Source organism: Ahaetulla prasina, chromosome 12, assembly GCF_028640845.1.
Source record: "Ahaetulla prasina isolate Xishuangbanna chromosome 12, ASM2864084v1, whole genome shotgun sequence".
Taxonomy (NCBI): Eukaryota; Metazoa; Chordata; class Lepidosauria; order Squamata; family Colubridae; genus Ahaetulla; species Ahaetulla prasina.
Window position 1 is genome coordinate 2,728,350 of NC_080550.1, and position 69,672 is coordinate 2,798,021.

A 69,672-nucleotide genomic window follows, 5' to 3' on the forward strand; every position below is an offset into this window, starting at 1 on the left:
TTGATCTTTCTCCTTCCACACCCCCCCCAACCATTAGGTGCTGAAGCTAAACTCTCCGCCTCCGCCCTCCGAACCCCTTTAACAACTTAATGGTGCCAAATTTACCACGCGCGCTTGAGAGAGAGGATGGGAAAATCGGTAAGTGGCTTACCTTATTGAGTGGCTTGGAGGCCGGAGAGTAGATGAAAAGGATTTCCGGGCGGGGGGTGTTCATTATATATATAAATAAATAACCCCCCCCGTTTCATATATATACATGTATATATATATATATATATATGTATATATATATATATGTATACAAATATATATGTATATATATATATATATATTAAAAAGAGGTGGGATGAAGGAAACCGAGAAAATCCTGGTTTTTGGCTCCCGAACCCTCTTTATTCAGGAGTTGTTTGCGTGGATGCGCTGAACAAACACAGCCCCGCGTGCGCGCGTGTGTGACACCCGTTGCTCGGGAGAATCCAATAATACCGACGCCTTCGATGATACTTTTTTTTTTCCCCCAGAAGAAAATGTTTAAGCTGAAGGGGGAGAGAGGAGGAGAGGTGGGGGGGGGGGAGAGAAAAAGGGAGAAAGCCCTAACAAACAGCAATTTAAACTGCGTGGGCCATTCTGAGCCCCGGCGGGGGGAGGGAAGGGAAGGGGGGGAGAAGCCTCTGGACGTTTATTAAAGAAGGCCCGGGGACGTGTTTACGTTGCGTTGTATAAACATCCTTCTTGTCTGTCTGTATCTCGGGAAGGAATCAGAAACATGGGCCTTTCTTTTCTTTTTCTTTCTTTCTTTCTTTCTTTCTTTCTTTCTTTTATCTTTTTTTCTTTCTTTTTCTTTCTTATATCTTCCTTTCTTTCCTTTCTTTCTTTTATCTTTTTTTCTTTCTTTTTCTTTCTTATATCTTCCTTTCTTTCCTTTCTTTCCTTTCCCCTCCTTCCTTCCTTCCTTTCTTGGTGGGTGAGCTGTTCTAAACTCACGAGGGGGGGGGGGGAGGGAGAGGGAGGGAGGGAGGGAGCCTTAAGTTCATCTATTCTATCGTTTTCTTCATTTTCGTTGTGGGTAAACAATATTGTGTAATCACCATTGTGGGCAAATTTGTTTTTTTTCCCCTCCCTTTTCCTGAGGGGCTGATTCGTTGGGGGTGGAGGGCGCGAATCAACGTCTCTAAAACGTGTTCCCCCCGCCCGCCCCCCCCATTTCATGCATTTAAAGATGGAACATCTCGGAGGTGAATGTCACCAATGCACAAATACCCCCGCCTACGTTTGCAACGGTTGTGGATTTTTTTCGGGGAGGGGGCCATGCGGGAGTGTTTCCCCCACGGCGGCTGGGGTATGGGGGGGCAGGGGTGGCGGTAGTCCAACCCATCGTAAGGATCAACTTTTCGGCTACAAATAAACATCGTAAACGTCACATCTGCCCGGCGAATGGGTGGCATTTTTAAAAAAAAACAGACCGCCAAGAGACCCAGGAGAAGATAACAGTATTTTACGTGGGCGTATCTTCTTCCCAGTTCCCTTCCAAAGGAGAAACCTTCAAGAAAGGGGACGCGGGAAACGGGGGGGGGGGGGCCGGCAGAGGAGGAAAGGGTCTGCTAGAATGTTGAGTGGAGATTCAGTAACATCTTAAACCGTCTCCTCCGGGCACTAAACTGAGAGCTTATGCACCAAGACAAATTCCTTGTGTGTCCAATCACACTTGGCCAATAAAAAATTCTATTCTATTCTATTCTAAACCAAAGAATGTACAGTATTATTTACTGCAGTAAATCCAGAAAGGTCTCGGTGGGTTGGAGAAGCGCCTTTCTCTCCCCCCCACCTCCACTCGGCCGGAGCTTTCGAGGGGGGGGGACGCCGAACCGAGGCCTAGAATCAGCTTCGCAATAACTCTACAACATTCCCTTAGATGGGGGAAGGAGTGGGAGAGAAGGGTAGCTGAGTTAGGAGGAGAAACGTCCTCCCTATTTTTCCCTGGGGAGAAAAAGTCGGGGCTCCCTTTGGCTTCTCGCCGTCTCCCCGAAAAGAGCCGAGGCCGAGCGAGCCTCTTTGCCAAAGAGCGAACACGCGTTCCGGGGTGTGTGTGTGAAAAGGCCTTCCTTCCCGGGACAGCAGCGGCGAAGTCCGTCTCTTTTCCAACAGGCCAAAGCGGACGGCGGGGGTTGGGGGAGGGGAGGGGGAGGGCGAACCGCTACAGAGCTGCTCCGTGTTGGAGCAGGGGAGGCGCAGGGGTGGCTTTCCGCGCCCACCAATGTTGAGTTGAGCGGCGGCGGCGGGGAGGAGAGGGGGGAGGCCGGGGCAAGGGGCGCGGGGGCGGGGTCTGCTCCCTCTGCCTCTTACGTCGCGCTGTCAAGAGCCGCCAGGCGCCCGCTGACTCGCGATAAAGTGAAAGGCAGCCGCTTCGGCTGGGGGCAGACCGGCGACTCCACAGGCGGAGCAGCAGCGGCAGCGGCAGTTCCCGGCTGGCGGAGACCCGGGGGGCCTGGAAGGAGGAGGAAGCGAGGGGCAGGCGGGGTGGAGGCGGGAGCAAAGAGGAGAAGGCCGGATCCTCCGCGGAGCTTGAAGAACCGGGAGGGGGGAAGGGCGAGGAGGAGGAAGAGGAGGAAGGAGATTGTAAATTGAAAGGAGGAGCAGGCAGAGGAGGAAGGGAGGGAGGGAGGGAGGGAGGGAGGGAGGGAGGGAAGGAAGAAAGAAAGAAAGAAAGAAAGAAAGAAAGAAAGAAAGAAAGAAAGAAAGAAACCCCTGTGCCGAAAAGCAGCAAGATCCGGGCAGCCGCTCCTAGTTTGGATCCTCGGGAATAAATCCGGGGGTGGAGGCGGGAATTGGACACCTTCCTTGCCAAGAGGGGCGCGCCTTCGCGTCACGGCTTCTTCTTTTCCGGGGTTCCTCCGAGGTAGCCGCCCGCCGCAATCGGCGCTTGGAGAAGAGCCGCCCCGCGGATCGCAGGCCCTCGCCGGCGGCGGCGGAGGAAGGCGGGCGGCCGAGCGAGCCGGGTGAGCGCGCGTGCCCTCGCGCGCCCTCGCGCCTGGGAAGGCCGGTTCCCCCTCCCTTCCTGCCCCAGAGCCTGTCCTTAGGGAGGGGTGGGGGCGCTCGGTAGCCGTCGATGACCGCAGGGCTGCTGCTGCGCGCTCCTGCCTCTCGCCCGCCGCCGCCGCCGTTGCCGTTGCCCGAGGCCGGGGCGCTTGCTATGTCCGCCGCCTCCGACAAGCCTCAGCCGCCGCTCGGACCAGCCGCCGCCATGGAGGCCGCCTCGTCTACCAGTTCCTCGACGCCCAGCAGCAGCGGCGGCGGCGGCGGCGGCGGCCCCAAGACCAAGAAGAGCAACGCGGGCATCCGCCGCCCGGAGAAGCCGCCTTACTCTTACATCGCGCTGATCGTCATGGCCATCCAGAGCTCGCCGTCCAAGCGGCTGACCCTGAGCGAGATCTACCAGTTCCTGCAGGCGCGTTTCCCCTTCTTCCGCGGCTCCTACCAGGGCTGGAAGAACTCGGTGCGCCACAACCTCTCGCTCAACGAGTGCTTCATCAAGCTGCCCAAAGGGCTGGGCCGGCCGGGCAAGGGCCACTACTGGACCATCGACCCGGCCAGCGAGTTCATGTTTGAGGAGGGCTCCTTCCGACGGCGACCCCGCGGCTTCAGGAGGAAGTGCCAGGCCTTGAAGCCCATGTACAGTATGATGAACTTGAATTTCAACCACCTCCCCGACAGCTACGGCTTCCAGGGACCCTCCTGCCCGCCCAGCAGCCTGCCCTTGGACGGCGGCGCCCTGGGCATGGTCAACGTGGACGGCATGGGGCTGGCCCACTCTGTGCCCCACTTGCCTTCCAACGGCGGCCACCACGCCTACATGAGCAGCTGCGGCGGCGGGGGAGCCGGGGCCACCTCGGCCGGAGGGGACTACGGCCACCACGACGGCTCGGTGCCGGCTTCCCCGCTGCTTCCCGGCGGAGGGGTGATGGAGCCCCACTCGGTTTACTCCGGCACGGGCCCCTCGGCTTGGGCGCCCTCGCCCGCTCCTGGCTTGAACGGCGGCGCCTCCTACATCAAACAGCAGCCCCTCTCGCCTTGCAACCCGGCGGGCAACCCGCTCTCGTCTGGCCTCTCTTCGCACTCGTTGGAACAGCCCTACCTGCATCAGAATAGCCACAACGCTGCCGAACTTCAAGGTAAGGCTCCGGGGACGGGCTCCGGGGGCTCTTGGACCAGGACTGGAGACGGGCGGTCCGAGTTTGGGGGGAAACAGGTACAAGGCTCGGGGAATGTTGAAGGCAAGCGGCCGAAAAGTGAGAGGTTTCGCTGCCCAGCTGAAGGCAAAGCGAGTCGGGAGATCTGGCGAATGGGCGGCTTGAGAAGCTGGGGAGTTGGGGAGAGAAGAGAAGAGAAGAGAAGAGAAGAAGGGACGCGGGTGGTCGCGCAGGGAGTGGCAGGCCTGGGGAGGGGAGGCTAAGGAAGGCGAGAACCGCTCCGAGCAATTCCGGGTTGTGCCTCTCTTAGGGAGTAGCTGGCCACGGGACAACCTTCCTTATTCCTGGCGCGTATCCCTTCCCTGGCGTCTCCCAGCCGTGGGCCAAAGAGACTCCAGTCTCTTCCTCGTGGGAAGGGAAGAGGGGGTCCCCCCCATAAAAAAAGGCAGGTGAGGCCTCCGCGAGAGGATTGGAGGGGGGGGCAATGTTCCTATAAGGACGCCTTGCCTCGGAGGGCCCTAATGAAAAAGCCACTCTTAAGAAACGAAGCTGAAGGGGAGAAGAAAGAGGGTCGCAGAGGGAAGGGGAGATCGGTGGGGTGGTCTCCAGTCAGCCGAGGTGTGGGTCAACCTGGCGGCGCCAGGAAGGGAAGGGGTCTCAGCTCCCTGCCTCTGCAACGTCCTGCATTTACCCGCTTTCCCAAAATTGCTCAAATAACGCTGTTCCCCTCTCCCCAACCACGAAGAAATCCGGCAACAAATGCAAAAGGCGGCCAGAAACATGATAAGCCAATTTCGTTAGCCATAGAACGGTCCCGTTTTCCTCCGATTTAAGGGGCTAAAATGGAGACGAAGAGCGAGAAGAATTTATTTAACCTCCTGGCACTCCTATCTCGGGTGATGTCAGAGCCTCGCCACGCGTGAATATTATTTTGGGTTTCGCTGCTATGTTTCTTAGAAGCCCGGAGGATAATTCGGCAAAATCCGCCGGTGTGGGGTCTGGATAGAAAGAAAGATAAGACTAAAAATCTCGACACTCTTCCATTTGGTTTTAATATTTGCTGCAGCCAAAATTTTATGCAAATGTAATTTGGGCAGAAATGATTATTTGGGTTGGTCTCACGATCAGCCAGATGTTTAGACTGGATTTATCCACCCATCGAGTACCTGGCATTATTATCATTATGAGTGGCATTTATATCCTATTATTATTATTATTTTATTTATACAAAATGACAGTATACACAGCAAACGAGATAACTATCCTGGATTTCCTATCACAGATCACTAGTTGAACACTTCCCAAGCGTTTAGGACTTCTTCTTCTTCTTCTTCTTCTTCTTCTTCTTCTTCTTCTTCTTCTTCTTCTTCTTCTTCTTATTATTATTATTATTATTATTATTATTATTATTATTATTATTATTATTATTATTTCTTCAATTCAATTCACAGTCTGATACTGGTAAAATCTTAACAGTTGAAGTTTTAATCAAGGACCTAAGAGCTTTTAAAGGTAATGTCTGAGTATAGAGGCAGTTCCTAGTAGGATGGGGTTTTGCAAAGTCAGAATTTTCAGGTCTGATAAATTCAAAATCTCCATATATCTGGGCAGCCCTTTGGGTATTGGTCCAAGGATTCCTATTAATATTACTATTATTATTATTATTAAATATTTAATCTTCAATTCAATTCACAGGCTGGGACTGGTAAAAACTTAACAGTTCAAGTTCTAACGATGGACCTAAGAGCTGCTGCTATTATTATTATTATTATTATTATTATTATTATTATTATTATTATTATTATTATTATTATTAGTCATCGGCGTAGTAGTAAATGTACTTTTATCCATCTATATATTATTATTATGGCTGGCATTTTTATGCTTCTATCCAGCATTATTATTATTATGGTTGGTTGCACAATCAGCCAGATGTTTATTATTATGATAATTATCCCAGATAATAATCATAAAACGGAGGCCATGGGGATGAGAATTCATTCTTTCACCTCGATTTCCTCCTTCTGGTGGCCAAATAAACAGGAACAGTTTTAAACCGTGAAAACAAGTGGCTTTAGAAATGGGATTGAAACTTATATTTAATTCTCTGGAAAAACAACGAATATTAGCTACGTAGCAGAAATATTAGCTACATAGCAGAAATCACTATTTACTTCTAGTTAAGAAGGCTTGACTAAATTTCAGGTTTCTGCTTAAATTGGTGGTTTGTCTTCTTAAGTTGATTTTATCTATTAGGGGGATACTGATGGAGGAATAACCTCTGTAGGAATAAAATGAAGGTGTAAATCTTTTTTTTTTTAAATTTTTTTGATCATTTCACTATCCTGCTTTATATTTTTACATGCACCAAACAAGCACAGTTTTCTCCGGGTATGTGAAATTGCATTTCCCCAACACTCTTAAGCTTACTTGGAGGATCAACTAGTTTTCTGGATTCACACAACACAGGAAGCCCCCCCAAACAAAACCAATAATAACACATTTAAGGTCATCAAAATTTATTATGTCATCTGAATGCCGCTGCTCGGTTTTTCCCTGGTTAAGTGAGTCTTATGAATGCCGCTGGAGTAGAGTCGGGACACCTGAATTAGGCGCTTTCGAGCTGACAACCAGAGCTTTTGATGGCCGTGCCATTTCGCTTTGGGCCCCTATTTGAAAAGCTTCAAGAACGTCCAAAAACCCTTCCTTTTGTCGCCCGCCTTTTTCTTGGCTCTCAGAGCAAAATGGCATTAATCGCACGAATAATATTCCCAATAATGAAGCCCCCTTGCAAAGTCACGATTAACGGTGACCGAAGATGCTGATCTCCCCTGCAATTGAAAAAAAATGAAATGCAATTGAAAAAAAATGAAATGCAATTGAAAAAAAATGAATTTTTTTCGACCCGCTTATTTAATTTTCCTCCCCAAGAAATCGAGCTGGTGTTTTTTTTTACAAACGAATTCAGAGACAAAACAATAATCAAGTCCTTCCCAGCTGGTGGTCGTTTTTAGAGCCGCCTTTAAAAACAGCTGTAGAGATCGGCTTTTCCAGGCGTATCCCCCGAGACATGTCCCCGCTGAGAAATCTGGAGCCCTTTTGATCTCTCTGGTCTTTCTCCCCTCCCCCCCCGCCCCGACAATTTTGTTTGTTGGACTGGGGTGGGTGGTGGGAGTTGTGACTTCGCCCTCGCTTTCCAACTAAAGCATCCTCAAACTATCCTTATCCCCCCGCTGATTGAATCAGGAAGAATCAGTCCCTGTGTGTCTTGCAAACTTGGCTACTTCCAGAAAAGATGAAGATTAAGAGTGGGTAGGTGGACGGGTCCTACCGTTACGGGTGGGGGGGAAAATCCACTCGATTTCTAAGCAGAGAGAGACACCAGGGTCCAAGAATTGGTGAGCCAGTGAAAATCACTGCTTTTTTTTAAGAAAGAAAGTGAAACGTGATCTTTCCCACGTTTTTCTTCCTTCCTTCCCTCCCACCCACCCCCACCCCGCTTTCGGTTTATCTCTCGCTAGGGAGAGATAACCTAGGTAAGACCTCAATACAGTTGAAGTGGTGAGAAGGGCGCTTTGAAACTGACCAGGCCTTCCAGCGCGAAACCGGCAAGCCTTTGGGAGAAAGCCGCGAGGCCTAAAGAAAGGCGCGGTGCCTGGCGTGGTATTGATTCTCTCTCTTCCCCCCCCCCACACGCCCAGTTTCAATTCCTCGTGGGTGGAGGAACCCAAACCTTCCCCGAAGAAAAGGAACGTTCAAAACTCGGCTCGCCCGTCTGGAACACGCGCGGCTCGCTTTGCGAATCTCTTTAGAATCGCGGAGGAACGCGGGTGGGGGAATCGAGAAAGGGTCCGCGCGGGGCAGCGTTCGCAAAGTCGAAAGGAAGCCGCTTTGCGACTGAGGCCCGCAACGGCCACCTTGGGGAGGGCCGGGTGCGCAAAGATAGCAGGCGCAGGGTCCCCCACTCTGCTTCTTAAATCGGATTTAAGACACGGAGAATTCAAGGAGTTGCACGCGCGACCCTTTGCGCAGAATCTTGCCTGACCGAAGTCAAAACCAGGCGCAAAAAAAAAAAAAAAAAAAAAAGGATCTCCAACTCCGTCGGGCTAGTTCACCCAGTTGGAATCGGGAAATTATGAAATGATAAATTGGAAAGGATGGGTAGATTGCGCGCGGCTACAACAAGATCCAGAGACACGCTGAACAGATGGGCTCTCCGGTGTCTCCCCTCCTTTGCGATTGTGGTGACACTCAGACGACAACAACAACAACGTCTGTGTATCCGCCCTTTGCGGTCCCCCTCAGTGCAAGCTTGAGGATTTCATGGCAGCCTAGCCGAATGCAATGACATGTTGCTAGTTTCTGGGCAAGATCAGTTTCATTTAATTAATACACAGATTAATCTTGGTTGGTTTTTTTTTCACACGTTCGATTTTATGGTGTCGATTTTATGCTGCCTTGTTTTAATTGCAATGCTTCTGACACCAACACACAAGCCAACCCCGGTTGGAAGGGAGAGAAGGTTTACTGAGGGATGGAAGAAGTTAAAATCACGTCTCAGCGTTACTCAGGGGCAATTATTCCAGGTAGCCCCATTCCCCCACCCCCGCTCTCCCGTCCGTCCATCGGGATGAAGGTGTGGTTGGTCTCTGCCTTGGTTTAAGTGGCGCGATCTTTTAATCCCACCAATCTTCGGATTTTGTCCAGGCTATTAACAAAGGACACCAACTAAGCAGAACTGCTGGAAGGGGAAAAATTTGAGGAGGAGAAAAAAGAAAGAAACTTTTTAAAAAAATAAAATAGGGTGTGGGGCGGGGGAATGACCGCCAGCATTTCAATTTCTTAATGCCTCGTGACCTTTCCACCATCTTAGCAATGTATTGGCCAGGAGGTTTGCAAGGGGTGTGAAAGGACCTGAAGTTTGATTTTTAAAAAATAAAAAATCCACTTTGGGAGTAGGAGCCTCTTGGAAATGTGGAGGAGATAGAATAGATGTGGGTGTAACATTTACACTTACAACATAATGTTTAGAATAGGATGGTTAAAAAAAAAAAACCTTAGAAAAAATCCGATAACTCCTTTTCCAACTAACAAATATAATTTCCTACTTTGGAAAAAGTGCTACTGGATTCTTTCTACCGCGATTTTTGGAAAATAGAGAAACCCTTTTCCCAGCAGAAATGGGAACCGAGGCAAAAAAACAAAAACAAAACTACTATTACTACTTTTTAAAAAGCACTTTGGCAGAGGTGTGTAAACCTGGGCACAGATTTACCTTATCAAATAACTCTAAAAAATAAATGAACCGAGATTAAGCTCTGCTTCTATCTCAGAACCTCCCTGTGTAGTAGGTGCGTACTCGCTCAAGCTTATAATGCACCCTGCAACAGTGCTACCTTGAAATATTATTTAAAATAATTTAATTGGTCAAGCTGCTAGCTCTCATGCTTCCATTCTTTTGGCAGGCAGGCAGGCCTTAAGGCGCTTTTTCGTTAAAAACGAGACAGGAGTTGATTCTTTTGCAAGGGTAAAGTGCAGGCCAACCTTGTCTACTTAAAAGGAAGCCCCACTACATTGGGTGGGACAAACTCCCTAATAAATTAATATCTCGTTCCTCCTTGAACACGAATAAAAGTCTAGAAAATGTCCTCGTGGGAAGAGTTACTTGGAAACCGATGTTCCGACTTGATTTCTTACTTGGGTTTAAAGATTTCCAAAAACTGTCAACAGCTGCAAGGATCTGTAAGTATCCATGCCAGAAATTATTTTATGGCTTAGGCGGATTTTGCAGCCTCAACCAGGCAAAAGTTGCAGGTCCCCTGTCTTCCTGAGAACAAGGAGGAAGGTTGAGCTCTGCTTTTAATAAAAGGTCTGTTTGTGATCCAGGGTTGGGAAAGCTTTGTTTGCATTTATTGTAGATCTTCGGTAGGACGCAGAAATCATGTAGTCATTTGGAACAATTAAAAAAAACAGAAAAAGAAATCGGGGGCTTGTTTTTCAGTGAGCTGGAGGGAAGCGAGCCCCCCAGTTCGTCAAGAAACCTAAAGCAAGGCACATGAGTTAGCACCCCACCCCCTCCAAATTTTCTCCTTCCTCAGCCAGTCAGGAAACAGACAGTCCCATCCCATCCTGCAATTTGCAATTGGACAAAATTCCTCTTCTCAACAAGTGGGAATTTCCTTAAGCCAAACACAGATACACACACACACACACACACCAGAGAGAGAGGGGGGGGAGGGAGGGAGGGAGGGAGGGAAGGAGAGAAAAGTGTGAGAGAGAGCATGCATCAAACTCAATAATTTAATCTAATTGGACTTAATAGTTGGAGCAGAAAATTTTCCATCCAGGAACAGAAGTTGGACCAGTTGACTAGGAAGATAAAACAAATAACAATCTTGCCAGAGATCCAGAGTTGATTAATTAATTTAGTTCGTTTATCTTCTGTTTTTTTGATTCCTAATGAATCAGTCATGTAACTGACTTGCAAAACTCACTTTCCACCCCTGTCCTTTCACCTGCATTTTGGCGGGGAACAAAAATAGATTTGATTTTTTCCCCCCTCAAATGGTCTGTGGGTTTATGAGCAGTTTGTGATAGGTACTGAATTCTACTGTCCAAGCAAAGGGAACATTTGGCCATTCCACGTTAGAGAACAACACCGCATCAGTTTGAGGCTATGAAACCTCTGGCAGCCATAGGCTTGTATTCCCACAACACTCTTGTCAAAACTGGCTTAACCATGGTTGACTCAAAGGCCTCAAACCGATTTGTTGGGTTTGCAATCAGTAACTAATCAACAAAGCCCTAATTGGGTCGAAATGTGGATAGTAGTTTGTGGCTCCATGTATTACAGCCAGAAAATCATATATATGATGCATTCAGCTGAAATTAATCATTGGATAATGCCTTTAATTAGGAGTAACTATAATTTAATGGATACACTCAATGAGATTATCTATCTGTATTTTGTCTAACCACAGGCCAAAACGGTTGAGTGCTTTTTATTCTCTCTCCTTCCTTCCTTCCTTCCTTCCTTCCTTCCTTCCTTCCTTCCTTCCTTCCTTCCTTCCTTCCTTCCTTCCTTCCTTCCTTCTCCCTCCCATCTATCCACCCATCCACCCAACCATCTTCCCTCCCTCTCACACTGTTTGTATAAGTCTTTCTTTCTTTCTTTCTTTCTTTCTTTCTTTCTTTCTTTCTTTCTTTCTTTCTTTCTTTTCCTTCCTTCCTTCCTTCCTTCCTTCCTTCCTTCCATCCTTCCTTCCTTCCTTCCTTCCTTCCTTCCTTCCTTCCATCCATCCATGAAGTTAATCATAAAAGTTGGTGTGTGTTTAAAAGAAGCCCTCTGGTCAACCACAGCAATATTCATACTTAGATTTAAATAACCCTTCTTATAATTGTCAGCTACAACAAAAACTATTGTCTCCATCTTTCTCCAAAGCAAACAGAATTCAAAAATCACCCTCTAATCCAGCAGTTTTCATGCTGAACCAGGAGGTCTCCAGTGTGACTGGTCCAGGCCATTTCTCTCTTCCTCTCCTTCAACTTTCTCTCTCTGCTTTGCTTTCAGGAATCCGGTACCATTCCCAGTCTCCGAGCATGTGCGATCGGAAAGAATTCGTCTTCTCCATCAACGCCATGGCGTCCTCTTCCATGCATTCAGGAGGCAGCGGCTCCTACTACCACCAGCAAGTCACATATCAAGACATCAAACCTTGCGTGATGTGACAATGATGCTGGGGAGTCCCAGCTTCTTCGGGGGCGAGGAGAGCGAATCCCGAGGGATCCACGTGAAAACTATGTAGGACTTCCTGCTGCAACTCTTCGTTGGGAGCCACAAGGCCTCCTCAGAAGTTCGTCTGTTTGTTGTTCATGAGGTATATAAATATTCAAGACGCCAATGGAAGGAACACTTTTGTCTTTCGGGCAAAGGGGGTGCATTTTGTGCATCTTTGGGGGGGCCAGACACCCCCCCAAATGCCCAGCGTCGCTTCTTTCATCCTGGGAGGAATCCTTGCCCCCCAAATCCCCCCAGCCCTGAGACCTGCTACACTCCTTTCCACTTTTGGATTCCTTCTTCCAGGGTCTAAACTCAGTCCCTTTCCAAAGATCTACCCTGCCCACTGCCCCACTCCAGCATGTAATGTTCCATTGTAATGAGCCTGGATGAAAATGGATTTTAGAAATGGAGGGACAGACCTTACAAGAAAGGAACAGCTGAAGGACAATCCCTGTGACAGCAACTGGCAAGACTTTTTTTGGGGGGGTAGTTCTTCATTTGGCAAAAGTTGGCCTGTCATTTCGGCTTTTCGGGCTTGGCGCTATGGAGAAAATATATTCCGCTCACTATATCTTTGACCCCCTCCTTCAGAGCAATGGAGAAACGAATCCCCACATAATTCCTTTAAAGGCTTTCTTCCAAAACCATTTTCCAAAGTTTTCTCCATCGGAAAGGTTTTTGAAAGACCTCGCCTCGGGGGACACACAAGCCCGCAGACAGACCACAACCAAACAAAACAGGATTGGGACCACCTTGTACAACGGGGCCTGATGTTCTAAAACTCACTTTCCTTCCGGCTATACAAAAAGCCTATTTTAAATATTAAGTACAAAATTACAAAAGCACTTTGAGAAATAAAGGTTGAAAATGGGAATAAAAAGACTAACAAGGCTCACATGCTTATTTATTCAAACTTTTTTTTTTAATAAACCCCAACTTGGTTGAGCAGTATTAGAATGGTTCATGGGCCGGCAATATTTGCTGTCAAAATTGTATGGATGAGGAAGGCTGAGTGACTGTTACTGGGAATGTATGTTTCAAGAAATCGCAGCAGCGGTATCAAATCTCTGAAGGGCACAATGACCCCTGCTGCCTGCGTTTTATAGAATTGAAGGATGGTTTTTTGGGGGAATCAATTTGTTCATTTTTTTTTTTTGCCTGAGAATAGATCTTAGAAGACACACCGATTTTAAATTTTATTCTGCACTGTATAAAAAATGTAATTATGGCAGAGGGGGGTGTAGTCCCCCTATTTTTGTGTACATTCTTTTTTTTAAAAAAAATGGAATGCAAATATTTTTTAAAAATGTGTGGTATTCGGACACAAATTGTATAAACCGTAAATAAACCAGCGTAACATAGAAGTCTGCGTAATGGCATGTTAAGAATAAAAGTCAAAGGAAAAGAATTCCTTTTTATCCTGGGACATTATCCTGGGACATACATATTTTGCATAGTTGCCTTCATTCGTGAAGTTCTCCATCCAAGGTCTTCCACAGGAATTCAGTCTAAATCTACACATACCCACTCATTCTCTGTGGTGTGCGAGTGTGTTTTTCTCCTGTTGTAAGACTAAGGGAAGACTAACCAAGTTGTGGCTGTTAGGTGGAATGAAGTTGCCATTTTTGACACGGATTAGGTTAAACTTGCCTTGGTGAGCTGAGTTGGCATGTTCAAAGCTTCCTTCCTGAATTTCTCTTTTCCCGTAAATAAGTTGTTCTGCGCATTTTAAACTGTGCGAAAATTAAAACTTCTGCCTATGGAGATAAGAAGATCTGGAACCTGTTCTGACTCATTGCCTCATTCAAGAGTTTCACCCATGAATGCAATGGTGGTGGAGGTGGAAGGATGGATAGAATAACCTCAGGAAGGAATCAGGTTGTGTGTGTGTGGGGGGGGGGGGACACGCAATTCCCTGCTCTCCCATAGATAATGCAACAGAAGGCTTTCTGGATGGAATTCTCCTGCATGACGGAATAATTCTTTTTATGTCGTTTCTCAGTTGTTGGTAGCTTTTGCTTGGCTTCATTTCCAAGGACACAATCTCTCTCTTAAGACGGGGATGCCAATCTGAAATTGTACGCATCATTTTCCCCCTCCTCCTCCCTTTGAGTCTGAAGAAGTGGTACAGTCCACAATGTTATCACAATGGCTTTGGTGAATGTCTTACACAACTACCATCTTCTTCAGCCTTTAAATAGGTCGCAAATTCAGCATCTGTAGATTCAACTGCGTAGGACAATGGTTAAGAAGGGCCACCCGGACCAAGAATTGTTAAAATTCAACACACCCCAGTGTGCTCCATATTGCAATCAGAGCTAGGACGGTTGGCTGATCAGACCAAGTTGGCTTCTGAAATGAAGGATCCAGGTGCAAAATGTCTCCTTGTTATTTTTCATTTTAAAAAATGCTGTAAGTAAGAACTTGTCTGGATGGCATAGCTGCTGCTTTAATAACCGATTTCTCGCTGTCCAGCCCAGACATCTAAACAAGTAAACTAACACCTGGGTCATCTGGAAAATGTCTTGTGCAAAATTAGACTCACTCCAGGGAACGTGATGATAATTTCCCAGGTAATTTTTTTAGAGCCTTTCCTGAATTTTCAGCTTTTTTTTTTTTTTTTGACATATAGCTCTGAATGCTGGTTGCTGTCTCTTGTAAGAGAAATATTTTAGTTTTATTCTGCCTCAGCCAGTGAGAAAAATTAAACATGAAACTTTTACTTCCAGAAGTCTGACAAGAGGTACAGAGGCCTTCATAAAGAAAGTAGTTAATTTAGACTCTCCATTTTGAACATTTCAAAGAATGGGGAAAATGCTTGGAAATTTGTATGTATTTATAGGAAGATTCCTCTGAAATATAACCTCTTTTTTTCCCCCTTCACTGTAACACTTTTATGCTGACTTTTATCCAATATATACTTCAGAAAAATTGCATTCCATGTTGATAAATGTACAACATACGATTGTAATGGAGCCTGCCTATTACGGTTGTATGTCACGACTGGTAAAAAGTGTTATTCACAACTCGACTTTACAATGTTCTTTGTGACAATGTTCGCTAAGCAAATCCCAGAGTCGTGAAATGAATACATGGTTCGCCGTGGGTGTGGTTTTGCAGAAACCATCAGACGTGGCACTTTTCAGCAAAATGGTTGTAGAACACAATCACGTGACCACAGGATGCTGCAAACAGCCGTAAAGGTAGCCGTGTTGCCAAGAACCAGAACGTTGGTCATGTGACCAGGAAGTGGCCTGACTGTTGGTAGCTATAGTCCCCTTTTATGGTTGGTCATAAGTCAAGGACTACCTTCTATAGCGGCCAAAATTGTGGAAACCTTTTGGGAAAAGTGTATTTTCTAAAACTAGCTAACACCACCACTTTTTTTTGGAGTAGTACCATAAAATTATCTATCAATGGAAAGATAATTTAATCAAGAATTTAATGCAATAAGTTTTATGAAGGATTTGCTATTAGAATAGCAGTTAGTATAAAGAAGAAAAATGAAACAGGTGGAAAAAATGAGATATACAAAAATTATCATCATAGGAAAAAACGAGATATACAAAAATGATCCCCATCTCAGTGAATACTTTGTTGGGTAACCTTTAGCATGAACGATGGCCTTACAAAGTCTTCACATGGAGTGAACAGCTTTTAGTTCTGCAGCTGTTATCATGTGAAACCAAGATTGAAGGATGGCTTCTATTAACTGGGTTTTATTGCTGGGTCTCTTCTGACTAACAAGTTTCTTTAGTCGGCTTAGATTTTCAATTGGGTGAAGATCTGGTCTCTTCCCCGGCCATTCCAACAGTGGAATAGGATTATCTGGAAACTTAGCTATCAAACCTCAAAACTTTTCCCAAAAGGTTTCCACAATTTTGGCTACTACTGTACATGGGAACCGCACTGCGACATTTTGAAACGAGCAGAGCCTGATGCACGTATACAATTCTCTAAATATAAAGCAATGAGCACAGTAAACCCTTATTTAAAAAGCAGATGATGAGCCTATTCTTCGTCTACTGGGGTTGGACCACACGTTTTCAAATGGTGGACTCGTTCTTTTTTTACAGTAATAATTGGGTTTTGCTTCCATGAAAGCAAGGTGGTGATGTTTGCATCCCAATTAAATGGCCTAGCTGATTTCAGTCACTTTCACTGACCAAAGATCAACTTTGCATTAGAGCTTCCTAGGGAGTAGGTTGCCCTGAATTCAATCTGCAAACAATTCATTGCCTTGAATTCAATCTGCAAGCAAACTTACACCGCATTTCAGGATGCCTTTGAATCTGTGTCAAGCAAATATAAACCTGGATCAAGTTTACTCGAATGCAGGGATAGGGTATGCCATTTTAGCCCAGATGTGCGATGCCCAATCCATAAAAGACAGGAAATGACCACTTGGCTGAAGTAAACATGAAAGAAAGCCCTAAACTAGCCAGGGGTTTATTTCCAGGGACCCCTGTTTCTCTTGCAGATTAGTTTGTTCTTGGAAGAAATTAGCTTTTTCCTTTGACTTGAGTGGAAGCAATTGCTTCCCATTGGGCAGCACTCCCTGATCAATCTTCTTGGCTAGGAAGAGTCAAATCATCCAGGTTAAGAAGCTCAAGATGGTATCCACACACGGAGTGATTGATGCTCTCTGGCATTGTGATGCTCATAAAAAACAGACCTTCAACGTGATGGCCAGTTAGGCCTATTTTGACTCGATCCCTTGGACATGTCTGAAGAAGACAGATAGGTAAAAGGAGAAGTTAAGAGTCTCATTTGCATCTCAGGTAGTCTTGCATTTATTATCTGTTTTGTATCTACTGCCAATCTTATCTTGATCCACGACCTGGCTTCACAAAACCCGACTGCCTCAAAGCCTGGTTAACAAACAGCAGGTCCCTATGTCTTTGCATCTCCTAGTGCAGGGGTCAGCAACCTGTGGCTCCAGAGCCACATGCGCCCAAAGAGCTGTGCTGTGGCTACCTGTCAGGTGTTCCCACCACCGGCTGGCCCCGCCCCTCAGTCTCCCCTCCTAGTCACTCCTCGCCTGGTCCAAGAAGGTAAGGGAGATGGTGGGGGGATTGAGAAGTGGCCAGGGCAGAGACAGAGAGATACAGAGAAGAGGGGGAGAAGAGGAAGGAAGGGATGGGAGAGAGAGAGATGTCAAAAGGATTTTGTGGTTCCCGGTGTTTTTTAACAACTGGTTCTCTGCCTTAATGACCCGCTGGGTAGGTGTGGCTGGGGGGGGTCATGTGACTAGTGGAAGTGAATAACATTGAGTTGGCCACGCCCACCCAGGTTTTGTGGCTCCCAGTGTTTTCTTTTTTGTGGGTCCAAATGGCTCTTTGAGTATTTAAGGTTGCAGACCCCTCTGTCCTCTTGGTGTGTGGTTCTTCAAATTAATGAAAAGTTGATTGTGCCTTCCAAATTGAGAGCAAGCTACAAAATGCAGGTCGCAACAACTCGATTTCAAGGCTACTTTTTTCAAACTGGGGGCCCCTTGAAGATATGTGGACTCCACTTCCCAGAATTGCCAAGCCAGCCTGCTTTAAAACCTGGGTTCTAAATTCTGGCTTCCACAAACCAAAATGAAGGCTCTTTTAGCTTTGAATGACACATTAAGCCGACGGCTTTAATTATTGAGTCAGGATGAGGTGGTGAAAGGATCTGTTTTTATTCAACTTCTAGGGCTATTTCAGAATTTGTTGTGTTTTTCCCAGCACCAAAAAAAAAAAAAAAATTAAAAAAAATGGGGTCATGACAACTTCCCCAGATCTGAGGCTATTTGAAATTTAAATATGGTGCTGAAAGCAGACTAGCATTAGAGCTGTGAAATGTCTATTTTTTTTTTAAAAAAAAAATCACAGCTCATTTCCTTCCATCCTAGCCTTCTCCAGTTTTTTTTTTTTTAATGATGCAAAAGCAGGAAGCAATTCTTATAAAGACAAAACTCTGAAATACCCATTTTGGAGAAGAAGTTATTCCAAAGGGGATTAAATATGGCGAGAGCTGGTTCTAATTCAGTATTATTTCCTTCTTTCCCTAAAACACAGATTTTTTTTTTTAAATGCCAAGACAGATATGAAGGAAACTTAGCGAAACTGAAAGGCATCTTAAAGAATAAACTAATAACTATATTAAAAAGCTATTAAATGCAACTGAAACAAATGACTGAGCTATTTGTTTGGCCAAGAATACCTTTTTTTTCTTAGCTATGAAATAAATCAATGGGCAGAAATAACGCCAGGACATGGAAATAATTTTACATGTTTGTGCAGTTCCTATTCATTTAAAAGAAATTGTTTATAGTATTCTTTCTACTTAACGGTACCTATTTCACGTTCTTCTCAGGCCTTGACTGTCACATAAGTGTGGTTTGCAATATTGTTAAAGATGTTAATTATATATTGATACACCGGAAGGATTTTCAATTTTTTTTTTTCACATTTGCTGCTAAGGTTATCTGTTTATTTTTTATTTTTTTACAACCGCAGAAGTTGCCAAAACATTGCAAGGAAAAAGAAACTAAATTGCCGCCAAAATACCAAACAGAACATAATTTCGCTTGCTTCTTGTTTGGCATGTTTTGCATCGTTCTAATATTATCCCTGGTTTATATAATACATTTCAGTAATTTTTAGGAAATATTTTGAATAGGCTTTTTGCATTAAAGCTGTCATTTGGCTAGCATAAAATTAGTAACAGCCACTTTTCCTTCTGCCTGGTTTTTTCTTCTCGCTTTTCTTTCTTTTTTTCTTTTCCTGATTTCTGCACCCACCACACTTGGAAAGTTTCTGGAACTCAACTTATTTCCCCCCCCCCAAACTGATTATTCTAGGCGACAGAGTAATTTTTTTCTGCTCAGTTTACAGAGGAAGGATCAATCAAACCCACTAAAGCAATTAGAAGAACAAATAGCTCACTGTGAGGCTGTCTGGAGTTACATTTATGACGGCTGCAATGTCCTGGGGTCACGTGATCCCCTTTTGTGATCTTCTGGCCAGCTAAATCAATGCGGGGGGGGGCAGATTCACTTAAAATCATGTTGCTAACTTACCAACGGCAATGATTCACTTAAAAACAGCAAAAAAGATGGTAAAATGAGTCACAACTCACTTAAGCCAATGTTTCCCTTAGCGACATAAATTTTGGGCTCAATTGTGGTCTTGGATGGAGGACTACCTGTACTGGATAACCACCTCAATCTACGTCCCATGGGTGTGTTTTTTTTTTTTTTTCAAGAGACAACTGGACTTCCTTGGTTTTTCTTTGAAGACGTTTCGCTTCTCATCCAAGAAGCTTCTTCGGCTCTGACTGGATGGTGGGGAAGGGAAGGATTCAGCCAGAGCCGAAGAAGCTTCTTCGATGAGAAGCGAAACGTCTTCAAAGAAAACCCAAGAAAGGCCAGTTGCCTCTTGAAAAAAAGCACCTTTAGGACAACCATGACCTGGATGATTGAGAATCTCCACAGATTCTTTTATTGGTAGATAATAATATCTCTCTCTCTCTCTCTCTCTCTCTCACACACACACACACACACACACACACACACACTGAAGAAGCTTCTTGGATGAGAAGCGAAACGTCTTCAAAGAAAACCCAAGAAAGCCCAGTTGCCTCTTGAAAAAGCACCTTTGGAACAATCATGATTTGGATGACAGAGAATCTCCATAGATATTTACCTCCATCTATCTGACCATCAAGGAGGCTAACAAAAAGCAAAGGAAAACAAAAGGAAAAAAACCGAAAAGCCGCATCCATGCAATCAAACTCCAGATTAAAGTCTACAGTATGACACTAAAATTCCCCAGTGGCTGTACAACACTTCCAACAGATTGTTTTTCATAACCCTTTTTCGTTTTGCTTTTGGCTTTCATCCCGTGGCGTTTTGGTGCTGTTCTGCAGAGGTTCAACAGCACCAAAGCCTACAGTGGCAGGAAATGTATAAACATAATTTAATCCCAGAGATGTTCTCTTTTTCTGTGAACATGGCCTCCAAACGCTGAGATTGCAATGAACCATCAAAATTAATGGCTTCTGAACTGCAGCCACTAAGCCTTCTTCCCTTGATTTAAACTCCATCCCTCTGACTCATCCTTCGCTCAGTCAGCTGAAGGCCAACAGTAACAGCGAAAAAATATTTCATCTAATCACTTTTGGAACTTCTAAAAAAAAAATGCAATCCCATCCCACCTGCAGCTTTATTTCTGCGGTAGCAAGAATCCACACCTCTGCGTCAAGAGAATATTTATTATTAGAAGCAACATCTTAAAGAGGCAACCAAGTGTGTTCTTCTGCAAAGAATCTGCAAACACCCCAAGAATTGCTGGCTTTGTTTTTTCTTTCTTCAACCCAAACTTCAACCGTGAGGATTTTGTACATTTGTGAATGTATCTGCTAGAGATTGTCTTAGGGCCCCTTTAGCACTAGCAAGAGAATTCTAATAATCCCCTGAAATCGATTCAACAAGGAGAAGGGATCAACCCCATTCTGCTTCCATTGGCCGAACTCCATTTGGTCTTCTCATGACCTGGTGACCTTGGAGATGTTGAGCATGAGGGCCATGAGGAAAGAGAACTGATGTAAGCTCTCCTGCTTGAGCTGGGGGTTGGACTAAAAGGCCACCTATGGTGTCTTCAAGATCTGTTATTCTGTATTCTGCCCCAAAAGTGGGGATATCTGTGACCCAACTTTTCCTTCCGTAGAAATGATAGTAGACTTTAGGAGAAATCCTTCCATACTTCCACCACTTACAATATTAGACAACACAGTATCAACAGTAGAGACCTTCAAATGTCTAGGTTCTACCATATCTCATGACCTAAAATGGACACCCAACATCAAAAACATCACCAAAAAAGCACAACAAAGAATGTTCTTTCTGCACCAACTCAGAAAACTCAAACTGCCCAAGCAGCTGCTGATCTAGTTCTACAGAGGAATTATTGAGTCTGCCATCTGCACCTCCATAACTGTCTGGTTTGGTTCTGCAACCCAACAAGAAAAACACAGACTTCAGAGGATAATTAGAACTGCAGAAAAAACAATGGCTACCAACCTGCCTTCCATTGAGGACCTGTATACTGCACAAGTCAAAAAGAGGGCTGTGAAAATATTTATAGACCCCTCACATCTGGACATAAACTGTTTCAACTCCTACCCTCAAAACGAAGCTACAGAGCACTGCACACCAGTACAACTAGACACAAGAACAGTTTTTTCCCCGAAGGCCATCACTCTGCTAAACAAATAATTCCCTCAACACTGTCAAACTATTTACTAAGTCTGCACTACTATTCTCATCGTTCCTATCACCCATCTCCTCCCACTTATGACTGTATGACTGTAATTTTATTCCTTGCATCCTTACGATTTGTATTGATATTGTTTCCTGATTGACTATCATTAAGTGTTCTACTTTAAGATTCTTGATGAACATATCTTTTCTTTTATGTATACTGAGAGCATATGCACCAAGACAAATTCCTTGTGTATCCAATCACACTTGACCAATACAAATTCTACTCTACTCTACTCTACTCTACTCTACTCTACTCTACTCTACTCTACTCTACTCTACTCTACTCTGTTCTTTCTCCATTGTGCACCATGGACACGTTCTCACCTAGAATAGAATAGAATAGAATAGAATAGAATAGAATAGAATAACATAACATAACATAACATAACATAACATAACATAACATAACATCAGAGTTGGAAGGGACCTTGGAGGCCTTCTAGTCCAACCCCCTGCCCAGGCAGGAAACCCTACACCATCTCAGTCAGATGGTTATCCATCATTTTCTTAAAAATTTCCAGTGTTGGAGCATTTACAACTTCTGAAAGCAAGTCGTTCCACTTATTAATTGTTCTGACTGTCAGGAAATTTCTCCTTAGTTCTAAGTTGCTTCTTTCTTTGATCAGTTTCCACCCATTGCTTCTTGTTCTACCCTCAGGTGCTTTGGAGAACAGCCCGACTCCCTCTTCTTTGTGGCAGTCCCTGAGATATTGGAACACTGCTATCATGTCTCCCCTAGTCCTTCTTTTTGTTAAACTAGACATACCCAGTTCCTGCAACCGTTCTTCATATGTTTTATCCTCCAGTCCCCTAATCATCTTTGTTGCTCTTCTCTGCACTCTTTCTAGAGTCTCAACATCTTTTTTACATCGTGGAATAGAATAGAATTCTGTATTGGCCAAGTGTGATTGGACACACAAGGAATTTCTCTTGGTGCATACGCTCTCAGTGTACATAAAAGAAAAGATCATCAAGAATTCTTGATACTCGGTATGGAGAAAAATAACTGCAGGCAAGAAAAGAGATAACCTGTAATAATGGGAAGATTAGTGGCAACACATGTGGGAAGGCTAATCAACAATACCACATCTGGTCGGTAGCAGCTGCTTTCCTGTAGGTGGTGTTTCATGCACCCCTTGTGCCACCTGCTGGATATTGTAGACTTGATGGCAAGGAATCTCCAGCCCAGTTTTATGGGAATGTTTTATTTCTACTAAGTTGAGTTTTTAGGGAGGAAAAAACAGCAACACCCTATTTCGGTTAAGTAATCTGAAGTTTCAGAGAAGCAGTTGCTGGATCTGTTTCTGAGCCACATCATTCCAGGAAAATCATTTAAGGGAAGATCTGGACTGCTTTCCGGGCACTTCATATTCCGAGTCACATTTGGAAAAGGAAACGTTGAAAATAGCTCCTCGCTCTTGAAACATGACAGTGGAAAGGCAGGCTGGGAATCTAAGGCTCGGAATGCCACCCGACACCTGGAGGGACAGGATCTAATAATGCTTCCCCAGAGATTTGCAAGGAACCAGCAGTTGATTATGCACAATAGGACTCTCATCCCCTGTTTATATGCAGTAGCAAAGAATAAACCCAGGGTTCAATAGCCTGAATTGCAGTTTCCTTTTTGAGATGAAAACTTTGCTTTTTCTTAAAATGACCCAAAATGATAGAATCTGAAAACCAAATTTGAGATTTTAATAACTAAATTTATTCTGAAACAGGATCCTTCCTTCCTTCCCTCTTCTTCCTTCCTTCCCTCCCTCTTCTTCCTTCCTTCCTTCCCTCTTCTTCCTTCCTTGTCTTCCTTCCTTCCCTCCCTCTTCTTCCTTCCTTCCTTCCCTCTTCTTCCTTCCTTGTCTTCCTTCCTTCCCTCCCTCTTCTTCCTTCCTTCCTTCCCTCTTCTTCCTTCCTTGTCTTCCTTCCTTCCTTCCCTCCCTCTTCTTCCTTCCTTCCTTCCTTCCCTCTTCTTCCTTCCTTCTTTCTTGTCTTCCTTCCTTCCTTTTCTTGTCTTCCTTCTTTCCCTTTTGTCTTCCTTCATTCCTTCCCTCCTTCATTCCTCTCTTCTCCCTTCTCTTTCCTCATCTTCCTTCCTTCCTTCTTTCCCTCTTGTCTTCCTTCCTTCTTTCCTCCCTCCCTTCTTTTTCCTGCCTCCCATCCATCCATCTATATTGATTTTCCTCCATCTGCTTTGAGACCATCTCAACCTGCAAGTCCATTTCTTAAAATGTTGGGTAGTCAAACCATTGACTCGGTGTAGATGCGCTAAGCCTTCAGACGTTTGCCTTGGTTTTAGTTTACTGTGTTAATAAAACTCAGAACTGTGGTTTGTGCTACACGGCTCTCGAATCATGATGCTGTCTGAATGCAGGCACTTGTAGCTTGTATAACAAACCATGCTTAACAAACCATGGCTCAAGGTCATAAACTCAAGGCTGGAGAAAATCTGTATAGCACTTCTTTGTTGCAAACTCTTTGTGAATGACAGTTCCTTCTTCTATCTGGCATGTATAATCCAAGGGAAGGAAGAATATTTTTCTCTGTTTCTCCCATTGTGTTGATGGCTTTTCAACTCGTGCCTCAAACTCTGGCTTTCTTTTGGGGAGTAAAGGAAAGAAATCAATAGAGGAAAGAATAGAGTATAAAGAATAGGACAGTCCGCCAGTTTTCTTTTTTCCTTCTTTTTAAACAGTAACGTTCTACAACCTTGGGAAGGTTTATTTTAATGCTTTCTGAAAGGCCCACCTCTCTCGAGGCACAATAATATACTTAAAATACACTTAGAAGCATACCCTGGAGGTACGAAAAAGGTTTCCAACTCTTGGATTTTAAGGCAAAGAAACATTTCATTGCTTATTTTGACTTCTTGCCTGAGATCAGCTGCGAAAGAGCTTCTGTCGAGAAAGTAGTACAGCCAAATTCAACTTTGGTTCCAACAAAGCAAAGAAACACACACACACACACAGAGGCACACACTCAGACTCGAAAAGTGCTTTGCTTTTGTTTTGCCTAAGCATTCGTCAGTACTTTCTAAATTTAGGCTTTCTCTCAACAATCCCCTGCAGAGAAAATAATGATTTGAGGCCTGTGACTCACTGGTCAAGAGGGCAGGGGAGTATAAAACAGCCCACTCCAGCTTGGATGCCCTCTGGGTGTTGTGGTCCACCAGCAGCCTGCAGAGCTGGCAGCGGAGTGGGACAGTGAGGAGGCTGGGGAGGACAATGGGTCAGTCCTGAGAAAGGGGAAGGCCTGGATGAGAGCTCTGTGTCGGAGGCAGAGATGGGGCCAGGGCCATCTGGGAGCAATGTGTGGACTCTGGAGCCTCCATAGGTGGACAGCAGAGTGGCAGGGGAACAGGGGGAGCCTGTTCTTAGGACATGCATGCGAAGAGCTGCCAGAAGGCAAGAGCAGCTAAAGCAAAAAGGACGACTCGGGAGTAAGGCCAGGAGATGATTGGCCCCTCCCTTAAGGCTTAAAAGAGCAGCGAGGGAAAGCAACGTTGCTACATTTGTTTCTAGTCAGCGTCTCTTGTGGGGTTCTTGCCAAGAAAAGCTTTTGGTAGGGCACCAAAGAAGACAAAAGTTTGTGATAAGGCCGAAGGACATTTTCTGAAGGACTTTGTTTTGGGCTTAATTCGGACAAAGCTGAGAATGAAGTAATTCTCAGCTGTTCTAATAAAATATGATTGTTTAGGACTGATTGTGTCTGGTAAAAACTACTTGGGCCTGAGTCACAACACTGGGGAGAAAACTGTGGCATAGAACCCTAACTACCTGGAGGGCACCTGGTTGAAAAAGTTCATGTTTATCAGGAGGGAAAAAAAATCCTCGGTAAGATTTGCCCTTCCTTCTGATTTTCCAAATAATTCTGGAGTGAACAAAGATATGGACAACTTGTTTTTGTGGGGTGCTTAGTGTTCTCTGAGCTTGGTTGTTTTCTTGCAGACATTTCATGGCCCAGCTAGGTAATATCATGAGTGCTAGAAAGGAATGGGGTGTGTGGAGAGGAGGAGGAGGAGCAGGAGAAGGCGAAGAAGAAGAAGAAGAAGAAGAAGAAGAAGAAGAAGAAGAAGAAGAAGAAGAAGAAGAAGAAGAAGAAGAAGAAGAGGAGGAGGAGGAGGAGGAGGAGGAGGAGGAGGAGGAGGAGGAGGAGGAGGAGGAGGAGGAGGAGGAGGAGGAGGAGGAGGAGGAGGAGGAGGAGGAGGAGGGGAGGAGGAGAGGAAGAGGAGGAGGAGGGGAGGAGGAGAGGAAGAGGAGGAGGAAGAGGAGGAGGAGGAGGAGGAGGGGGGAGGAGAAGAAGAGGAAGACTGTAGAATAATATGGTATTTAGTTGGTCATGAAATGTTTGCACCAAGCTCAGAGATTATCAAGGACTCCACAGTTCAACCCTGAGCTACAAATATTTATTGGGCAAACAAAGAACTCTTTGCTTGATAAATATCAACTCAGTGGAACTTGCCTTTCTCTAGTCTAGGTTATACAAGAAGGATCCGCAATGGAGAGGGCCACCCCAACAGATGATAGGCATTACTCAGAGTTGTGCTATGCAAAGGAACGAGCACTTGGCCAAAAGGAGAGGCCAGCCAAAGACCAAAGAGGATCTTTCCTTCTGCAATCCAGTAGAGCATATTAACATCTTCAATCTTGATGCAAATCCCAGGTCTAGTGTCTTCTCACCTTCTATGGACCACAGATAACAAGACACCAAATCAGGGTTGCTTTGTGATGTGTGTGTGAAGACATATGCCAATCACAGCTCTTGACATTTTGCTGCATGTCCTTCTCCAGCAAACCTGACCACCTATGAAAGACGTTAATTCAAGTCTATCCAGAAGATTCTGACATTGCATTAATCTGCTCTACAGCTTCACCACACCTCCTCCCCAAAGGGTGTGAAAAACGTCAAAAGCCCAAGGGAATCGCTGTCAGGTAAACAACTGAACCATCCAGATATGTCACATCCTCATCTCCGGTAGGCCACCTCAGCAAAGGGTCAACATCTCAGATGGCTGCCATTTTCCTGTCAAACTGAACTCTCTTTCAGCAGGTCCTTCTCCCTTAACGGGGTCCAGGGGCCATTTTGCCCTGCTGGTTCCTGGCCCATTCAACCCTCAAGAAACGCCCTTGGAGGGATAAGCCTTTCAACGCTGTAATGGCCTCCTCAGCCTTGGATTGGTCTCTGTAGCTGAGGAACGCTTGATGTTGTGCGCCTCTCCAGGAGAGCCTTGCTGGAGTCACGTGGTGCGTTTTGAGGGCCTCCTTTAAGTCACTCACCCTGGTTCCAGAGGAGATGTTGCCCACGTAGACAGTGGCAGGAGCACTGGGGGGGCCTCTTTCATCGGATAAAGCCTCTCCTTCTCGCCGTGGTTGGGCCAAGCTGGTCGTCTCCGCCTGCGACCTGCTGCCTTCTGGAAAGTTCTCCTTGGCTGCTCTCAGTGTCTTCTCAGCAGTTAAAGTATCAGGCTGTTGATCTTTGAGGAGAACATCTTTGCCTTCCAGCTTCTCTCTGCCGTGAAGAATATTGAGGACTGGGATTTTCTTCAGCGTTTCCTGGCTGATCTAAAAGGAAGAGAAATGTAATTAAACAAACTTCAGGGTAACAGTTATACCTACCCACCCGATTCTTCCAGGAGCATCACGAGGGCATCAAAAGATGCTTTAAGATAAGGCCAAGTGGTCTGAGGAACAAGATGCTACCAGGAAGGAGTGTGTGTGTGTGCGTGTGTGTGTGTAGACTCTGAGCTTGACGATCTGCCCTGTTGAAACCCCATTGTCCTTACAACTCTTTGCATAGAAAGAAGCAGCATCTGTCTGTCTATCTCCATGCATCATCATATCTATCTATCTATATATCCATCCATCCATCCCCATCCATCCATCCATCCCGATCTATCTTATCTATCTATCTATCTATCTATCCATCCATCCATCCATCCATCCCCATCCCTCTCTCTCTCATCCATCCATCCCGATCTATCTAGCTTATCCATCTATCTATCTCTCCATCCCCATCCATCCATCCATCCATCCATCCATCCATCCATCCATCCATCCATATCTATTTATCTATCTATCTATCTATCTATCTATCTATCTATCTATCTATCTATCTATCTATCTATCTATCTATCCACCCATCCATATCTATCTATCTATCTATCTATCTATCTATCTATCTATCTATCTATCTATCTATCTATTATCTATCTATCTATCTATGTCTATCCATCCATTCATCCCCATCCATCCCGATCTATCTATCTTATCTATCTATCTATCTATCTATCTATCTATCTATCTATCTATCTATCTATCTATCTATCCATCCATCCCCATCCCTCTGTCTCTCTCATCCATCCATTCCAATCTATCTAGCTTATCCATCTATCTATCTATCCCTCCCCATCCATCCATCGATATCTATGTATCTATCTATCTATCTATGTATCTATCTATCATCCATCCCATCCCATCCATCCATCCATCCATCCATCCATCCATCCATCCATCCATCCATATCTATCTATCTATCTATCTATCTATCTATCTATCTATCTATCTATCTATCTATCTATCTATCTATCTTCTTTCCTTCCCTCCCCCAACCCCCTTTTCTATTTACTCTGGCGACATCTGGATTTCTATTTCTTTTTTTGTCATTTCCCTCATATACTTTCCCATTATTGACATTGTTCATCTATCTATCATCTTTTATTCGTATCTCTGTCTATCATCTCTATTTGCCTGCCTCTCTCTTATCCCCCTTCCCCAATCAAATTTACATACTGTAGCTGTCTATTTCTCCCAAATTTATCTTAATCCTGAAAATCTAACTGGGAATTCTGAACGTGAAGAAAGTAATAGGTTCCTCTTATCTTTTCTTATCTTATCTTTCCTCTTATCCTCGTATCTTTTCTTTTATGTACACTGAGAGCATATGCACCAAGACAAATTCCTTGTGTGTCCAATCACACTTGGCCAATAAAATTCTATTCTATTCTATTCTATTCTATTCTATTCTATTCTATTCTATTCTATTCTATTCTATTCTATTCTCAGCAGCTGTGGGAATAAAACACAGGGGGATAAAAATAAAGAAGGGAAGGTCCTTTTCGGAAAATATAACCATCCCAGGGCTTCTGAAATATATTGAGAGTCCTTCTGATGTCCCATCAGGTAGCATTTGCCATCACAATCAAAGTCCCTGTGTTTTTCTTTTCCTCTCTCCCCCCTCCTGTCTTCTCTGCTAGGGTGGGCTGGGGCTTTCTCTCAGTCCTGGCTGGAGAGGTCACAACGCTGGGATCAAAAAGGACCCTCTGTCCATCAAAGGAACAGATGGGAGCGCCTGGAGGGAAATCTTTTGCCTTCGGGCCCGAATGGCAGCTTTCATCTCCTTTTCTCTGATAAGTGAAGATCGGGGCCAGATAAGCGGCTCGGCTGAAGACCCATCTTGTCTGCTGGGGTGTCAAAATCGGCACCAAGATGAAAGAGTCTCTGGAGCCTCGTCCAGAAGCTGGCAGATTTCTCTTGCCATTAGAGGCCGGGGAGCCCAAAACGGCCAAGAACAAATTCATGGAGACTGAATTCCAACACCAGAAGGATCTCTCTCCCTCCCTCCCTCCCTCTTTCCTCTTCTCTCTCTCTCTCTCTTTCTCCCTTCTCTCTCTCTCTGTCTCCTCTCTTCTCTCTCTCTCTTTCTCTCTTCTCTCTCTCTCCTCTCTTTCTCTCTCTCTCTCTTTCCTCTGTTCTCTCTCTTTCTTTCTGTCTCTCTCTCTCTTTCTCCTGTCTCTTTCTCTTTCTTTCTCTCTCTTTCTCTCTCCTCTGTTCTCTCTTTCTTTCTTTCTCTCTTTCTTTCTTTCTCTCTCCTCTCTCTCTCTTTCTCCTCTCTCCTGTCTCTCTCCTTCTTTCCCTCTCCTCTCTTTCTCTCTCCTCTCTCTCTCTCTCTCTCTCTCTGTGTAACAGGAAGAGATGGAAGGGAGACAGGAATGTCCATGGTTGGGCGCAGTGGCAGCCAAGGCCATCCTTGGTAGAAATAGGAAAGAAGGGCTGAAAGTCAGCTAGACCACATGTGTTTCTCAACCTTGGCAACTTTTGAAGAGGTCTGGACTTCAACTCCCAGAATTCCCACTCCAGCCATGGAGTTGCAGAGGAAACCTACCTTATTCCACATGACTCCCCAAGGTTTTGGCCGCTTGCATTCTGTCTTGATGGTCCTTGTTGGGGTCAGGATGTAATCCACAGTTAGATCGTGGTCATCGAGAAGCTCTTCCGGAATGTCCACTACCTAGTAGAGATGGCGAAGTGTAGGATAATCACACAGGGGGTCCTTTAGTACCTTCAAAGGACATTTTTCACTTCATCAAATCATTTCCCTCATCCCAGTTCTACAATCTGGGGGTGTCTCCAGAAATATGAACTTCAGTTCTGGAGTGTCCCAACCAGCCAGGCCATTTCCAAAACTCTGGAAGTCGATTTTCATGGGCCAACCTGAGAAGGCGTCCAAGGTCCAAGAAGGCTGATTTGACGTCCTAAGGACCAGCAACAGAACCTTGACTTTGGCCCAGGAATTTGGCAGGTAGATGAAGCTGCCTGAGAGACAGATGTCTCTACCTTGGTCAGGATGATGTATCTTAATGAAGACAACGTTTTCTAGCATTGCAAGCAAAGAACGTGGGACCTTCTCAAACAAATCGTGTTGGAGGTTCTACTCAAATGAGCACCAGTCCTTTACTAGAGCTAGTGCAGCTGATAACAGTACTGGAATCGTGACCTCAAATTAATCTTTAGATGACATAAAATTAGTGTGTTGGTGGTATTCTGGAAGCCATTGAGAAGAGGTCTATCTCTGTCACTGATTAAAGTGAGCTGGATCACCATGTCTTTTCATGAGAAATGTTTATCTTAGATCAGGGTATCAGGGTTCCAAGTAATACACCCAGGGGTGAAATGTAAAATTTGTTACTACCGGTTCTGTGGGCGTGGCTTGGTGGGTGGGTGGGTGTAATGTGACTGGGTGGACGTGGCCAACTTTTTTTTAACTTTTAAAAGCATTTTTTCTACAACCTCTTCGGCTGAAGAAGTTGTAAAAAATGCTTTTAAAAGCCTCTGACGATCCCAGCTGAGCCACGTGATCGTCAGAGTCTTTTTTTTTTACTTTTAAAAGCATTTTTGCGGCCAAAAAAAAATGCTTTTAAAAGTAAAAAACGAAAACGAAAAACCCTCTGATGATTGTGCGGCTTAGCTGGGCATGGGGGAGGGCAGGGATTTTTGCTACCAGTTCTCTGAACCACCCACTGTCAGCGCTACCGGATTGGGCAATCCGGTCCAAACCGGGACCATTTCAGCCCTGCCAGAATTCAACAGTTGAAACCCGTACATCAGAGTTTCTAAAGCAGGGAGACTATGCCTGAAATCTCTTTCCCTCCTCCCAAAGGTTTTTAGCTCCCTTGCTGTAACCATTACCTGACAATCATGGACTGCTGTGATGACCGCTGTCCTGGGCCCTACTGCTCCCATAGAAACCATCATGGCGTATTCCATGTCTGCGAAGCCTTCTCCTTTCCCAATCCGCCAGCCTATAGTAAGAAACAGGTAAAGGTAAAGGTTCCCTTCACACATGCGTGCTAGTCGTTCCTGACTCTAGGGGGCGGTGCTCATCTCCGTTTCAAAGCCGAAGAGCCAGTGCTGTCCAGAGACGTCTCTGTGGTCATATGAACCAGAGATAAACGCAAAAGGCGCACAGAACACTGTTACACAGAACGCTGTTACACAGAACGCTGTTACCTTCCCAACATTCAGGGGGGGTCCGCGGACCTCATGGGCATTACGGAGACCTGGTTGGGTCCAGAGGGGGGGGTTCCCCTTGTTGAGCTGTGCCCTCCAGGTTTCCGAGCATTTCATCAGCCGAGGGCCCAAGGTAGGGGTGGGGGGGTGGCGGTTGTTATTAAGGAAGATCTAGAGCCGAGGGAGGCCACTGTTCCTCAGATTGCCAGCTGTGAATCCCTCTATGTGCGGTGGGGCCATAGGAATCAGTTGGGCTTGTTGATCGCGTACCTGGCTCCTTGCTGCGTGACCACAGCCCTGCCTGAGCTGTTGGAGGTACTTGCCGCTGTGGCGGTTGAGACCCCCAGACTTATAGTCATGGGGGATTTCAACCTTCCATCAGCTGGCTTGTTATCGACGGCAGCTCGGGAGTTCCAGGCTTCCATGACGGCCTTGGACTTGATTCAAGTAAATGATGGCCCTACGCACATGGGGGGAGGCACGCTGGATCTGATTTATATCTCTGAACAGTGGTTAAATGATCTGGAATTAGATGATTTAGTAACAGAACCAATGTCATGGTCCGATCATTTTCTCCTTCGCCTAGACTTCCGAACCGCCACTCACCATCGCAGGGAGACGGAACCTATACGTTGGTTCCGTCCCAGGCGCCTGATGGACCCCGAGAGGTTCCTGACGGAGCTTGGGCCATTCCCTGAGGATCTGGCCCACGGCACGACTGAGGAACTAGTTGTGGCCTGGGAACAGGCCGCGGCTGGGGCCTTGGACCGTGTCGCGCCTTTGCGGCCTCTGACCCGGCGCAGATCTCGTCCGGCCCCTTGGTTCTCCGAGGGCTGAGGAGATGAAAGCGCCGGAGAAGACGCCTAGAGAGCACCTGGAGGTCCAGTCGTTCGAAGCTGATCGGACACTAGTTAGGTCCTATTCTAGGACCTACCTAGTGGCAATGAGGAGGCGGCGTTCTTCGCCTCCACCCTCATTGCGTCGGCAGATAACCGCCCGGCTGCCCTGTTTCGGGTAGCCCGCTCCCTCCTTCATCAGGAGGTGCGGGATGACCCTTTGCAGGGGCGAGCCGAGGAGTTTAGTGGTTATCTATACGATAAAATCGCTCAGCTCCGGGATGGTCTGGACGAAATTGGGATGATCCAAGCGAGGGAGAGGAGGCACGTCTTGTTGAGTCTGTTTGGGATGAGTTTGACCCTGTGGCTCCGAGGGGCGTGGACAGGTTGTTGGGGAGGCTTCATGCCACGACATGTTTACTGGACCTGTGTCCTTCCTGGCTGGTACTGGCCACTCAGGAGGTGACATGAGACTGGCTCCAGAGGATTATCAATGCTTCTTTGTTGGAAGGGGTTTTCCCTGCCGCCTTGAAAGAGGCGGTGGTGAGACCCCTCCTCAAGAAGCCCTCCCTGGACCCAGCTATTTTGGGTAACTATCGTCCAGTCTCCAACCTTCGCTTCGTTGCGAAGGTTGTAGAGAGTGCTGTGGCGCGACAGCTACCCCAATACCTGGATGAAGCCGTCTATCTAGACCCGTTCCAGTCTGGCTTTCGACCCGGATACAGCACGGAGACAGCTTTGGTCGCATTGGTGGATGATCTCTGGTGGGCCAGGGACAGGGGTTATTCCTCTGCCCTGGTCCTATTAGACCTCTCAGCGGCTTTTGATACCATCGACCATGGTATCTTGCTGCGCCGGTTGGGGGGATTGGGAGTGGGAGGCACCGTGTATCGGTGGTTCTCCTCCTATCTCTCCGACCGGTCGCAGACAGTGTTGACAGGGGGGCAGAGGTCGACCGCGAGGTGCCTCACTTGTGGGGTGCCGCAGGGGTCGATTCTCTCGCCCCTTCTGTTCAACATCTATATGAAGCCGTTGGGTGAGATCATCAGTGGCTTGGGGTGAGATACCAGCTGTACGCTGATGACACCCAGCTGTACTTCTCACCCGGGCCCCCCCAATGAAGTTGTTGAAGTGCTGCCCCGGTGTTTGGAAGCCGTACGGGTCTGGATGGGGAGAAACAGGCTCAAGCTTAATCCCTCCAAGACGGAGTGGCTGTGGATGCCGGCATCCCGATTCAGTCAGCTGCAGCCGCGGCTGTCTGTTGAGGCGAGTTATTGGCCCCAAAGGATAGGGTGCGCAACTTAGGTGTCCTCCTGGATGAATGGCTGTCGCTTGAAGATCATTTGACGGCCGCTCCAGGAGGGCCTTCCACCAGGTTCGCCTGGTTCGCAGTTGCGCCTTCCTTGATCGGGATGCCTTGTGCACAGTCACTCATCGCTCGTTACCTCTCGCTTGGATTATTGTAATGCTCTCTACATGGGGCTCCCTTGAGGTGCACTCGGAGGCTTCAGTTAGTCAGAATGCAGCTGCGCGGGTGATAGAGGGAGCTACGCGTAGCTCCCACATAACACCGCTCCTGCGCAGACTGCACTGGCTACCTGTGGCCTTTCGAGTGCACTTTAAGGTTTTGGTTACGACCTTTAAAGCGCTCCATGGCTTAGGGCCTGGGTACTTACGGGACCGCCTGCTGTTACCGCATGCCTCCCACCGACCCGTACGCTCTCACAGAGAGGGACTTCTCAGGGTGCCGTCCGCCAAGCAATGTCGGCTGGCGGCCCCCAGGGGAAGGTCCTTCTCTGTGGGGGCTTCCACACTCTGGAACGAGCTTCCCCCGGGTTTACACCAAATACCTGACCTTCGGACCTTCCGTCGCGAACTGAAGACACATCTTTTCATTCGCGCGGGGCTGGCTTAAATTTTATCGATTTTAAATTTTTTATTAATAATTTTAAATGGGGTTTTAGTTTATTATATATTTTAAACTTTTTAGGCTAATTATAAAATAAGTTTTTTAATTTGCATTTTAAATTGTACATTGTATTGCCTGTTTTATTTTTGCCTGTACACCGCCCTGAGTCCTTCGGGAGAAGGGCGGTATAAAAATCAAAATAATAAATAAATAAATAAATAAATAAATAAATAAATAAATAAATAAATAACAAAGGTGGTCCCTATTTTTCTACTTGCATTTTTTACGTACTTTCGAACTGCTAGGTTGGCAGAAGCCGGGACAAGGAACGGGAGCTCACCCCGTTATGCGGCACCAGGGATTCGAACTGCTGAACTGCCGATCTTTCAATCGACAAGCTCAGCAGTCTTAGCCACTGAACCACCACGTCCCCCTAAGAAAAGAGAGCACCTGTCAAAAACAGGAATTCAGAGACCGATTTACAGCTGGGGCCAAAGGAAGAAGCATTCCTTTCTCTTTTCCTTGGTTTGAAGTCCACCCAATATGCAAATATCTCATCAAATCCCCTCTGAAATTTGTCCTCCAGGGATCTTCTGGAGCCCATCAGTTTGCTGGGAGAGGCCAAAGGAGTCTCAAATGTTAGCAAGGACTAAGATGAAGAGACGTGCCCGGCGGCAAAAAAATTGTTGGGCAAATATAAATTTGACACATCTATTTATCTATTTATTTGCACAGGACTGGGCTAGAATTTTAATTTTAAATTTGGTTTTTAACGGGGTTTTATTATTTTAATTATAATTTTAAATTCGGCCGTATTTAATAAGTTTTTTAATTAGTGTTTTATCTTGTATTTATATTTGTGTTTTTTAATAGGCTGTAAACCGCCCTGAGTCCCTCGGGAGATAGGGCGATATAAAAATGTGATGAAAGAAAGAAAGAAAGAAAGAAATGGCTAGAAAAAAAATAGACCAACCAACTGAAAGAAAGCTGGGAACATTTCTATTAGGAATATTCACGAGAACATACACCAAAGAAATAAAATATTTGATTTTAAACATCATAGCAGCTCCATGAATAACATTTGCACAAAACTGGAAACAGGAAAGGACACCGACAGATGAAGAAGTGTCAGAAAATTTTTTAAAATGTGCCGAGATGGACAAATTAACAAAAGAAATTAAAGAAAAAGAAGAGACAGATTATTACCTAATTTGGAACCAATGGTATGAATGGCTTGAGACTAGGAACGATATATACAGGGGAGAATTTAAAAATGTAAAATATGTATATAACAAAAATATAGCAATGTATAAAAGTAAGGCTATTAGTGTTAGAAAATACAATGTAACCAAAGAAAAAGGGACCACGAAGAAAATAAAAGAGTAAGAGAGATATGGGGGGGAAAGTATAAAACGGAAAGAAGATCGCTCAGAAACATTGGTTAAAAAGAGGATATATTTCTACGTTGTATGTTATGTGGTTGTCATTGTGTCATAATAAAATAATAAAAATTTTAAAAGACGAAGAGACAAAAGCTGTGTAATAATGAGAAGTTCCTGATGTTCCCAGGTTGGACAGCCACTAACCTTTCTCAGAGACAGCCACAGATCCTACCACAATCAGATCCACGTGGACTTTTGCGTCTAGCCCTATGGGGACACTATAATCTCTAACACCCTAAAAAGAAAAGAGAGAGAACAAAGAAGAGACACGATAACCAGGAGGAAGAATATTCTTCTGAAATTTCCCCTTGCTGCCTCTACATCAGGGGCGCCCAACCTTAGCAACATTAAGACTTGTGGACGTCCAACTCCCAGAATCCCCCAGACAGCAGGGCTGGCTGGGGAATTCTGGGAGTAGAAGTCCACAGGTCTTAACGTTGCTAAGGTTGGGCGCCCCTGCTACTCATGGACGCTAACAACTCATGCATTCAAGTAAATAGGAATCTCACATCACATCTCACATCTGGATCTCACATCACTTGATACTATCTGTTAGCAACTAAGATGCTCTAATTTTCTAGGTTGATTTTTTTGGCTACGATAGATTAGGCAGAACATAGGTCTAGGTTGCCATTTCCACACCAGCCTTCTACTATAGGATATCAGTAGTTATCTAACCAGTGGTGAAATGTAAAATTTGTTACTACCAGTTCTGTGGGTGTGGCTTGGGGGGGTGGTAATGTGACTGGGTGGATGTGGCCGACTTTTTTTTTTTAACTTTTTAAAGCATTTTTTCTACAACCTCTTCGGCCGAAGAGGCTGTAAAAAAATGCTTTTAAAAGCCTCTGACAATCCCAGCTGAGTTGCCTGATCATCAGAGGCTTTTGTTTTAAAAGCATTTTTTTTCCTTTAAAAGAAAAAAAAAGCCTCTGACGATCAGGCAACTCAGCTGGGATTGCCGGAGCTTTTTAAAAGCATTTTATTTACAACCTGTTCGGCCGAAGAGGTTGTAGAAAAAATGCTTTTAAAAGCCTCTGACGATCCCAGCTGAGCAGCGCGATCATCAGAGGCTTTTTTTTTTACTTTTAAAAGCATTTTTTTGGCCGAAGAAAAAATGTTTTTAAAAGTTAAAAAAACAACCACCTCTGATGATCGCGCGGCTCAGCTGGGCATGTGGTGGTAGTGGGGGCAAGGATTTTTGCTACCGTTTCTCTGAACCACCTGCCGCCATCGCTACCGGATCAGGCGATCCGGTCTGAACCGGGAGCATTTCACCCCTGTATCTAACCCTAAGCAAATATAGATCGGCCTTTTCCAGAAGATGCTGTGATGTCCTCCCATCAGTTTTACTAGCGGGAAGATTTCACACTGAAATCTGAATTTCCAGAGATTTTTCCCTTCTGTATCCAGGGAAGTAGAAACTCTCCTTCATATCCTCCTACATTGTCCTTCAACTATGCTCCGAGACATGGTCTGATCTCCTCAAACATTTCAAAATTTGAGGGTCATACTCATAAATGTCACCATCATTATGTTTTAAGAGATGCCAACCCCATACTCAATGTCCGGTGCCCAAATACCTTCGCCAAACTATACAACTGGGCAAAACTTTTAATTAGATATGTCGTTTTATTGTCCTATTCCCCCCCCCCCTTTTCTAAGAGTGCATTCAGTCAAACGATCTTTTTTTTATTCTAAAGGCTGGTCAAAGACTTTGTAATAAATATGCTTGATTTGTCATTTCGACACAAGAGGGCACCAGAATGCCACGTTGAAATAGACCTTCTAAATCAGGGGTCTCCAACCTTGGCAACTTTGAGACTTGTGGACTTCAACTCCCAGAATCCCTCAGCCAGCAAAGCTGGCTGAGGAATTCTGGGAGCTGAAGTCCACAAGTCTCAAAGTTGCCAAGGTTGGAGACCCCTGTTCTAAATCAGCCCCACACTATGCAATCCCGCCTCACTTACTTGGGAGGTAGCACATTTTCTCAGTGTCTCCTTAGTGGCTCCCGGAGGAGGCACAATTCTGTTGAACAGCCCAGTGCGCAAACGTGGTGTAGGCACCAAGAGGGTTTTCCTGGCCTGCAAGAAAAGGAAATAAACCAATGGACCAGCCTTCCAATTATAACTCTGCGGTGCCCTCTGAACTTGATTGTTTTCTGGCTTTCTTACAGATGATGTTTCATTATCCGACTAGATAACATCTTTGGTCCTAATGATGTTCCCTAGTTAGGTAGAATAGAATAGAATAGAATTTTAGAATAGAATTTTTTTTTTTTATTGGCCAAGTGTGATTGGACACACAAGGAATTTGTCTTGGTGCATATGCTCTCAGTGTACATAAAAGAAAAGATACGTTCATCAAGGTACGACATTTACAACACAATTGATGATCAATATATCAATATAAATCATAAAGATTGCCAGCAACAAGTTATAGTCATACAGTCATAAGTGGAAAGAGATTGGCAATGGGAACTATGAAACGATTAATAGTAGTGCAGATTCAGTAAATAGTCTGACAGTGTTGAGGGAATTATTTGTTTAGCAGAGTGATGGCCTTCGGGAAAAAACTGTTCTTGTGTCTAGTTGTTCTGGTGTGCAGTGCTAATGAAAGACCTGCAAGAAAGCAACCAAGCTCAGAGAGCACTAACCCCCACACCCCTCCATTCCTCACACTCTACTCCCTTCTTGCACTGATGATGTTCCCTAGTTGGGTCATGAAACGTTTGCAAGAAAAGGTCAGAGAATATCAAGAGAATATCAAGGACCCCTCCTCCTCCTCCTCCTCCTCCTCCTCCTCCTCCTCCTCCATCTCCATCATTCCTCATACCCTACTCCCTTCTTGCACTGATGATGTTCCTTAGTTGGGTCATGAAACGTCTGCAAGAAAGCCACCAGGTTCGGAGAGCACTAAGGACTCCACAGTCTGTCCTTCCTCCCCCTCCTCCCCCTCCTCCTTTCTCCCTTCTCCTCTCCACAAACCTTAATCCCTTCAAGCACTGATGATGTTCCCTAGTTGGGTCATGAAACATCTTCAGGAAAACCACCACGTTCAAGGAGGATCAAGGACCCCACAATCCTCCTCCTCTTCTATTCCTCACACCCTACTCCTTTCTTGTACTGATGATGTTCCCTAGTTGGTTCATGAAACGTCTGCAAGAAAACCACCAAGCAAGGAGAACCTCCAGGACTCTGCAGTTCAACCCTGACTAACTCTTCCCCACGTAAGACTAAAACAAAAAACAAAACAAAAAACCCAGGAAAATGATAAAACAAGTCAAAAGGAAGCATTTCCTCACACCATTCATAACGGACTTATGGAAGACATTAAATGAGATGGCGAGGACAATTTTGAAGACCACAAGAACGGAACAAGCGAAAGTCAAGGAAAAGGGGAATATTCATTGGAAGCAGCCGTTGCAATGCCTAAGCAGACCAGATATTTGGAACGATTGGAGCTTCATAAGGGAGGGACGGCTCAGAAGAAACAACGAAGAAGATGAAGTCAAGAAGAAAACACCGAGATGTCACATGGAAGAAATGACTGATGTATTAAATGTTAGTTTGGGTATAAAATAAAAAACTTTATTCAACAACAACAAAAAACGAAGGCATGGCTTTTAGGGACCTTTGAGACAAGACTATTTCTGGCCTGATTTCATTGAGCAATGAAAACTTGTTTACCTGGAGCACGGACAGACGGATCCCCTCCAAAGGTTTGTCTGGATCCACCTTCACCTCCCTGGCTCGATCAAACCCCTCCCAGCTTTTGAGGGACACACCCGTTTGGAAAGATCCCTGCAAGGGAAAACATAACCTACTCACTTCCAGGGTTAAAAAACGGATGTCCTTCTGGGGAGAGTCAGGGTTGGCTTTGACTGTCCTGGCACTCCGGAATTCCCCCAAAGTTGAAATTCGCACGGAGGCGACAGAAGCTCCCTGTCGGGTAAGACAGCTCACATCAATGAGGGATCCATATATTGTATTCTTCTTAGTTATCCATCTAGGTGACTGTTTCACAACCCTGAGATCTTGAACAGGTCTGGACTTCAACTCCCAGAATCCCCCAGCCAGAAAAACAACAACAACTGGGTCACAGAGCCATGGTGGCGCAGTGGTTAGAATGCAGTACTACTGCAGGCCAATGCACTGCTCACTCCAGCAATTCGATCCTGACCGGCTCAAGGTTGATTCAGCCTTCCAGCCTTCCGAGGTGGGTAAAATGCGGACCCAGATTGTTGGGGGCAAGAGGCTGACTCTGTAAACCGCTTAGAGAGGGCTGTAAAGCACTGTGAAGCAGTATATAAATCTAAGAATAGAATAGAATAGAATAGAATTTTATTGGCCAAGTGTGATTGGACACACAAGGAATTTGTCTTGGTGCATATGCTCTCAGTGTACATAAAAGAAAAGATACCTTCATCAAGGTACAACATTTACAACACAATTGATGGTCAATATATCAATATAAATCATAAGGATTGCCAGCAACAAGTTATAGTCATACAGTCATAAGTGGAAAGAGATGGGTGATGGGAACTATGAGAAGATTAATAGTAGTGCAGATTCAGTAAATAGTCTGACAGTGTTGAGGGAATTATTTGTTTAGCAGAGTGATGGCCTTTGGGAAAAAACTGTTCTTGTGTCTAGTTGTTCTGGTGTGCAGTGCTCTATAGCGTCGTTTTGAGGGTAGGAGTTGAAACAGTTTATGTCCAGGATGCGAGGGATCTGCAAATATTTTCACGGCCCTCTAAGTGCTATTGCTTTTCCTTTTCTCCTTCCTTCCTTCCTTCCTTCCTTCCTTCCTTCCTTCCTTCCTTCCTTCCTTCCTTCCTTCCTTCCTTCCTTCCTCCCTCCCTCCCTCCCTCTCTCTCTCCCTCCCTCCTTCCCTTCCATGGTGCACAGTGGTTAGAATTCAGTATTGCAGGCAAACTCTGCCCACTGCCAGGTGTTTAATCCAGACTGGCTTCCATCCTTCTGAGGTCAATAAAATGAGGACCCAGATTGTTGAGGGCAAGAGGCTGACTCTGTAAACCGCTTAGAGAGGGCTGTATAGCACTGTGAAGCGGTATATAAGTCTAAGTGCTATTGCCCTCCCTCCCTTCCTCCCTCCCTTCCTTCCTTCCTTCCTTCCTTCCTTCCTTCCTTCCTTCCTTCCTTCCTTCCTTCCTTCCTTCCTTCTTTGTACAATGGTTAGAATGCAGTATTGCAGGCTCTGCCCATAGCCAGCAGTTCTATCCTGACCGGCTGAAGGTTGACTCAGCCTTCCATCCTTCTGAGGTGGGTAAAATGAAGACCCAGATTGCTGGGGGGGGGGGGGACAATACAGCTGATTCTGTAAACTGCTTCGAGAGGGCTATCAAGGAAACAGGGTATTATTTAATGACTCCTTAAATGTTCTTGTGGATGCAGAGGTGGGGGGAAGGGGAGAGGAGAGAAATACCTTGAAATTGGGAATCCGATGGTGGACCGGTCTTGGAAAATCAGCCAGGTTATTGGCTTCCATATAATCCCAGATTTTGTTTCGGATGTCCCATTTGGAAACTCCTCATGAGGGAAAGAAGAAGAAAAGAGACCAAAATTACCCCAATGTTTTTCCAACCCTGTTGGGGTTCACTTTAAATTGCACGTTTGGTTGCATCGTTATCGTTTTGCTCCTAGCACAGTTTAAAAATGAATTTTTAAATTATTATTTTTTTCTCTCAGGAATGGCAAGCATTTTCTTCTGTGACGGGGGATGATGGGACCTATAATCCAACTCTCTTAGGAAGGCACCAGTTGAGTAAAGGATGAAGGATGAGGCGATTAACGAATGCTGTGTTTCTCAACCTTGGCCACTTGAAAATGTGCAGACTTCAACTCCCAGAATTCCACAGGTCGAGTCTTCTTCTGTCCCCCTGCTGGCTGGGGAATTCTGAGAGTTGAAGTCCAGTGGCCAAGGTTGGGAAACACTGAAGATGAGTATTTGAGGGGCTGCCAGAAAGAAGAGAGGGGTCAACTTGTTTCCCGAAGCACCAGAGAACAGGGCAAGAAACAATGGATGGAAACTAATCAAGGAGAGAAGCAACCCGGAATTGAGGAGAAACTTCCTGACAGTGAGAACAATTAACCAGTGGAACAGCTTCAATGGTGAAATCCAATTTTTTAATAGAATAGAATAGAATAGAATAGAATAGAATAGAATAGAATAGAATAGAATAGAATAGAATAGAATAGAATTTTTTATTGGCCAAGTGGGATTGGACACACAAGGAATTTGTCTTGGTGCATATGCTCTCAGTGTACATAAAAGAAAAGATACGTTCATCAAGAATCATAAGGTACAACACTTAATGATAGTCATAGGGTACAAATAAGCAATCGGGAAACAATCAAAATCAATATAAATCATAAGGATACAAGCAACAAAGTTACAGTCACACAGTCATAAGTGGAAGGAGATGGGTGGTGGGAACGATGAGAAGATTAATAGTAGTGCAGACTTAGTGAATAGTTTGACAGTGTTGTGGGAATTAGTTGTTTAGCAGAGTGATGGCGTTCGGGGGAAAAAACTGTTCTTGTGTCTAGTTGTTCTGGTGTGCAGTGTTCTGTAGCGTCGTTTTGAGGGTAGGAGTTGAAACAGTTACTACTGGTTCTGTGGGTGTGGCTTGATGGGCATGGCAGGGGAAGGATACTGCAAAATCTCCATTCCCACCCCACACTGGGGCCAGCCAGAGGTGGTATTTGCCAGCTCTCTGAACTGCTCAAAATTTCCGCTGCCGGTTCTCCTGAACCTGTCAGAACCTGCTGGATTTCAGCCCTGAATTGCTTGCCTCCAGAATAGAATAGAATAGAATAGAATTTTTATTGGCCAAGTGTGATTGGACACACAAGGAATTTGTCTTGGTGCATATGCTCTCAGTGTACATAAAAGAAAAGATACGTTCATCAAGAAGTTGTAGGTGCTCCATCACTGAAGTCCAGAAGTCTTAAAAGAGCCAAGGTTGGAGACCCCTGGACTAGAAGACCTCCCAGGTCCCTTCCAGCTCTATTCTGAATCTGAATTGAGGGAAGCCACCTCACTCAGGCAACCATTAGCGAAGTTCATCGAGAGGGGCTGCGTAGTTCCAATGCAGAAGCAGGCTAGTTGGTGAGAATGCACCCAAATCCGGGCAGAGACGAGGGTCAGTCAGTCCCCAAAGCCAAAGACCGGTTCCTGTCCCTTGCCCCCCCTTCCCTTCCTCTGAAACCCCTTCCTCTTACCAGAGCTTCCCATCCGCTCCATGCTCCTTGTCTGCTGCAACCGCCAGAGCGAGAGCAAAGATTCGGAAATCAGTTACTTTGTAACCGAGCGCTTCTTCTTCCATCAGTTACATTGTAGCGCCGCCTCTGAACTCCGTCGGCCACGTGTTTGCTCTGGCTACGGCAGCCGAAGGGGGATAAAGCATCGAGCGTCTCCTGCCGTTCAGTAGCCTCCCAGGACGGCTGGGCAGGATTAAAAGGGGCGCCTCTCTGTATCATTTCCTCCTGCGAACCGCTAGATTTTCGGGAAAGGAGAAGTTTTAATCCTTCCTTCCTTCCTTCCTTCCTTCCTTCCTTCCTTCCTTCCTTCCCCTCATTCCTTCTCCTTATTTCATTTAAACCTTCCTTCCTTCCTTCCTTCCCTCCCTCCCTCCCTCTTTCCTTCCTATTTCAACTTATTTACTTCCCCTCATTCCTTCTCCTTATTTCATTTAAACCTTCCTTCCTTCCTTCCTTCCTTCCTTCCTTCCTTCCTATTTCAACTTACTTCCCCTCATTCCTTCTCCTTCCTTCCTTCCTATTTCAACTTACTTACTTTACTGTTAACTGTTAATCATTAATTAACCCAGAGTTTCTCAATTGTGACAACTTGAAGAGGTGTGGACTTCAACTCCCAGAATTCCCCAGCCAGCTGTGCTGTTAACCTAACAGACGACCCTCACTCTGTCAAGGACCTTGGAGTGCTCATTTCTAAAGACGTAAGTGTCGGAGTTCACTGTAAACAGCATTGCTAAAAAAGCATTAAGAGTTGTTAATCTAATCTTGCGTAGCTTCTTCTCCGGTAGTATTGAACTGCAAACTAGGGCATACAAAACTTTTGCCAGACCAATTCTTGAATACAGCTCATCTGTCTGGAACCCGCACTGCATATCAGACATTAATACAATCAAATGAGTCCAGAGATATTTCACAAGAAGAGTCCTCCACTCCTCCGCTCGCAGCAGAATACTTTACGCCACCAGACTCGAAATTTTGGGCTTAGACGACTTAGAACTAATTTGCTACAATGTCCTACCAGCCAATGACTACTTCAGCTTCAACCAAAACAATACAAGAGCACACAATAAATACAAACTCATGGTAAACCGATGCAAACTAGACTGCAGAAAATACGACTTCAGTAACAGAGTGGTCAACGCCTGGAATTAATTAATTAATTAAGGGGCATGCATAAGAGCACAAAAGTGCCTACCGTTCCTGTCCTATTCTTCTCTTCATTGTATAAAATTAATATAGCTGATGCATATTTTTTACTTATATATATGTATATTTTTCTTCAAGATATGTTGTTTTATCTTTAACAATTGCTTGTGTATATTGTTGTGACAAAAAGAAATAATAATAAAAAAAGAATGCACTACCTGACTCTGTGGTTTCTTCCCCAAACCCCAAAAACTTTAACCTTAGACTGTCTACTGTTGACCTCACCCCATTCCTAAGAGGTCTGTAACGGGCGTGCATAAGTGCACCAACGTACCTACCGTCCCTGTCCTAATGTTTTTTTTTATTCGTATCCTTTACATGTATTTATAATTATGTTTACACTTGTATCTGTCATAAAACGCACGCCTGACAAATAAATAAATAAATAAATAATAGGGCCTCTGGTGGCTCAACGGACTAAGTCTGTCTGTTATTAACACAGCTGCTTGCAATTACTGCAAGTTCAAGCCCCACCAGGCCCAAGGTTGACTCAGCCTTCCATCCTTTATAAGGTAGGTAAAGAGGACCCAGATTGTTGGGGGCAATTAAGTTGACTTTGTATATAATATACAAATGGATGAAGACTATTGCTTAACACAATGTAAGCCGCTCTGAGTCTTCGGAGAAGGGCGGGATATAAATTCAAATAAATAAATAAAAATAATAATAAATAAATAATACTCAAATATACGTGTGTGTACTATCACAGTCCATACACAAGGCGTCGCTGTCTTCAAAGAGACTCAACTTTTTTCCCCCTCAAAAAAAAGGTTACAATTCAGCCTTTTGACCTCTAGAGGGCAGTACACTCCATGGAGTGATGATTGCTGACAAATCGCGGCGGCTCCGCTACTGACAATATTATGCTGCATTTACCTATTTCCAGGGTGTTTTTTTTTTGCGGGGGGGCGGGGGGCAAATCGGCGCGGTTGTCCTCGCCCAGAACTTTTGAGGTCTTTGCATTCTTGAAACAATTTCACAGGGCAGGGAATGGAAAGGAAGCGATGTGCGTAAAGATGCTAAACGCCGTTGCCCGAGTCTGCGTGTTTTTTAATCCTCGAAGGAGGGGAAGGTTTGAGCCTAGGTTTTATCAATCTCGCCGAAAGGGTCACATTTCCCCGTATTTTTAATTCGCAAGACAGGATGGTGTCATTTAGGATCAATAATTATGTGGTCATCTGCAGGCATTTTATTTAAAAAGACAAAGGGTTTTTTTTTGATACTGTAATTTAAGAGAAAGCAATACTTTCTTTTATTTTGGGTAATTTAATACAAATGTCCTTTCCAGTAAATTAGCCATCAGGAATGCAGGTAGAGCAAGTAAGATAATTTATTCGCCAAGAGAAGAAAAGTTACTTTGTCCTTCCAAAACTCTGTAAGATCTTTCTTTACAGTACCTGATTATGATAAGAAGTAATGCATAAATAGATCTTTCTCCCCCATTTCACCCTCTCCCTTCTAATTTAATTCCCAAACCGGACCGATTATTTCATTCATGTTTTCGGCCAATATTTAATTAGACATTGGAAGGTTGGATTAATCCTTATCATCATTAAGTAGAGCGGACAAAGACTTTAACAATACTGCAAACATAACATTTTCTTGACACTTAATTTAACATCACTAATTTATTTAACGTTTTTTCATCCCTTTGCTCTGTTTTTTCAAAGGACGCCTCCTCGTCCCCCCTTTCTCCCCTCCCCCCCCCGAAAAAAAAAATCAAGTGAAAAAAATCGAAAAAGTTATTTTATTTTTTGAAGGGATTTTCCAATCAGTTCAGCAAACTTCCTTTTAGTTTAAATAATTGTCCCTCAGTTCCCTGCATTTCAAAATATAAATATTCCTCTGAGCTCTTCCTCAAAAGAAGTCAGTTTTTCCGAAGCTGATTTTTTTTCCTTTGTAACTTTCGTTACTGAAGCGTTGCAGTTTCCCAGCTTCGCTTCCCCAAATATAAACCACTCTGAACTTCTGAGTATAAAAAAAAACACCCGTTCCTTTTATTATAAATAAAAACATTTAAAAAGGCATAGACCACTTTAAATTGGTTTTCATTTTAGAAGCACGCGCTCAGTGGATTAAAACCACTGCTTCTAAAATTGGGGAAACTTCAGAAAGCAATCGGGCATCGCCTCCACTCGTTTCATCTCGTCCTCCCTTTTGAAAAAAAAAATTGCAATTTTGGGCCACAATCCGTGCACTATCATAATTACAATATTCCTAGCTTAGGAGCCTCGGAGCGCTCCCATCACCTCTCCCAAGTTCGTTGCTTAAAGAGCCAGGAAAAGTTCTTTTTTAAAAAATTGCAAAAAAAAATATAGGAAAGAGTTTGGAATATGGTGACCTCCAAAAATTCCGGTCCAGTTTCTCCTGAATTCCCCCTTTAAAAAAATAATAATAAAGGACGCGGGCAAAAGGTGGTAAACCACTTTTTCAGCCGCCACTTTTCTCTACCTCCGATTTTTGCCAACCAAACGAACGGAGTTCTTGCCAGCTCGCAAAAGGCACAAAAATCACACCGGGTTAATTATTTTATTTATTTATTTATTTATTTATTATTTAAATTTTTATACCGCCCTTCTCCCGAGGGACTCAGGGCGGTTTACAGCCAGATAAAATGACAGTACTATTACAAAATAAATACTATTAAAATACCACTAAAAAACTTATTCAAATTGGCCGCAATTAAAATTTAGCAAATAATAAAACCCATTAAAAACCCATTCAAAACCCATTTAAAACCCCTTAAAAACCCACGAATTTAAAAAACTAATCCAGTCCTGCGCAGATGAACAAATAAGTTTTAAGCTCGCGACGGAAGGTTCGGAGGTCCGGAAGTTGACGAAGTCCTGGGGGGAGTTCGTTCCAGAGGGCGAATTATCCGGCCCTAGAGGGTCTCTAATGGAATAATCATGAGGTGGAGGGGTCCGTGGGTGGGTGGTGGGGAAGGAAGGTGGGAAAAAGGCGATGAGGAAGAGATACAGGCCAGCTTTATCAAATAATTATTCCTCCCCGTTATCTGTGGAAGCAATTAAGTATCTTTGCCCCCTTAGAAGAAAAACTAATCAGCGCATTTCATTCCAGGCGCGATCCTCTGCGAGAAATTCCTTCCCTCACCATCCTTCCTCGGCAGGAGCCCCCCCCCCTCATCCCTTAATTCCAGGTATTTAGGATGGAGGTGTTAATTGAGTTTAGAACCGAAGTGCTAAATAAGCTTCTCCGGAATTCTTCACCCCAACTGAGCAACTTCGGCGGAGCGACTTCGGGTTCCTTGCGGGAGCCGGCCCCGCCAAAGGAAGACCCTTGGCCGCTCGCTCTCTCCCGCCCGTTTCAGAATCGGGGTTTCCCCGCGGAGGACGGCCGGTGTCCCGTGGGAAAACCCGGCGGGCTGGCCTTGAAGCCGAACTTTCCTTTCTTATCTCTTTCAGAAAAGTTTCGCGCTGTCAGAAGCGGGACGGCTCAATACTGCGCGTTTTCCTCCGCCTCGCATTGAGCGGCTGAGATTCCAACCCCGATTAGGAAGGTTCGTCGTTACGGCGGTTAATGAGGATGATGAGGATGATGGTGATGGTTTAATAAGGGGGACACTTTGGGGCAGAGAGGAGGAAGGACCGCTCTGGTCCCCCAAAGGACGGATTGAGCCAGCGTTGCCTTCTTGCCCGCCCGCCCTTCGCCTGTTTCTCCCCCGTAAGAGCTTCGAGGGGCCCGGACAGGCCTCCCCAACCCCGCGCCTAACCCCGGGGTGCTCCCCGGAATCCCGGTGTCCTCACGGCGCCTTCCTCCGCCTCGCCCATTGGCCGAGCCAGACCCCGAGCCGGCTGCCATTGGACGGCGGCGGAGGGAGGGGCCAGCGAGGAGTCAAAACTGGCCTTGCCCAAGAGAAGTTTGGAAAACTTTCCCCGGCTCTGGATGCGGGACTTCGCTTCGCGCGGGGCGCTGCCGAGGCTTCGGAGAGGCGCGCACGCTCGTTTATTTTGATTCGGTGCGCTTGTTTTTGTTTACACGCCGCCGGCGCTTCACTTTCGCCCGGAAGGATCGGGGAAGGCCGAGTCAAAAGCGTCGGGGACCCAGCCAGCCAGCCCAGCCCAGCCTAGCCAGCCAGCGCGCTGCCTCCGTCCTCGTTCTTTGGTCTGCTATTTTATTTTTTCTGCGATAATTTTTTTTTCACCCCCGTCTTTGGGGGCAGCGCGAGCAGATTAGATATTTCGGACCTGTCGGGGTTTCTATCTACCCGCCTCCCTTCCTCCCTCCATCATTTTAACCAGGCCACATTCGCCCTCCTCCTGCCCTTTTACGACGGGGGGAGGGAGGGAGGAGGAGAGCGAGCGAGCGAGCCAGGAGCAGCCGAGATTGGAGCTTCCCGGCCGTTTTGCCCAAGATATAAATATGAACCAAGCGGGCACAGCTCGGGCCTGTTAACCAAGAGGCGAGGAGCCGGCCTTCGGTGAAGGAGTCTGGAAACGCTCGGGGGTCTCCGGAGCAGGGCGCCTCGTTGGCAGAGGGGCCGCCTTTCCTGCCGGCTCCTTCTCTACGACCTGACTTTTTGGGCGGGGGCGGCGGGAGGCCTCCTCGCCCTCCCGGAGCTGGGACAGCCATGCAGGCTCGTTACTCCGTCTCAGACCCCAACGCTCTGGGAGTGGTACCCTATCTGAGCGAGCAGAATTACTACCGGACGGCGGGCACCTATGGAGGCATGGCCAGCTCGCTGGGGGTCTACGCCAGCCACCCAGAGCAGTACGCGGCCGGCCTGGGACGCTCGTACGGGCCCTACCCGGGCCACCAGCCGGTCCAGGCCCCGAAAGATCTTGTTAAGCCGCCTTATAGCTACATCGCGCTGATCACCATGGCCATCCAGAACGCGCCGGAGAAGAAGATCACGCTCAACGGCATCTACCAGTTCATCATGGAGCGCTTCCCCTTCTACCGGGAGAACAAGCAGGGCTGGCAGAACTCCATCCGCCACAACCTCTCGCTCAACGAGTGCTTCGTCAAGGTGCCCCGCGACGACAAGAAACCGGGCAAAGGCAGCTACTGGACGCTGGACCCCGATTCCTACAACATGTTCGAGAACGGTTCGTTCTTGCGCCGCCGGAGGCGCTTCAAGAAGAAAGACGTCTCCAAGGAGAAGGAGGAGACCCCGCGGGAGAAGCACCATAAGGAGCCGGTCAAGGCTCCTTCCGAGCTGGCTAAGGAGCTGACCCCGGCGTCGGCGCCCGTCCCGGCTTCGTCGGACAAGAAAGTGGTCATTAAGAGCGAGGCCTCTTCGCCCGAGCTGCCCGTCATCACCAAAGTGGAGACGCTCAGTCCGGAGAGCGGCAGCGCCCTGCAGGACAGCCCGCGCAGCGTGGCTTCCACGCCGTCGCTTTCCACCGAAGGCTCTTTGCCCGGCGAGCCTCACCAACCCCACCCTCACCCGCACCACCACCCGGCCGCCGGCGCTTCACTTTCGCCCGGAAGGATCGGGGAAGGCCGAGTCAAAAGCGTCGGGGACCCAGCCAGCCCAGCCCAGCCAGCCAGCGCGCTGCCTCCGTCCTCGTTCTTTGGTCTGCTATTTTATTTTTTCTGCGAGAATTTTTTTTTCACCCCCGTCTTTGGGGGCAGCGCGAGCAGATTAGATATTTCGGACCTGTCGGGGTTTCTATCTACCCGCCTCCCTTCCTCCCTCCATCATTTTAACCAGGCCACATTCGCCCTCCTCCTGCCCTTTTACGACGGGGGGAGGGAGGGAGGAGGAGAGCGAGCGAGCGAGCCAGGAGCAGCCGAGATTGGAGCTTCCCGACCGTTTTGCCCAAGATATAAATATGAACCAAGCGGGCACAGCTCAGGCCTGTTAACCAAGAGGCGAGGAGCCGGCCTTCAGTGAAGGAGTCTGGAAACGCTCGGGGGTCTCCGGAGCAGGGCGCCTAGTTGGCAGAGGGGCCGCCTTTCCTGCCGGCTCCTTCTCTACGACCTGACTTTTTGGGCGGGGGCGGCGGGAGGCCTCCTCGCCCTCCCGGAGCTGGGACAGCCATGCAGGCTCGTTACTCCGTCTCAGACCCCAACGCTCTGGGAGTGGTACCCTATCTGAGCGAGCAGAATTACTACCGGACGGCGGGCACCTATGGAGGCATGGCCAGCTCGCTGGGGGTCTACGCCAGCCACCCAGAGCAGTACGCGGCCGGCCTGGGACGCTCGTACGGGCCCTACCCGGGCCACCAGCCGGTCCAGGCCCCGAAAGATCTTGTTAAGCCGCCTTATAGCTACATCGCGCTGATCACCATGGCCATCCAGAACGCGCCGGAGAAGAAGATCACGCTCAACGGCATCTACCAGTTCATCATGGAGCGCTTCCCCTTCTACCGGGAGAACAAGCAGGGCTGGCAGAACTCCATCCGCCACAACCTCTCGCTCAACGAGTGCTTCGTCAAGGTGCCCCGCGACGACAAGAAACCGGGCAAAGGCAGCTACTGGACGCTGGACCCCGATTCCTACAACATGTTCGAGAACGGTTCGTTCTTGCGCCGCCGGAGGCGCTTCAAGAAGAAAGACGTCTCCAAGGAGAAGGAGGAGACCCCGCGGGAGAAGCACCATAAGGAGCCGGTCAAGGCTCCTTCCGAGCTGGCTAAGGAGCTGACCCCGGCGTCGGCGCCAGTCCCGGCTTCGTCGGACAAGAAAGTGGTCATTAAGAGCGAGGCCTCTTCGCCCGAGCTGCCCGTCATCACCAAAGTGGAGACGCTCAGTCCGGAGAGCGGCAGCGCCCTGCAGGACAGCCCGCGCAGCGTGGCTTCCACGCCGTCGCTTTCCACCGAAGGCTCTTTGCCCGGCGAGCCTCACCAACCCCACCCTCACCCGCACCACCACCCGGCCGCCGGCGCTAACGGCTTGCCGGGCTTCAGCGTGGAGAACATCATGACCCTACGGACTTCGCCCGGCAGCGAGTTGAGCCCCGTGGGCAGGTCGCCGCCGGGCCTTTGCGCCTCCTCTTTGCCTCTGGGCTACGGCCAGGCGCCCGCCTCGTCCATCTACAGCCAGGCCTGCAGCCAGGGGGGCTTGGGCGAGGCCGGGGGCAGCTACCAATGCAGCATGCGCGCCATGAGCCTCTACACGGGCGAGCGCAACGCGCACCTCTGCGGCGCCGGGCCGCTGGAAGAGGCCGCTGCTTCGCTGTCGGAGCCCCCACCGCAAGTGGCCAACGGCGCCCCCTCGCCCCTGGCCGGTCTCAACCTGGCGCAAGGGGGCCAGCAGCAGCAGCAGCAACAGGAGACCTCCCTACCTCCCAGCAACCACCACCATCAGCCCGCGCATCACCATCAACACCATCATCCACTCCCGCATCACCAAGCCCCGGGGCAAGCCGCGGCCGCGGCTGCGGCCGCCGCAGCCGCCTCCTGGTACCTCAACCACGCGTCGGAGATCAACCAGCCTCTCCCCAGCCACACCTTCGGCGCCCAGCAACAGAGCTTCCCCAACGTGCGGGAAATGTTCAACACTCACCGGCTGGGATTAGAGACCTCGACGGCGCTGAACGAGCAACAGGTGAGCCCCTCCACCTGCGAGCTGTCCTACCGGGCTCCGCCCTCCATTTACCGCCACTCCGCCCCTTATTCCTACGACTGCGCTAAATACTGACCGGCCTCCGGGTTAAGCAGACAGACAGACAGAGGGACAGAGAGACCCGGGAAAGGGGGCCTGGCCCCCAACTCAGCAGGCGGACTATAGAAGGAAAATTAGGCCTCTGCTGTTGTTTTTTAAATTAGTTGGGGAAAGCCAACCAAACTGACTCTGTTTTTCCCCCCCCTCCCCAAAACAGATTTACGGCCAAAAAGAAAGAAAGGACAAAATAAAAAAAAGGAAAGAAAAACCGCCCCTCCCCCACTTTCCTCCAAAGTCAATAAAAAGGACCCTAAAATTCGATTTTTTTTTTCCACGACTCATCCTTCCAGTCCAGTTATTTCTGCTGGGGGGGGGAGGGGAGAGTAAAACAGCCAACACTAGAAACAAAAAAAGAACTATGTGATGTGGGATGCAGGCTTTCTTGAACAGAAATATTAATAATAACAATAGATGAGTCAAAAAAGGGATATTAAATATTTTGGCGATGGTGGGCAATATAAAATTACTGATTCCACAACGACGGCTGATACAATTTTGAAAAGGGGAGAATAATAACGGATACGCTATCTAAATATAAATGTGTATGTCTTGGTATGGTTGGTTTTGTTTTAAGGAGGGGATGATTCCATTTCTCGTGTTGTAAATATGTGTGGATTTTGAATTAGGCTTCCGTGGAGGGCCGTTAATATAATATTTAAAGTTGAGGTCACTGGATTATTCCTCTCTCAGCCCTAAATGAATTATACTTTCCCTCTTATTTCTTTAGTTTTATGTACAAACTTTCATTAAAAAAACCTCCTTTTTAAAGTTAGTCTTTTTTATATATATAAATAATTTATTTTTCCCTTCCTTGTTGAATATGTCCTGCCTCCCAAAAATGGAATAAGAAGAAGAGAGATGGGGCGGGGAAAAACCAAATGTGTTTTTTTTTCTTTTCTTTTAAAGTGGGGAAAGAGGTGAGATTTATTTTATTTTTCTTGTAAAATAGAGTTCCCCTTTCCATATTTTTTTGTTTTCCCTTTGAGCCTTTCCACAAAGTCATCGCTTTGATTTTATGTGGTCTTCAAATTGTTGTATTCAATCTCTTGGACAAATAAGAATAATAAACCCGTTGCTGTTTATTTCTCCTTTGAAACAAAAGCGCATCTTGTGTGAATTTTTGCAGTTTCCTGAACCGGCCCCAACTCCAACAGCCCAGTCTGGGGAGAGCTGCAGATTTGGGGCCTTGCAGACTAGATCCTGTGTGCGGGGAAGGAATCAACGGCATGTCGGAGTTTTAGGTTAGATTTATAGGCCGGACTGGCCGAAACATTTAGACTGGATCTTATAGGTTTGCCGTTCTCAATCTCAAACAAGCCCGCTTTCTTAATTCGGTTTTAGGGACCTCCACCGGTGATCCCCTGGTATATCTCAAAAGTTTAACCCCGACAGAACAAGGCCAAATGACAGAGCACGAGGGAAGGGGGTCTTCGGCTCCCGCCCCCCACACCGAGGGAATCTGGGCCTGAGCGGGTTAGAGTTAAGGGAGAAGCGAGCGGTAGCTGCTTTCAACCTCCGTGGGAAACCCCTTTCGCGGGTGGATCCGAAATCTCGCTTTCCGCGCGACAGCCGGGGCTGCTGAGGAGCCCAGGCCCAGTTGGGGGACTTCGCTGCCAATAAGGCCCAGCCGGAAGAGTCCATAATCCGCGCTGTCGAGAAGCTGGAAGGACGCGGAATCCGGAGCCGTTCCGAATCTCGGGAGAAGTTAAGACTAGGTCAGGATTTGGTTTTATTTTTTAAAAAATATTTTTTAGGAGCTGCTTAACTGCTCCTCGTCCGTCTACGGGCCTCGGGATTGTCCATGCTTGATTTATTCCTTTAACTTTTTTTAGATTTTATTTTATTTTATTTTAAAGTGTTGAATTAAGCAGGGCTACGTCAAAGGAATTCGGAGCTGGTGGAAACAGAAGAGCCGCGGCGGGTCTGGGTCTCTTCCTTTCGACTCCCGGCCTGGCCAGGGGAACAATCTAGCCAGGTCAGACTGGTAGGCAGAGAAAGAAGAGAGGAAGGAAGGAACGAACGAACAAAGGAAGACAAGAAGGAAGGAAGGAAGGAAGGAAGGAAAGAGAAAGAGAGAGAAAAGAGAAAGAGAAAAAGAGAAAGAGAAAAGAAAAGAAAAAGAAAGAAAGAAAGAAATCGACAGACTGAAATAGGTGGCTGGGAAGGGCAGGAACTGTCACAGCTTTTCTGAATCTCCTTCAGCCCAATCTTTATATCTGTCACTAAGATCATAGAGCTATCACTCGAAAGTAAATTGCCCTTCACTTAATTAAATGGACAGCTGCAGTTTTTGTTTTAACTGTGAACGTAAACTGGACCACAGTTGCGATTTTTCTGTTCTTCATTCAGGAAGGCGAATGTTTAATGGGTGAACATCCAGATAAAAGAGACAATTATTTTCCTCGGAAAATATGTCTTTCTTTTTTTCCCCTGATACTATAATAGGAAATTAAACAACCCATTTAATATGGCTCTTTATCCAAAAGGTATGGTTTGAATATGAACGTAGAACATAGAATAAAAGGGCTGGAAGGGACCCTGGAGGTCTTCTAGTCCAACCCCCTGCACAAGCAGGAGACCTTATCCCATTTTGGACAAATGGCTTCCCAGTCTCTTAAACACCTCCGGTGATGGACCTACAATTTCTGGAGGCAATGGATTAATGGTTTTAACTGTCAGGAAATTCCTCCTTAGTTCTAGGTTGCTTCTCTCCTTTATAGTTTTCCATCCACTGCTTCTTGTCCTGCCTTCAGATGCTTTGGAGAAATGATGCCAACCTTGCCTGATTTTTGGTTTTGGTTTTTAACAGCATAGGTAAATTGAACTCCAATTTAGCCAAAGTAAAACAGTTTTCTTTGCTTCTCCTGCTTCTGCTTGGCATTTTTCAACATAATCTCATGCCCTTTAATTTTTCCTGGGGGGAGGGAGAAATTTCTCTGAAAGAAGACTGTACTTTCTCAGATAGCATCTTACTCTCTTGAGGTCTTGTTTCCTGCTACTCTTTGTGTCTAAGAAAATAAAGAATCAAGATGCGGTGAAAATGGCTGGGAAAAGACAAGCGACCTCTTCAAAACGTCCCAGAATAGCCTCCCTCAACAGATGCAGCTCAAAAATCTGATTTCTGGCTGCTTGATACCGTAGGACTGTAGCAGACTTGTAGCTGTGAATTCACGGAACATAAAATCTTTGCATTTTAGAAGTTTTTTAAGTGCTGGAGAAAGAAAATACAGTTTTTCATTCACCTGGCCTATTCTGTGGGTTATTTTTGAGCTGCTCCATTCCCTGTATTTTTAACACAGGGTAGTCCTTGACTAACAGCAGTTCATTTAGTGACCGTTCACTGGAAAAAAGTGACCTATGACCCCTTTTTCATTCTTACGAGGACCGTTGCAGCACCCACCCCCCCGATAGTCATGTGATCAAAATTCAGGCACTTGGCAACTGAATCATATTTATGACGGTCGCAGTGTCCCCTGGAGGTCACGTGATCCGCTTTTATGACCTTCTGACAAGCAAAGCCCATGGAAAAAGGAGCCAGATTCATTTAACAACTGTGTTACTGACTTAACATCAACTGAACCACTGTGGCAGGAAAAGGTTGTAAGATGGGGGAAGCCCACTTAGCAAAGGTTTCACTTAGCAACATGGTCGTAACTCAAGGGCTACCGGTATAAACACAGACTTACCCTAGAGAGTTTTGGAGAGCCTGGAATTTAACTCAACATTGGCCTGAGATTGTGGCTGGCTTGGTGGGTTTATGGACTGGATCTTCAGACGTAAAGATAGACTTAAGTTAGAATGGCGGTCCTAGTGCCCAGATTTAAACTAAGCCTTTCTTCTTAAATTCTTCCACTCATTTTTTTCGCCCCTTCTCCTTGGAAGTGTGAATGTGTGTGTGTGTGTGTGTGTGTGTAGGGGAAGGGGGAGGGGTATGACAGGACTGGCGCCTTTAATTTATCTCCTTCTTTTGATGTTGAAAAGAATTTGCATGGGCGGGAAAGCAAATGTGCAGCCATGCATGATAATTTTGAGCTGGCACAAGGATGGGGTGGGATCTGAATGGCAGCTGATTTGGGAGGGAGAATGAATTTTGGGGCCATCCACTGATTTTATTGAGGAGATGAAAACCCCACCTTTCATAAAATAATAATTCAAGGGGGCAGGCATAACTCTGCCTCTTATCCATCTCCTTCCATCAAGAACTCGGCAAAGGAGAGAATTCGAAGTCATGGCTGAATGTGGATTGACCACTATAATCAATACACCTTGGTTCTCTATGCCTCTCTTTTAGAACCCTCTTTTGATTCTGGGGTGTGATGCCACCAGGCTGTGCTGCCTTAGCTGCACAGTTGGACAGTTGGACATGGCTGGTGTTGGATAGATTTTCTTGTAGAGTTGATAAGGTAAACAAGCTGGCTTCAAGGCTGCTACTCACTTGGTGTGTGAAATAAAGCAGAGAGAAATAAAGGAGGGGAGGAAGGAAGGAGAGAGGGAGGGAGAAAGAGAAAGAGAAAAAGGAAAGGAAAGAAGGAAAGGAAAGGATATATTGATCATCAATTGTGTTGTAAATGAAAGGAAATGAAAGGAAAGAATGAAAGGAAAGGAAAAGAAAGGAAAGGAAAGGAAAGGAAAGGAAGATAGAGGAGAGGAAAGGAAAGGAAAGAAGGAAAGAAAAGGAAAGGAAAGGAAGAGAAAGGAAAGGAAAGGAAGATAGAGGAGAAGAAAGGAAAGGAAAGGAAGATAGAGGAAAGGAAAAAAAAAGGAAAGGAAAGGATAGGAACCAGCCTTGGTTATTTTCCTGTTTCCAAGCAGTGTTTTGAGCATTCTGCTTTTTTAGAAATAATTTTCAGTTAACTCTTACATTCCATATCTTGGAGGCTCAAGGTAAATGATGAGAAAGACACTGGGGTCAGAGGAGAAAACTGGTTTAGCTCTCCCGATAGAAAGGACCAAAACCTCACACTAATGTCATGTTATTCGGGTTTTCCAAAGACATGCCCTGTTTTTTAACAGTTCCTTTTTTTGCCCTCCCTGGCGTAGATCAGAGTATCACCTACAAACCTCCGCTATTTAAATGAACTTTCATTTTGTTAATTAGATCGTGCTTCCTTTTAGGAGTGACTGGCCTTGAGATTACTTGGTTTTAAAAATTGCAGAATGGCCGCCCCCCCTTTTTAAAATCATTTTATGAACCCTGATTCACCAGCATTCCCCAAAGAAAGCAAACACCAGAGCTCATAGATGGACTTAAATCTTTCCCCCCCTCTCTGCTGGCTTTCTGATGGGTCAAAACGCTTTATTGAAGGTACTCAGCTAACCTCTTGATCTCCAAGAAGAAAACCACATTTGCACATTATGCTTAACCTGATACAAGCAGTCCTTAATTTACAACACAGCTGGGATCACAATTCCCATCGCTAAGCAAGAAGGCTGTTGAGTGATTTGGACCCAGGTTTATAACCTTGCTTGCTACGGTTGTTAATGCAAACCAATGCAGTTGTTAAGTGAATCAAAGGGGTGGCTATGCTAATCCAGCTTCCTTCATTGATTTAGCTCATCCGAAGCTGGCTGGGAAGCTCTCAAAAAGGTGACCACAGGGTGTTACAACTTCATAAATACATATTGGCTGCCAGGCGCCCACATTTTTATTACGTTAGCCAGGGGATGCTGCAATGGTCGTAAGTGTGAGGACTTGTAAGTTACTTTTTTAGTGCTGTTACCAACGAGTGGTCATAAATTGAATGTTATCTGTAGCCTATTTCCTGGATTTGCACTGCATGGCGAATCATAAATTAACCAAGCGATGCAACACAAATGGCAGAGATGATAGCTAACCAAATTTCGCCTGCAGTGGGAATGCGGCTTTTTTTGGTCTTTCTTTGGTTTAATCACCTTCTTCTCTATGTTCTCCTTTCGTTGTTCTTCTGGCTTAGAACCTGGCTTGTTTGTGTCTCAAATTTAAGAGAGTATTTGTAGATAGCTTGTTCATTAACTGCCATTGGCCCTGCCATCCAGATCAGTAATCCGGTTTGTTAAATAAAGAGTATGTGACAGGCAGATGGGGAAATGCCTGAAATGTGACTTGGATGTCCTGCAAGGAGGCTTGGACCAAACCAGAGACAGGCAGTGCCAGTTGGTGGTTTGGGGGCCACACGGTGCACTTGTGTAAAACACACAACTGTGTCCTTGCACGCGATCATTTGCACGCGCCTTTTTCTCAAGCGCAGCCGCGTTTCCAAAGGTGGCTTGGAAATGGCGCAAAACAAGAACATCCTGGAGACCACAGAAGGATGCCATTGAGCACCATTTGTGGTCTGTGGCTTACCCATTCATGGAGCAGACCTCAAATCTGTTTATTTATTAAATTAGAAAATTTATATGCCATCCACTCCCAACAGCTCTGGATGGTTGGCAGCATACAGTTATAATATCCATTCAGATCCACTAAAAAAGCAGAGAAAAGCCATTAATAACAATGATTAAGGTAAGTCTATTTTGAGTCGGTCACATCCATCCACTTTTCTTGGCAGGAGGAAGGTGGTTTCTCATTGCTTGGTTTTTTTTAAAACAACAACAATAACCTTTCTGACCAAGGCAACAGCCCTGGGATTTCCTGGTGGTGTCCCATCCCTAAACAAGACAATTCTGACCCAGATTAGCTAAACTACTAGGTCTCAGCCTGATCCACCTCACAGGGTTGTTGTTCTAGGTAAACTAGGAGGAGAAGGAAGGATGGGACACCACCAGGAAATCCCAAGGCTCTTGCCTTGGTCAGAAAGGTTGTTGTTGTTTTTTTGTTGATATGTTTGCTCCCTTGAGTTATTTATAAAAATAATAGAGGCGAAATAAATAAAAAATAAAATAAAATAAAATAAATTGCAGCTCTAACCTTTTAAAGAGAATCCTGGCATGGATCTCTCTTTTTCTCTCTCGTCTCTCTCTCTCTCACACACACACACTTATTTGTGTGTTTATTACATGAACACATGCATTTTTTCAGTCACCTAATGGGTAAGTGGAAGTTAAAGTCCACGTATTTTAAAGTCGCCAAGGTTGAGAAATCTTGCTCTTTTTGGATAACTAAGAGACTACTGATAATCGTGTCTGTTATTAATGTGTACAACATTATATACCCAAATACATTTTCACTCCTGTTTCCATTGTCGACTGTTAGAACCGCTGAGACAAGCAGCACATTTAAACCCAAGTCATGGGGTGGACCACTTTTTAAAATCAGGATTGGTGCCATCTTTTTATTCTTGATGAATATATTTTGTTCTCCTTATGTACACTTGAGAGCATATTATGCACCCAAGACAAATTCAAATCACCAAAGACAAATCACACTTGGCCAATAAAGAATTCTAATAATTCTAATAATTCTAATCGGGTGATGATATTTGCAAGATCTGAAGACCTCCCTCTCCTCTTTAAAATCTTCCCCTTTTCTCTGCCAAAGTGAAGCTGTTAGAAAACTTGGAGGTCTCTTTTCTGCAACTTTGAGCTAGAGAATTCATGGATAAAGTAGACATCGTCTCATCTTATGCTGCAGCCTGTTAGATACCCAACAGTTTGCTTTTAAACTAAATTTCCTTCTTAAGCTTAGATTAAGGGGTGTGCTTAACTGCTTAACTGCTGCTAAGCACTGGATCAAGAGAGGCTGAAATTCCAATCTCAGCCCAGCTCCGAACCTGATTGAAAGTCCTCGCATTTAAGCAGGGCAAGCGACAACCTAAGGGTGGGTTTATACGACCCACCCGATTCTCGATTCTCTGCAGAGTATGAACAGATCTGTCCCGGGAGCTGTCCTCTCCTCTCCTCCCCTTCCAACCTTATTCTTTGATCCTAAAGGGGCAGAGATGAAGGACTTGGGCGTAAAGATGCGCTCAAACCAACCGCGACTTAATCAAGGTGTTAAAAGTGAGCAGAGGGGGTTAGACTAGAAGACCTTCCAGGTCCCTTCCAGGCTCTATTCTGATTGAAGTTATCGGCCCAATAAAAAGGAAAGCGAAGCAGCTCCGGATTCTCGTTTTCAGCCACGAGAATCGGAGATTTCGGAGATGGAGATGAAGATTCTCCCCCCGGGGCCAATCAAGAGCTCGCAGGCTTCTGATTGGCGCTTCTAAAAAATACCGTATGTCTCTTAAGCGCGGGGCCCTTCGCGCGTTGTGTTCTCTTGTCTTCTCTTGTTCCAAAGTGGACCGGTTTCCTTGGCTGGTTCCGGAGTCGGATTGGGATTCTTTTTTTCCTTCCCCCTCTGATAATGAGGATTATTATTATTATTTTTTAACCCGTTGGGTCTCTGGAGGTGCTTTTTTGCTTTTGTTTCATCGTTTCCAAGAAAGAAGGAGAGCCGGGCCGATTCCCAGCCCGATGTCCCTTTCGCGAAAGGTTAGGAGGGAAGAGCGGGTCAAATCCTTCCCTGCCGCCGAATTGGATCTCGAGGATCCGAATTGACATTGGAAGCGGAGGGAAGGCGGGGGGAGGTGGGGGGAAGAGGAGGCATTCGGAGCACCGGCTCTCCAACTTCTTCTGATCCCGTTTTCTGCTGCCCCCGCTGGCTCAGCCGAGGCAAATATCGGGGAGTCCTTATCCCCAAAGGGGGGTCCCCATCATTTAATTCAAGGATGCGGGTCAGAAAGAGCGCGGAGTGGGGTCCCCCGCGCGGGGTTTTCGCGGGGGGGGCCGGAACAATCGTGTTTCCCCCTCCCCAGAGACCGACTTCCTATCAAGGGCTCGGTGGTGTTTCCTAGCTGGGTTGCTTCCCCAAAACTCGCGTGTTTCCTTTTTCTGCTCCCCCAAAACTCGCGTGTTTCCCTTTTCTGCTCCCCCAAAACTCGCGTGTTTCCCTTTTCTGCTGCGCCCCGGCTTTCTGGTGCTTAGAAAGAGACGCGTGGAAGCTTCCCGCGGGGAGGGCGTCCGTCAATAGGCTTAGCCGAAAGAGGTTGCGCTTAGCTTCTTGCAAGCCTCCCGCATTTTCTAGCCCGCGATTTCCGATCTCCCCTCGGAAAGGTGGGTATGAATGGCTGGTCGGGGCGGTTTTAGCCAGCTCGGAATGGCTGGTCGGGGCGGTTTTAGCCAGGATTGCTGGTTGGCTGCATTCGCCCCTATCCAACCCCCTGCTCATGCAGGAAACCTGTACTAGGTTCGTACCTGAACTGCCGACCTTTCTGATCGACAAGCTCAGTGTCTTAGCCACTGAGCCATCTCATCAGGCAATTAGTCAGACAGGAATTATCTGCAGGGCATGGTTCAAAAAACAAACAAAAAACAACAACAACCCACAACCCCCAAAAAACTGCACTGGGCAGCGACAAGAAGGCCCACTTGGTTTGAAGGACTAGAGGGGACATGATAGCAGCATTCCAGTATTTGAGGGGCTGCCAGAAAGAGGAGAGGGGGTCAAGCTATTTTCCAAAGCACCAGAAGGCAGGACAAGAAACAGTGGATGGAAACTAATCAAGGAGAGAAGCAACCTGGAATGAAGGAGAAATTTCCTGAGAGTGAGGACAATTAACCAGTGGAACAGCTTGCCACAAGAAGCTGTGGGTGCTTCATCCCTGGAGGTTTTTTTAAAGAAGAGACTGGGCAGCCACTTGTCTGAAACGGCATAGGGATTCCTGCTTGAGCAGGGGGCTGGACTAGAAGACCTCCAAGGCCCCTTTCCAGCTCTATTCCGATGGACCTTGGGTTGGCCATGTTGGCTTTTTTGAACATACCCCTGGAGACCCCCCGCTCAGTGCTTTGAATTGTTAAGGGACTGTGAAGAACGTGTGAGTTGGCCTCCTTATACAAGTGGTCCTCGACTTACAAGAATTCATTTAGTGAGCATTCAAACTTACAACGGCATTGAAAAAGGTGACCTATGACTGTTTTTTTAAAACATTGCAGCATATTCCCCTGATTAAAATTCAGATCCTTGGCAAGTGGCTCAGATTTATGACGGTCGCAGTGTCCCTGGGTGGTCACCTGATCAGCGTCTGTGACCTTCAGAGAAGCAAAGCCAACGGGAAAGCCAGATTTGCTTAACAACCCTGTGTACTCATTTAACAGCCGTGGTGATTCGCTTGGTCGCAGAAGGGGGATCGCGTGACCTTGGGACACAGCAACGGACATAAGTATGCTCTTAATTTGATTGATCCAAGCCTCTGAATTTGGATCGTGTGATCATGGGGACGCAAGTGTGAAAACTGGTCATCAATCAGCTTTTTTTCAGTGCTGTTGAAACTTTGAACGGTCACTAAATGGACTGTCGTAAATCGAGGACCACCTGTATTTATGTGTAATATTATTGCTCCACCTCTGCTTCCAATGGACCAGTTTTCTTAACTCTGGCTCTTGATGCGAGGGGCAAGAAATATCATTTCTCTTTAAGGAAGCCATAAAGTATAAGGCATTGTCATTCTTTGCTTTGCAAGCCTACAGAGCAGGGGTCTCCAACCTTGGCAACTTTAAACCTGGAGGACTTCAACTCCCAGAATGCCCCAGCCAAAGCTGGCTGGGGCATTCTGGGAGTTGAAGTCCTCCAGGCTTAAAGTTGCCAAGGTTGGAGACCCCTGCTACAGAGAATCTCTTAATTGAAGGGGCATACAAGCTTGATCAAATAATAAATATATCTTGCACAGGTCCAAAATATATGTGAAAATATTTTGCCACAGGCAAGGGATTTGCACTTTCAGCCAGCTTCTGGCAAGGTGCCTAGGAATTTTCTGTAGATTTAGCTCTGGGACCAAAAAGTAGAGAGTTTCGGAGTTTCAAAGGGACTAGTAAACTTGATGATTTCAATAGAGGAGAGCTCGGGATGTCGTATTTGTACTCCTTTTTCAAGTTTTAGGGCAGGGCTTGAGAAGAGGTGACAGGGAATTTTCTGTCGATTTAGCTCCGGGACTCTGGGACCAAAAAGTAGAGAGTTTCAGAGTTTCAAAGGGACTAGTAAACTTGATGGTTTCAATAGAGGAGAGCTCGGGATGTCATATTTGTACGCCTTTTTCAAGTTTTTGGGCAGGGCTTGAGAAGAGGTGACAGGGAATTTTCTGTCAATTTAGCTCCGGGACTCTGGGACCAAAAAGTAGAGAGTTTCGGAGTTTCAAAGGGACTAGTAACTTGGTGGTTTCAATAGAGGAGAGCTCGGGATGTCATATTTGTACTCCTTTTTCAAGTTTTAGGGCAGGGCTTGAGAAGAGGTGACAGGGAATTTTCTGTAGATTTAGCTCCGTGACTCTGGGACCAAAAAGGGGACTAGTAACTTGATGGTTTCAATAAAGGAGAGCTCGGGATGTCGTATTTTTGCACCTTTCTCAAGTTAGGGCAGGGCTCGGGAAGGGGAAGGCAGAAAGACGCACATGGTGAATGGAGGCCTGTGTCAAATCCTTTGTCTCTCCCAGACCATCAAACCTCCCCCCCTGCCCCCCCCTGCGCACACACACACACACACACGTGTGTGCGTGTGCATGCACCTTTTTTTCTGAACTCCAACCATCTTTGAACTAACCTATGACGCCAGTAAATAAAAACAGAGATAAATATCAGACTCACCAAACGTTTATACAAAAGCTAACCATCCCCGAAGCTTTATATAATCACCATCCAGCTGTGTGCTCTTGTAAAGTTGTTGTAAATCCCCCCCCCCATTTTTTTCTTGTAAACAGGAAAGTACATAATGTAAAGCAACAGGCTGGAGATCACAAATACTCAGGCTCTTTTTTTTGGGGGGATGGTGTGTGTTGCTAAGTGTTCCCTTTCTAACGACGTTTGGGGGGGGCTCCCCATCCCCGAATGACCCCGGAATGGAGGTAATTACACACACACAAAAATAATAATCTGTCCTCAAATGCCATCAAAGGATACCTTCCCCTTCTCCACACACAAAAGGTTTGGATTATAGCAGAGGGCTGAATGTCAAACACATACGAGACCACTTTGCTTGAGTTTGCTCTTCAAGGAGCAAGGAGGGAAGGCTGGGGAGAAGAAGCGACCTCCTGGGTGGCCACAATGGAACCAGACGGTGCCACATGGCTTCTTCTTCAAGTTAGGAGAGACTTGGTTGCCTTCAACAAAGGCAGCAATCAAGGCAGCCCTTGAAGATCATTTAGAATAGAATAGAATAGAATAGAATAGAATAGAATAGAATAGAATAGAATAGAATAGAATAGAATTTTTTATTGGCCAACACAAGGAATTTGTCTTGGTGCAGATGCTCTCAGTGTACATAAAAGAAAAGATACCTTCATCAAGGTACAACATTTACAACACAATTGATGGTCAATAGATCAATATAAATCATAAGGATTGCCAGCAACAAAGTTACAGTCATATAGTCATAAGTGGAAAGAGATTGGTGATGGGAACGATGAGAAGATTAATAGTAGTGCAGATTTTAGTGCAGTAGATTTAGTAAATTTAGTAAATTTAGATTTACTGCCTTGATTTTAATTTTGTCCTTCAAACAAGGGAATTTTCCCCACTCCGGACCAGGAGTGTCCAACCTTGGCAAATTTAAGACCTGTGGACTTCATCTCCCAGCGATGCTGGCTGGGGAATTCCGAGAGTCCACAGGTTTTAAAGTTGGACACCCCTGGACGTCAAACCAAATTTAGCTTTTCAACGACCTCAGGAGGTCATTCGACCGAGGACTTAACTCAAAGCCAAGCGAGACTACAAAGAGGGAGATCTTTCATTGCTCATGACTTGGTTGCCTTGAAATGTTCTCCAGCACAAGGCTTACCTCCCTTTCATGCTACCTTAGTCTCACTTGACCGCCAAGATGAAGCTGGCTTTCTGTCTGAGCAGGTTTTTCAGAATTGTCCACCGTTCTTCAGCAGAACTTTTGATGGAGGTTAAACCCAAGTTTACAATCTCATGAGCTGGCCAAATTGAGACAAGGAAGAGTATGGTCCTAACATACTTTCTCCTGTGAGTAAAAGAAACACTCACAGAATGAAAAATGGATGGGCTACAGATGAGTTGCCAACTGGGGAATTCCGGGAGTTGAAGTCCACACATTTTAAAGAGGCCAAGGTTGAGAATTTACTGCCTTTACCTGAAGACTTTAGCATTCATGAAAGTAGGGAGATGGGGAGATTTTCTCAGAAAAATCTCCCCCAAATTTGCTACTTGTCTTTTGTCTTACAGCCATCGAAGGTGAAAACAATTCACTCTTTGGAGAGCGATTGTGTTAAATGCAAAAATTAAACTAACATGACTTTGCATCCAGGCTGTTTCTGATGCTGTTCATCTTGTCCTTTATCGATTTTGGAGTGAAACTTTTATTTTGCTTCTCCAAAGCCAGGGAAAGTGTACCTGTCTGGTTAAAAAAAAAAAAAAAAGAAAAACCCTGAAAGGAATGTTAAAGGGTAATATCGGGTTCAGCTCCATTCAAAGCTGAAAACAAAGTTGTTTCCCTTCCAGGGCCATAGAAGGACCAATTCAGATTTGTCAATACAGCTGATGAAGCGGTGATCCATGAAAATGCATGCGGTAACAAAAGTGTGTTAATTTTTGCAGGAAGTTTGCAATGGCTTGAATATAGACCTGCCTCTGGTTATTAGAAGAAATAGTCTATTCAAAGCAGGAAGCTTCACACTTTGTATATGGCATGCATGGTGTTTGCAGCTGACACGCTCCAGTTGCCAGCTGGGTAACTGTATGTGTGTGTGTGTGTAGAGAGAGAGAGGGAGGGAGGGAGGGAGGGGGGTAGGGGGGAGGAGAGAGAGAGAGAGAGAGAGAGAGAGAGAGTTCTAGTCCCACCTTAAGCATGAAAGCTGGTTGGGTGACTTTGGGCCAATCACCAGGAGATGGGAGTTCTAGTCCCACCTTAAGCATGAAAGCTGGTTGGGTGACTTTGGACCATTCACCAGGAGACTGGGAGTTCTAGTCCCACCTTAGGCATGAAAGCTGGTTGGGTGACTTTGGGCCAATCACCAGGAGATGGGAGTTCTAGTCCCACCTTAAGCATGAAAGCTGGTTGGGTGACTTTGGAGCATTCACCAGGAGACTGGGAGTTCTAGTCCTGCCTTAGGCATGAAAGTCAACTGTTTGACTTTCGGGGTCTCTCTCTCTCTCTCTCCCCCCTCTCTCCCCACTCACCTATCTATCCATCCATCCATCCATCCATCCTGGCCACATGCAATGCTCACCAAGAGAAGTTGCATGTAAAGCAGACCCAAGAATGAGACCAAAATGAGAAGGCCCCAAAGGCTAATTTAGAAGCAAAGTGGTGGAAGAGGAAAGGTGGGGATTGACTTGCTTGGAACTGGAAAAGACCCAGAGTAGACAGGGCCTTTGTGTCCACCTTTGGGGCTGGGTAGCAGTGAAAACATTTGGTGGGGTTTTCCCTGTAGAAATAAACAAAGCTAACTAAGTAATTAACTTAACTCCAAGCACAGAGGGAGGAGGGGAGATGACAAGCAAGCAAAGGACCATTGGAATAAGTGCAATTTCATTCCAGATAAAGGCATCCACCCAACTGCTAATTCAATAAGTGAGATGTGTTAACAATTAACCTAGTTTATCCTGGTCAGGGAGGGGAATGAGAAATGGAGAAGAGGGTGATTTCCTGCCCCCACCTCCAGCTTTTTAAGACTGGATCTAACCATCATTCCCTGAAAGTGAAAAAAAATCCTTCCAAGCAACGAAACTGGGGCATTTTTGGGATACAGCTGTGGATGTTGGTACCCACGAGGACTTCCGCAGACCAAGACAGACGGCCGGAGAAGGTACTGCTGTGGTCTGATGAGGCCTGGCGATGAGACAGGTATTCTTTTGGGAGGGGTTACAAGAGAAGGCTTTTCAGAAAGGGCGGGGCTGCTGGGTGAGAGATGTTTTGACGGGAAGATTGGAGAGTTTGTCTTGTCTCTTCAAGAGGTTTGGCTTAAGGTACCAGGCTCTCCTGCCCTTTGCCATCAGGGTGGTGGATAGAATGAACAAAACTTTCCGGCTGAGGGGAAGGAAGGAAGGAAGGAAGGAAGGAGAAAGAGGAGGGAAGAAGGAAGGAAATGGGAAGGGAGGGAGGGAGGAAAGGAAAAGGAGGATGGATGGATGGAGAGAGGGAGGGAAGAAGGAAGGAGATAGGAAGGAAAGAAAGAAGGGAGGAAGGAAGGAAGGAAGGGAGAGAAGGAGGAAGGGGAAAGAGGAGGATGGCTGAATGGAGGGAGGGAGGGAAGAAGGGAAGAAGGAAACGGGGAGGAAGGAAGGAAGAGAAAAAAGAGGAGGATGGATGGAGGGGGTGGGGAGGAAGGAAGGTTCCTCCTCGCGCTCAGCTGCGCCTCCGACGCCCTCTTTCCTTTCCAGCCTCCCAGGGCGGCGGGGCGCTGGAAGGACCCAGCCGGTGGGCGGTGCAAGCGGAAGGCGCGGGGGCGAAGGGAGGGCCCGGCCGAGGAGGCGGGTTGGACGTGAGATTTTCAAACATCAGATCGGTGCGTTTATATATTGGGTGCCCGGAAATTTTTCCAAATAAACACAGCTTGATTCGACTTGGGTGGTCAGACTTATCAACAGACTAATGCTATAAACAAATGAAGGGGCGCAAGCGGGGGGAGGCCCCCCCTTCTCGGTCGCTCCGAGCCCAGCCACGTGGAAGGGCTGCAGCCTTTGCAGGGAAACGTTAATTAATGTGGGTGGGCTGCGGCGCGCTCCGCGGCTGTTTATCGCAGCCCGTTTCTTTTCCAGCCCTAAGTCAACACAGCATCGCAAACTTACAACAAGCATCGCACGTTTCCTCTGCGCCCCCCCTCTTCCTCCTCTTCTTCTTCTTCCTCCTCTTTTTTTTTTCCCTTCGTTTTTTTCCCCCCTCCCCACTTCTGGGGGGAAAAACGCGCGCTATGCAGCTGGGGCAGAAGGAGAGCAGGCGCGCCAGAGGCCAGGACGCGCCGTCGCCAGCGGGCCCAACGCAGGCAGCTCCGGCCAGGCCTGGAGAGGTCCCTCGCTTTCCTTGGACCTCGCTCCCGCGCGCCGGAGTGACTCCGGATCTGCCATGAGCCAGCTCTACCCCGGCCAGCTGCCCGCCCCGATGGTTTACCTCTACGGGGCCGAGCGGGGAGCCTTGTCGGGCGCGCTGGGCTTCGGCCCGGCGTCGGGGGTGCTGCCCAGGCAGGAGTCCCCGCAGAAGCCGCCCTACAGCTACATCGCGCTGATCGCCATGGCCATCCAGCAGGCGCCGGAGCAGAAAGTGACGCTCAACGGCATCTACCAGTTCATCATGGAGCGTTTCCCTTTCTACCACGACAACAAGCAAGGCTGGCAGAACTCCATCCGCCACAACCTCTCGCTCAACGAGTGCTTCGTCAAGGTGCCCCGCGAGAAGGGCCGCCCAGGCAAGGGCAGCTACTGGACGCTGGATCCCCGCTGCACCGACATGTTCGAGCACGGGAACTACCGGCGGAGGAAGAGGAAGGTCCGCGGGGGTCCGCAGGCAGCGGACGAGGCCGGGCTCGACCGGGAAGGAGCCCCCGCAGAAACCCCCAAGAGGCGCCTCTCCAACCCCCCCAGCGGCCAGCAGCAGCGCCCCCGCCTCCCCCTCCAGCCCGGCGCAGAGGAGGAGCTGAAGCCGAGTCCCGGCGGCCAGGAGGAAGAGGAGGAAGAGGAGGAGGAGGAGGAGGAGGAAGACGCGCGGAGCCGGCTGGCGGCCACGGCGGCTGGAGAGCAAGCCTCCAAAACGTGCCCAATCGAGCCGCCCCTCCGGGGTTTCCCAGCTGGCTTCTCCCCGCTGCGCCCCGAGGATCCAGCGCCCAGCCGTGGAGAGGGTCCCGCCGCGCGCTTCTGGGCGCCCTCGGCCGCCAGGCTTCTCCAGAGCCCCGAGGCGCCCCCGCGGGCTGCGGCGCCGGCTGCCAACCGGGCAGACCCGCTCCGACCCCCGCGGGGCTTGGCCAAGCCTCGCAGCTTCAGCATCGAGAGCATCTTAGCGCGGAAGGTCCTGGCGGCACCGGCCAAAGGCGAGCCCAGCGCGGCCGTCTCCAAACTGGACCAGCTGGTGAGCAGCGGCGGGCCCGGCGAAAGCAGCGAAGCGCGCCCGGCTTTCAACGCCTCGCTGGTGCTGGATTCCCACTTCCCGGGCCGGTTCTACCAGCTGGGCATCCCCTTCCTGTCCTACCTGCCCCTCCGCTTCCCGGAGACGGTTTTTCACTTCTAGAGAGCGCCAGCTCCGGCTCGGCCCCGAAAGACGCACCCTGCCTAGCGAAGGTCCGTCTTCCCGCCAGTCCGCTGGAAGTGGAGTTCCCACGTGCAAGCCCAAACCGTCACTTGCCAGGTTTTTCTGGATCTTCGAGACTTGAACCGCCGTCCATTCGGCCCTGAATGTCGCAGTGATTCTGCTCGGGCTGGAAACAGGCGACCCAACGACTTGGCGGATCGCGCAGCCAAATTAGGCGGTTAGAGGCTTCGGGTTTTGCCGCCCGAGAATTTCTGGGATTGTAAGCCGGGCCTTTCGCCCACTTGCCTCGGAACTTCTTTCCAAGTACAGTAAACCTGCTTAAACCATGCGATCCTGGGTGAAAAGGCGGCTCGGGAGTGGATCCCGCGGAGAAGACAGACAGTTTCCCCAAGTAAACCGCAAACGGTAGAAGGACGATTCCAAATTCTCTCGGACGTTTGGAGTAGCTACAGCTTTCCCCATTTTTCGCCCTCCTGTCTATGCATCGCTTTTATTATTATTATTCTTTTATTTTATTTTTGCGTCATTCCTGCGGCCTCTGACCTTTGGAACGGGCCCGACTGGATGGTCTCTGGATTTTTTTAAAATAGCGCTTTAATGCTATGGCCCTAAAAAAGGAGGGCGGTTTGTTTGCAATGGAAACCTGTTACAGGCCTGGAAGAAGTCCGGATTTTACATATAGTGCAAAATCCGAACGTAGGGTGTTGTTCTTTTTTTTTTTTTTTTTGGGCAGAAGTTGAAGCTTCCGGACTCCTGGGGGTGAACTTTTCACACCGTTTCTCCCCCTCCCCTCCTCCAGCTTTTGATTTGCAATCCGGATTAACAATGTGCCTTTGCTTTAGAGAGAAAACATCTGTTCTGGTGCCTTTTTTAAAAAACTGGCTTCACTCCTTAATATGACCTTCCTGCTCATGCCCTTTGTTATAGCCATCAATTAAGCTCCTGACCACATTAATGGATTTGCGATTTGGAAGGTAGCTTTACAATAATAGCAAGCCGTGCTCTTCTTTTAAAAGAACATTTTATCTTAACCTACATAAAAAGCAATATCTTATTCTTGCTCTAAAGAGAGGCCTTTTTTTGTATATGAGTTGACCTTTGTCTTTTACCTTTAAAAACAATAAAATAAACACCTGTTCTCAAAAGGATTTGGTTGGCAAGAAAAGCTTACGCCAATAAACAC

General features: G+C 46.5%; 5 protein-coding genes across 10 annotated transcripts; 4 read left to right on the forward strand and 1 right to left on the reverse strand.

Annotated features, from left to right (window-relative positions):
- Window positions 1-2,713: 2,713 nt before the first annotated feature.
- Window positions 2,714-12,828, forward strand: FOXF1 (forkhead box F1). The gene is made up of 2 exons (XM_058155048.1): window positions 2,714-4,169; window positions 11,758-12,828. Exons 1-2 carry the CDS (start codon window positions 3,107-3,109, stop codon window positions 11,913-11,915), a joined length of 1,221 nt encoding a protein of 406 aa, XP_058011031.1. The 5' UTR covers window positions 2,714-3,106; the 3' UTR covers window positions 11,916-12,828.
- Window positions 12,829-25,458: 12,630 nt separating this feature from the next.
- MTHFSD (methenyltetrahydrofolate synthetase domain containing) lies at window positions 25,459-42,704 on the reverse strand. 6 transcript variants are annotated; one of them, XM_058154958.1, is made up of 8 exons: window positions 42,473-42,704; window positions 40,674-40,774; window positions 39,056-39,169; window positions 37,196-37,309; window positions 35,373-35,463; window positions 30,721-30,833; window positions 29,417-29,542; window positions 25,459-26,817 (listed from the first exon to the last, which is right to left on the reverse strand). In XM_058154958.1, the coding sequence occupies exons 1-8, from the start codon at window positions 42,492-42,494 to the stop codon at window positions 26,317-26,319; spliced, it is 1,182 nt and encodes a 393-aa protein (XP_058010941.1). In that variant the 5' UTR covers window positions 42,495-42,704; the 3' UTR covers window positions 25,459-26,316. The 6 variants fall into 6 exon arrangements, with proteins under 6 accessions (XP_058010941.1, XP_058010939.1, XP_058010937.1 ...); XM_058154956.1 differs by having other exon boundaries at window positions 40,674-40,777; XM_058154954.1 differs by lacking the exon at window positions 39,056-39,169 and adding an exon at window positions 38,915-39,028 and having other exon boundaries at window positions 40,674-40,777; window positions 42,473-42,700.
- Window positions 42,705-47,586: 4,882 nt separating this feature from the next.
- On the forward strand, window positions 47,587-49,574 carry LOC131184274 (forkhead box protein C2-like). The gene has a single exon (XM_058155395.1). It carries the CDS (start codon window positions 48,306-48,308, stop codon window positions 49,572-49,574), a length of 1,269 nt encoding a protein of 422 aa, XP_058011378.1. The 5' UTR covers window positions 47,587-48,305.
- LOC131184348 (forkhead box protein C2-like) lies at window positions 49,146-52,718 on the forward strand. The gene has a single exon (XM_058155513.1). It carries the CDS (start codon window positions 49,721-49,723, stop codon window positions 51,317-51,319), a length of 1,599 nt encoding a protein of 532 aa, XP_058011496.1. The 5' UTR covers window positions 49,146-49,720; the 3' UTR covers window positions 51,320-52,718.
- Window positions 52,719-66,684: 13,966 nt separating this feature from the next.
- FOXL1 (forkhead box L1) lies at window positions 66,685-69,649 on the forward strand. Its single transcript, XM_058155021.1, has one exon. It carries the CDS (start codon window positions 67,314-67,316, stop codon window positions 68,466-68,468), a length of 1,155 nt encoding a protein of 384 aa, XP_058011004.1. The 5' UTR covers window positions 66,685-67,313; the 3' UTR covers window positions 68,469-69,649.
- The last annotated feature ends 23 nt before the right edge of the window (window positions 69,650-69,672 follow it).

What these genes read in the sequence shown, in the direction of transcription:
- FOXF1 (XM_058155048.1), top strand. Translation starts at nt 3,107, where the DNA reads ATGACCGCAGGGCTGCTGCTGCGCGCTCCTGCCTCTCGCCCGCCGCCG. An exon ending in CAACGCTGCCGAACTTCAAG is followed by an intron (nt 4,170 to 11,757) that starts GTAAGGCTCCGG and finishes CTTTGCTTTCAG; the next exon opens with GAATCCGGTACCATTCCCAG.
- MTHFSD (XM_058154956.1), bottom strand. Translation starts at nt 42,494, where the DNA reads ATGGAGCGGATGGGAAGCTCTG. An exon ending in TGTGGCTGTCTCTGAGAAAG is followed by an intron (nt 30,834 to 35,372) that starts GTTAGTGGCTGT and finishes TTCTTACTATAG; the next exon opens with GCTGGCGGATTGGGAAAGGA. An exon ending in GGGGAGTCATGTGGAATAAG is followed by an intron (nt 26,818 to 29,416) that starts GTAGGTTTCCTC and finishes TCTTCCTTTTAG; the next exon opens with ATCAGCCAGGAAACGCTGAA.
- LOC131184348 (XM_058155513.1), top strand. Translation starts at nt 49,721, where the DNA reads ATGCAGGCTCGTTACTCCGTCTCAGACCCCAACGCTCTGGGAGTGGTA.
- LOC131184274 (XM_058155395.1), top strand. Translation starts at nt 48,306, where the DNA reads ATGCAGGCTCGTTACTCCGTCTCAGACCCCAACGCTCTGGGAGTGGTA.
- FOXL1 (XM_058155021.1), top strand. Translation starts at nt 67,314, where the DNA reads ATGAGCCAGCTCTACCCCGGCCAGCTGCCCGCCCCGATGGTTTACCTC.